General features: G+C 37.5%; 3 protein-coding genes across 3 annotated transcripts; 1 reads left to right on the top strand and 2 right to left on the bottom strand.

Moving 5' to 3' along the window:
- The first annotated feature begins 21,639 nt into the window (after positions 1 to 21,639).
- Positions 21,640 to 23,211, top strand: LOC127121672 (flocculation protein FLO11-like). The gene is made up of 2 exons (XM_051052125.1): positions 21,640 to 22,343; positions 23,151 to 23,211. Exons 1-2 carry the CDS (start codon positions 21,640 to 21,642, stop codon positions 23,209 to 23,211), a joined length of 765 nt encoding a protein of 254 aa, XP_050908082.1.
- A 19,563-nt stretch (positions 23,212 to 42,774) lies between these two features.
- On the bottom strand, positions 42,775 to 60,000 carry LOC127121671 (uncharacterized). Its single transcript, XM_051052124.1, has 4 exons — positions 59,853 to 60,000; positions 43,113 to 43,615; positions 42,916 to 43,058; positions 42,775 to 42,817 (listed from the first exon to the last, which is right to left on the bottom strand). The coding sequence occupies exons 1-4, from the start codon at positions 59,998 to 60,000 to the stop codon at positions 42,775 to 42,777; spliced, it is 837 nt and encodes a 278-aa protein (XP_050908081.1).
- A 13-nt stretch (positions 60,001 to 60,013) lies between these two features.
- On the bottom strand, positions 60,014 to 60,949 carry LOC127121670 (uncharacterized). The gene has a single exon (XM_051052123.1). The coding sequence runs from the start codon at positions 60,947 to 60,949 to the stop codon at positions 60,014 to 60,016; it is 936 nt and encodes a 311-aa protein (XP_050908080.1).
- Between the last annotated feature and the right edge of the window lie 2,691 nt (positions 60,950 to 63,640).

The raw sequence follows: 63,640 nt of genomic DNA, 5'->3' as shown, positions 1-63,640 counted from the left end.
AATCACGGTTGAGCAATCATGGTAACTTAGAGTTTGGTTGTAAGTAGATTATATACAATCACAGTCTATTGACCGTGGTAATAAACTGAAAAGCACGCTACATATAACCACGATTGTAATAAATAACCGTTGTGAAAGGTTAGTTAACATTTTTCATTTTTGCCACATGTTTTGCCTGACTACGTTAATAACTTTCATCATAATATATAATATTAAATATTTTTGACACAATAACAACAAGAACAACAAAAATAATAACAAAAACAACAAAAACAACAAGAACAACAACAACAACAAGAACAACAACAAGAACAAGAACAACAACAAGAACAAGAACAATAACAACAACAATAATAACAACAACAGAAAGAACAAAAACAAAATAAATAAATAGAATCGTTAAACAAGAACATTGCCTGACACAACAACAACAACAACTAACTTTGCTAAGTTGAATCCATATTTTCTATGCCTCATTCGATTTGGAGAAAACATGATGGAGTTCGGAAGAAATGTTTTTGAGTTTCATTTATGGAAGAAATGATATTTTCAAGTTTGTTTTAATGGAATAATAGTGTTTCGTAAATGGAAGAAGTTTGGAGGGAGAAGATGAAGTTTGTCTAAGTACGTATAAGGAAAAAGTGAAAGAACTAAGAGTGTTATATATCTTTAAAAAAAATAACGCGACACTTTTCACCACAGTTGGAATTTTAAACATGGTGAAAAGTGGCTTAAGAATAAGTAAAAATAAAAATGTTGGTGTTAGGATTCAAAGCCATGACCAGACGCGATTTTTCACCACGGTTGGAATTCCAACTGTGGTTATAAGTGGCTTAAAAATAAGTAAAAAATCGAAAGTGCTGGTGCTAGGACTTGAACCCATGACCAGATTCCACTTATCACCATGGTTGGAATTCCAACCGTGGTTAAAATTGACGCCTTCCTACTTTTTACCACAATTGTTTTTAAGGACCATGGTGAAAAGTCTTTTAATAAAACAAAATAAAATGCAGGCATTTAAATATCACTTATTACTTCGGTTGATTGAATAAGTGTGGTAATAAAATGTTACGAAAGATATATTTTATAGCAGCGGCTCCATCGATTATCATAAGGATATACTCTGATGTTGATTTACGAGAATCAACACAACTAGCAAAGTCATAATCTGAAGAGCCGATCACACCTAGATTGTATGTCTGTCTACACATTAGCATGTAATATTTTGTTCCTTGAAGGTACCTTAACACCTTCTTTGCAGCTTTCTAGTGGTTCATACCTGGATTACTCTGATATCTTCCTAAAATTCCAACAGCAAATGCAACGTTTGGTCTTGTGCACACTTGAGTATACACAAGACTTCCAATAATATAAGCATAAGGAATATTCTTCATTTGTTCCCACTCAAAATCATTCTTAGGGCATTGACTCAAATTAAACCTATCACCTTTCACAATGGGAGTCACACTTTGTGAATAATTTTTCATTTGAAATCTCTCTAAAACCTTGTTGATATAGGTTTCTCGTGATAGTTCTAAAACTCTCCATGGTCTATTTTTATGGATCTTAATACCAATGACATAAGATTCCTTGCTCATATCCTTAATATCAAAGTTTTTAGAGAGGAATTATTTCACCTCATGTATAAAACCCTTATTAATGGAAGCTAGTAAAATACCATCCATATACAAAATAAGAAAACAAATTTTACTCCCACTAACCTTCTGGTATATGCATTGATCCATGGGATTTTCAACAAATCCAAATGAGGAAATCGTTCTATAGAATTTAAGATACCATTGACATGAGGCTTGTTTAAAACCATATATGGATTTGTTAAGTTTGAAAACAAAATTTTCATCATCGCTAGAAGAGAAACCTTTAGGTTGTTTCATATAATCCTCCTCCAAATCACCATTAATAAAGGTTATGTTCACATCCATTTGATGCAATTCAAGGTCAAAATGGACAACCAATGCCAAGATGATGCAAAGAGAATCTTTCTTCGATACATGAGAAAAATTATCTATGTAATTGATACCCTCTTTTTGAGTAAATCCCTTATCAACGACCCTAGCTTTGTATCTCTCAATGTTACATAATGGGTCCTTTTTGGTTTTAAATACTCATTTACAACCAATGGCATTCACCCCCATTAGATAACTCTACAAGATGCCAAACAATGTTGTCTTTCATGGAATTCATTTCATCATTCATGGCATCATACCATAAATTTGACTCTTTGCAACTCATGGCTTGTGCAATGGTTTTAGTATCATTTTGAGCTCCAATATTATAGGCACATTCTTGTAGATACACAATATAATCACTAGGAATAACTGGTTTTCTTGTTATAGTAGACCTCCTTAATGTTTAATCAACATTTTCTTGTGGATCATGTTGTTGAAATGATTGTTCATCATTTTGATGATTAATTTGATCTACAAAATTATCAGTAATTTATGGAATCTCAATGATTGGTTGATAAACATCCATTTAAACTTGAGGGGATTTGTGAATAATAACCAATCTATCACTCGAAATGGAAGTTTGGTATTTTATATGATCATGCATATAAGCTAAGTTTTTGATTTTATCACTCCCACTAATCAAGTGATTTTCAAGAAACTTTGCATTTCTTGACTCCACAATCCTAGTTGTGTGAGATGTATAGTAAAATCTATAACATTTGGACCTTTCGGAATATCCAATGAAATACCCTTTAATGGTCATCGGGTCTAATTTATTCTCTTGTGGATTATAAATCCTCCCTTCATACGAACATCCCTAAACGTGCATATGTCTCAAAATCGGTTTCCAGCCTTTAAGTAATTCAAAAGGTGTCTTTAAGACAACCTTGGATGAAACCCGATTGAGAATATATGAAACCATCTTTAGTGCTTCATTCAAAAAGGATTTAGGAAGATTATAATTGCTAAGCATACTCCACACCATATTCAGTAATATTCAGTTTCTTCTTTCTGCAACATAATTTTGGTTTGGAGAACCATGCATGGTATATTGGGAAACAATTCCATATTCTTGAAGAAACTTATCAAATGGATCAGGTGCTTGTCCATTCTTAGTGTGCCTACCATAATATTCACCACCCCAGTCCGATCTCACTGTTTTTATTTGCTTTCTGCATTGATTCTCAACTTTATCCTTAAAGGTTTTGAAGGCATCTAATGCTTCATTTTTATTATAAAGCAAATAAATATTCATATATCGTGAGTAATCATCTATGAAGGTGATAAAATATTTCTGACCATGTGCATCCATATTAGTACAACATATGTCTGTATGAATTATTTATAATATGTTTGAACTCCTATTGGCGCCTTTCTTGGAAACTTTGGTATGCTTTCCCTTAATGCAGTCAACACAAGTTTCAAAATTAGAAAAATCTAGAGTATTAAGTACTATGTCTTTTACTAGAATTTTAATTCTCCATATGGAGGCGTGTCCTAATCTTCGATGCCATAACATAGAAGAATTTTCATTAATATTACATCGTGTAATTCCAATTTGAACATTCATTGAACTATAAGTGGATTCATTTTGTAGATTAATACGATAAAGACCATCAAACGATATACCATTACCAACATATTTTGAATTATAATATAATTCAAATGTCGTTTCTTTAAAATTAAAGGAATATCCAAAAGGTACAAGTCTAGAAATTGAAATTAAGTTTCGTGAGAAACTTGGTACATAAAAGGTCCTTTCTAATTTCAAAGAGGTATTTCGTTATGATTAAGCAGAACCTCGCCCCTACGAGATATATCTGTGAACAGACTCTTTCCACCTTAGGGTTAAAATTTGAAATTGATAGGATGTTTCATAATATTGGACTGTTGGAATTTATGCATAGGGAAACGCTCACTTATGAGCGTATTACCTTCGAGTCTAAATTGAAACTAAGTTTTGTGAGAAACTTGGTACATAAAAGGTCCTTTCTAATTTCAAAGAGGTATTTCGTTATGATTAAGAAGAACCTCTCCCCTACGAGATATATCTGTGAACAAACTCTCTCTACCTTAGGGTTAAAATTTGAAATTGATAGGATGTTTCATAATATTGGACTGTTGGAATTTATGCATAGGGAAACACTCATTTATGAGCGCATTATCCTAAAATTTTTGAGCACTCTGGATTTTAAATTGTTGAAAAAGTGAAAGATGGCACGACGTACTATTATGGTACTCTCAAATTTCATCTATTTAACAAAAACTTTGAGCAGTGTTGAGGATTTGGACAAATTCTCAAATTTCCTATTTATGGGCCCGAAGATGTCCCAAATGATTTTCCTATTAAGAACTTCTGGGTCAAAATCACCAGAGATCACTTTTACACTTCAACAGGGGAAAAAGCCTCCACAATCTAGAACCCTTATTTTCGGTATGCCCAAAAGGGCCTTTCCTATACCTTGTTTGGACGATGGGATAGTACCTGCGTAGCCACCCAAGAATGATATGGTTAATGTTGCCACCTTCGTGGCCAACTATTTGGGAAGAGTAGCTCGTGTAGCCACAAGAGGAATTTTGGTGGGGGTTCGATTACCCAAATCGCCGAGCAACTAAGGCTTGAGTTTAATTTGGCGGAGGATTTCCTTGTAGAGGGAAAATATAAGATTGATATGGATGCCCTTGTACATCAAGTCATGATTTCGATTGATGGGAACACATATACGATGATGATCCACAACAAAACTATTATTAATTTGTTTAACCCTAGGAAAGTAATGGATGATGTTGAAAGTAAATAGCTCTATAAGACGGGTGCAATACTTCGGGTAATTCATCAGAGGAAGAGAGTGACCCTGGTTATTCTAACCATGATGCATGTAATTCTATGGAGGAAGATATTGTCCCACCACTTACTCGTCCTACCCAACATGAAATTGGGACTTCAAATGAAAATCAGAACAAATGGAGTGGGAGAAATATGATATTCATAGCATGAAATAGAAACAAACAAGGCATGGTGTGGTCCTAGATGATGTGCAACTGATGTTGCGCTCCCTGTAACACCCCGATTAAAATAAGAGAATTATTTAATTGAGTTAATATTATTTTATTAATTTAATTAAATAAAGTTGAATTATTGGATTATTATTATTATTATAAGATGTTATTTATTTTAATAATAATTAAATAAATAAAATAAATGGAATATGAAGAGTGGAAGGGTAAAAGTGGAAATTGGATAAAAGAGGCCAAAGTGAGAACTCAGGTTTTTTCACGTATTTTGCCTCAGAGTCAGAGAAAGGGGGAGAAACGCTGAAGAGAAAGAGAAGGAAGAGGAAAAGGCCAAAGATTGCTCAGAGCTTCCTTCAATCCAAAGAGGTAAGGGGTATGAACCTTATTAAACGATAATATGCGAACAATTTCATGATATCTGCTGGATTGTTGATGAATTTTGGGGATTTTAGGGAGATTGGGAAAGTTGGGGTTTTGATGGAAAATTCTCCGATCTGTGAGTTTTGTTGAGTTATATGCACTGTAATCGAAGTATGTTGTGTATATATGACTGTTAAATGTTGATATTGGGTTGTTAGCTGTGGGGTATGAGTTATGGCGAGTAGAGAAGCAAAGCTGCGCTGGTTTCCGTAGCAGAGGGCTTCTGTTCGCGCGCGATTCGCGGCGCGAAGCCCAGTTCGCGGCGCGAACTGGGCAGGATTCAGAGGAGTTCTGTAACGCATCGTTCGCGGCGTGAACCCTGCTTCGCGGCGCGTACTGAAGCGAATTTAATTGTTCGCGACGCGATCCTTCGTTCGCGGCGCGTCCTGGAGAAATGGAGGAGTTCGCGGCGCGTCCCTATGTTGGCGGCGCGAACTGGAGAATGCAGAAGCTAATGTTGGTGAGTTTTTGAGTACGTTGAGTTGCGAGACTCTTAGTAAGTCGCTGTAATTGTATTATAAACAATTAACAGTGATTATATGATTGTGTATGAGGTGTTTATGATGATGAGATGTTTAATTTACGTGTTTAATTATAAATGTGTTATGTAACGATGTGATATCGTTGTAATGTTGTTGTTGTTTTGTTGAGTTGTATGTCATGCTATTAATGATGACGATAACATGACTATATGATGCTGTTGTTGCTATGTTGATTATGATGCATGTTTGGTGTGCATGCATTCATGAAAGGCCGATGCCTAGTGATGAACGGACTGAGTTCCAATGATGTTGTTGACTCCGGGCTTGTTGAGAGGCTTGGTTCCTTGCGGGGAACTCGGATTCTATGGTGATGAATCTGGGAGTGGTGATCCTGTAGTTGGTCACAAAATGGGTATACCGAGTCGTGTTGAGTCATGCATGGGTGTGTGCATTGTATTTGATATGTTGTTTTGTTGATGTTCATGAGTTTGTTGATTATGATGATTATGATGAGCTGTGTTGGCATATGTGAAATATATTTATGTTTATATTTCTGTCGTTATATTATTATTTAATAATGTAATTCTCACCCCTTCTGCATGTGTTTATGTTCATCTATGATGAGCAATGTGCAGATAAAGAGGAGTAGCTATTGTTGAGGTTCGAAGAATAAGTGTAGAGTTATTCTACAGAGTCGAGTCAAATGCTCTGGTCATGTGACACCGGGGATTATGGGATTCGATAGATAAATAATTATTATTTACGTTGTTTATGATGACTAATATGTTGAGATGTTTTGTTGAGATGATGTTGAACATTATTATGAATTGTTATATGATGAATGATAATATTTGCGTTGTTGTCCGCTGCGGAGTTTTAATAAAATAAATAATATGTTTTATATTGTGATGCGAAAAGTGTTATGTTTTAAGAAATGTAAACTCTTCTACATGTTGTACTCTGATAATCTATTTAAATATGTCGTTTGGGGTAGAAGGGTGTTACACTCCCCCCTCCCGAGCGAGGGCCTTTGTGAGTTTTCCCCTTCTTTCTTGCACTAAAACATTGCAGACAATTTTTTGTTCAAGTTTGTGGGGGGGGGGGGGGGGGGGGGGGGGGGGATTTCTTTACTTTTCCTTTTATTTTTCTATTTTTGTGTTTGTTTGCTTTTTGTTCTTTTATTTGCTTCCGTTAATTTTACTTTTAAAAAGACCACTCTTTCATATTTTTTCCTGAATTATGACTGTTAAATAAATTCTTAAAAAATCTCTAATCATGAGGAAACTGGAAAAGTATATAGAGTTAGAGAGATGAGAGGCTAAGTCTAGGGACACCGAGAAAGTTTGACGAAATAGGTATTACTTAAACACCCTAAGCCCCCCAAAGTAAGATACGAGTCTAACGTGTAAATTTATACCATAGTACTCGGATTTTGAGAAGTACTCCCTAATTAGTTTGTCATGATAGTCTAGCATAATTTAAATTCACATGTCACATATGATTGATTGAGAAATAAATAATTTTATTGCCAAAAATGATGAAAAAGGCGATAAAAGGAAATTGCACCTTCTAAGTTGAGTAACCCTCACCCGGTTATTCAACCTAACGATGGTTAAACCCCTAAACATTGTCCCAAGGTGGAGAGTAAACAAACACACAAAAGTGTTTAATTTCATCGATAAAATAAAAGGGCAATTATTTCCTAGCTGGTGTCTAAACAAAAATTCACAACCGGTTTTTGTGCATGTGATGATTATAATAAATCAAAATGCCTTAATTTGATTATCTGAATGAAAAGGCATGGAAAAATCGGAAAATGAGACTTAAGTATAAAGCATAGATGGAGCGGTATCTGAAAGGGAGACTTGGGTCTACAGTCTCATTATGGCTAATGACCTTGTAAATACCTTTGGTGTCAAATGAGTACCGAGATAATTGGATCTTAGCCAGTCTGAACGAAAACTCATGTATGAGTACTGGTAGCTTCATTTTCGTAAGTTTTTCCATGATTAAAACCTTTTAATCCGAAAATTTGCATAAGCAAGCTTTGTTGCTTAAGGACAACCAACTGTCTACGTTTGGGGGAGTTTGATAGGTGGTTTTCGTATCGCTTTTGTTAGTTGTTTTACTTAGCTATTTTACCATTTTTGTTTGATTTACTTTCTTTTTATCATGTTTTATGCTTGCTAGTGTATTTTTGATTTTTTTCAAGCAAGTAAGTATCTCGGACGAAAGAGGAATCAAAATGAGTAAAGCGCGAAAAAAGACAAAAATATGGATTTTCCCATACATTTACCAGGGACCTGTTACGGGCGGCTGTAGCAGGCAAACATGTTTTCCTTGTCTTTTCTTTCCTTTTATGGAGTTATCTACTTCTGTTTTGGGATTTGTGCACTTCCTGATTAATATTTTATTTTAATGGGCATTGATAAGAGATATTTGTTCCACAAATAAGATTTTTCTATAAAAGCTCATAACCTGTAATAGTATGGGGATCTGATATTTTTAGTTTTATCGTATAATTTCTGTTTTCTCTAAGTTTTTATTGTGTACTCAAGTCTCCTTTGGAGCACCTAAATCTTGACCAACATAAGTTATTTTGTTGTTAGTCGGGTTATATTTATCATCATTTATAATTATCAATTTATATTTTTACTATTGATCATGTTTTCGATTGCGATTATTGCTCTATTTCTGTTGTTGCTCACCATGAATGAGTATTCCATTAGGTACTAAGGTTCACAAGACTTATCTCATGACTATCCATATGAATCTTTGCAAATCTATTACGAGAATTTTATTCACGTGTTATTTTAAAATCTGAATTTTTCAATCCAACCCTTATACGAAAGTGTCATACCCCAATTTTGTTCGGACATTTTAAATTCATATGATACATGTCAATTTGTCCAGTTTTACATTTTTAGCCATGTGCATTTTTATCATCAAATAAAGTCACCATAATTATGTATATATATATATATATATATATATATATATATATATATATATATATATATATATATATATATATATATATATATATATATATATATATATATATATATATATAGTAAAAAAGTAAACATAAAGTCAATATTTTACATGTTGAAGAAATTGACTAAAATTACATTTTTTTTCATTATGCATTTTGAAAAATAAATTCATGATCATTTGATTTATCATCAAAATATCCATTTAAATTTTATTAGTCATTTTCATTCATCATAAAAAAAAATCAATTTTTCTAGAAAGCCCAAAATATCTCTCATTTATTACATAATTATTCCATGCATATATTACATCATTATTCACTATTTAATTAAATAAGTTTCTAGAAGACACTCACACTCTTTGCATAATTCATAAACTACTCTTTTTAGAGCCTATAAATAAAAGCACTTTCATTTACAAATTTGACCACAATGTTGGAAATCCCCCAAAACCTATGGGGAATTTCAATCAATCTTGATGAACAAGATTGTTATTACCCATACAATAGCAATGAAAAGAGAATAACAATGGAGAAAGAGAGAGTGTATAGAACGATGAAGGAAAAAAGTAATATAATTTTGCAGAGTTTCTCTCTACCCACAGACCGTGGAAAACTTCTTATTCACTTTGCCACTACAAAATACTGTGAATACAATGTGTTGTGAATACTCTATTCACCTCTATATGAAAATAAGGGTTACTCCATCTATTTATAGATTTAGGTTAACTTGTTTGATCAAAAAACCTAAAACCTCTTCAAAACACCAAATAAATGGCCAAGAGATTTATCATAATTCAAACAAGGCCAAAAGACCTTGGAGAATTTTTTTCATTATTTTTGAAAAGTCAGAAGTATTTTTAAACAATTAAAAATATGCACAAAAACAATTAAATCATGAAAAATATCAATATTGGTCCAAAAAATAACTTTAATTCAGAAAATGAAAGAGAAAAATATTTGATTTTTTTTGGTGAAAGTCCCATATTTTTTGGATCAATAGTGAAATTAATATGAATTAATGAAAAATAAGCAACTAAAATGAAAATTCAGAAATTCAAAAAAATATGGACCATCTGATCTCCCTCATTAATTGAGGTGGCAGATCAGATGGTGATCATCGCGCTTTCCACATGCACTGCAGTCAAATGAGACACACGCCCGGTAATCACAATAAGCGCCCAAGATTAAAACATCTTAAAAGTATCCTATGGTTGAGATACTTCCAACATATCGTCGGAGTCAGAGCTCCGGTCTTCTTCTCCCGTGGACCTCACCGGATTGGTCCACCTTCAACCATCACCAAAATGAAAAAGAAAGACATGGATTTAAAGAAAAAATGCTCAAGAGATCGAATCTGGCCTCAATTGTGTCTAATTCCAAGTATATGAAAAGATACCGGGAATTGAATTTTGAGGATCATGAACTGAGTTGCTTCGATTTGACCTCAAAGCAACTCAATCTTGTTGGCTACATTGGTAGGACTTCAGCAAACCAAAAATCAACAAGAATAGTGGAGAATTGAGAAAGAATCGAAGAGAAGAAGCTTCTGAAAAATCACCTTCGAGTTGATCTAATTCCACTTGATCTTGATCTGGATTTGATTGCTTTCTCCTCCTCTTGCTTGCAGAAACCAAATGAGATGCAAAGGGAAGTGACTTTTTGGAGTTTGAACTTCTAAACAGAAGATAAAGTTCAAGCTCGATTTCCAGAGAAACCTCAGAAAATTCTATGGCAGTGAGGGTTTGAATTGGTCTAGCAAAGTTTGGACAAGGTGTTGATGATGAATCTAAAGCCTTAAGCTTGTTTAAATAGGAAATGCACTTGATATTTGCACCACTTGAAAATTGGACAAATTTGGAAACCTTCTTGCATGGGTGCATGGGCAATGGTTTTGGCCTTGAGAATGATTCAATCCACTTCCCATTCATGTGTAAAGAGTACTGAGCGCATCATGCGTAAGCATGCAGAATAATTTGATCATTTGAAATCCAATCTTGCAAAAACACTTTCCATAATGAAGCCATGTGCAAGTCCATCGATTTTAATCCAAATGAGATGATCTTGGATGTTTTGGAAAGGGGAGATCAAGGGGAACAACTTTCATGTTGAACATGTTTTCATTTGAAGCTTATATCCTGGTGAATTTTGAGGTGGAAGTTTGGGAAATCAAACATATTTGAAAAATTTCTAAGTTCCAAGTCAAATGTTCACTTCTTCCACTTTGAATAAATTTTTCTATGGGCTTCAAATAATAAAAGTTCCTTCATCAAAGTTGAATATCTTTCAAACCTATTCAATTTGGTCACAAATTTGACCTCATCTGGATTTGGCATGAAGGAGTTATGCATTTTAGAAGTTGAGGAAAAACACTTGTTCAATGGTATTGGCCCAAAATGACCTATAATGTTTCCTCTTGGCACATGCATTTTCAAGTTGAATTTGCATTTACTCCAAACAAAAAAGTTGAAGTATACATCTTGAGTTTGATAATGCAATTTTGAATGGCTTTCATCTCATAAAAATTGAGCAAGTTATGGTCTTGGGAAGTTGACCTCCAAACTAGGGTTCAGACAAAATGACCTATAATATTTCACCATAAAAAATGACTTTCCAAGAAAAACTAGATCTTGTATTAAACATGAAAGTTGTTTTTAATGTCATGTTGAGTAACTTTTCTTTTGTAATAATTTTCATATGACACAAATTGTAGGAGATAGGGTCTAGGGAACCCCAGTTTTGACTAGTTGACTTTCTCTGATCAACCACCATGAACCAACTTGATAGCTTGACATTATCTTGGATTTTAGGACTCATGGAGGATCATATATGCATAATATGAGGTAATTTGAAGTATACCTTGAAATATTTGATCAATTGTTGAAGAAACTTGTTGAAGAAGTCACACAAGATACCCAGATGAATTAGGGTTTCCAAGGCAAACCAACTCCAAACTCTTGATGATTTCTTGATCAAAATGACATGTGAAGATAATGGGGATACATATATGACACTTAGAGCCATAGTAAACCAATTCTTGATTGAGATCCTTGCATTAAGGGTCTCAAACCCTAGATATGAGCTTGATAGAGCATAGGTGAGCATACACACTACCTACAAAAGAGTTAAACTATAAAATGACCTATTTTTGGTATTTTGGTTAGTAAATAAATATAAATGGAGTATGATACAATCAAATGTGCTTGGTGGTCCCTCCCAATGCAAACCCAATGAGTGAGGGGTGAGGAGGATGCCAAGTTGTGATCTCAATTCTAATGCATATGATGAGATAACATGAGGGATCTTAGGGTCAAAATCAGGGTCTTACAACTTGACTTTGCTATTGGGGGGGGGTGCAAATAGTAGTCCCTAGCAGAGTCGCCACCTGTCGCAGCGGGATTTTTGAATGCAAGATATTGGATTATCTTGACTCAATTGAATCACTAAAGCATGACTCGCCACCTAACTTTATTGTATAAAAAGAAACATGGAAAGGGAAAATACCGATAAAAGCCTAAGAAAAATATCTAGGTAAGCAAGTCGGTTATGCAAAGGGAAGGTGTTAGGCACCCTTCGCATCCTTGGTAATCCAAGGGAACCATTAATCATATATTGTTTTCCTATTATGGGTATTAAAAGGTGTAGCAGTAACTTCATGGCCATCAAGCTATGGATAAGCTAGACGTCAATAAAATCAGAGTCGCCACCGCGCTTTTATTGTTTCCAAGGGAAAAGGGAAAAGTACGAACAAAACCCAAAAGATAAGAAGTTTTCAAATCAAAACTAATAAAATGCCAGAGATTACAGGTAAGGGGGTTGGTTACACAAAGGGAAGGTGTTAGCACCCAAAGTGTCCTAGGTACTCCTACGAAGCCCTTTCTTGTGTGCATATTTGTTTTTGTATAAAAGATGTTTGCAATAAATTTTGCAGAGGCTCAATGGCTTTCTAAGCTTGGAAATGGCAGTGCATGAGCCTCTATTTATAGAGGGGGAATGTGTTGGTCACTTGCTGAATACCCTCAATTAGGTTATAGGGTAAAATGGAATTTTGCACAATCTTGCAAATCATGTTTTTGTGAGGTGGCCTTTGTACCTTTGCTCATGGCATGTGCAGACATACTACACTCTCCACTCATCTGTTTTGATTCAAGAATCGTGGCAAGCTATCCTTGCCCTTGGTCATTTTGTGAATTGCTTCCAAAAGATGAAAGTTGAAAACATTGATAAATGTGGGACATGGGCATGGTGCAACTCATGGATAAGTGCAAACAACAAGTGCAATTAGGCTTCTCATGATCTGTTTGAGGTCCAATTGCAGCAAGGTTGATTGGTTTGGGAGAAAAGAGTTTTTGGCCAAAATCACATTATGGCTCGGGTTGGGAGAAAAGTCATGGCTTGAACCCTCAATCATTTCACACATTGATGGACACACACCACACAATTGGTATGTAATGGAATGTCACAAAAAAGTTTGAGCTCAAAGATGTGTAATTTGGAAAATGGCTATGTGACATAAATGGATAACTTGAAATGCAAGGTACAAGGTGGTCAATTTGAGTTTTGGCTTGAATAAACCTCAAACAATGATGCACGCAACTCATATTAACCATTTATGAAGTGTTTGAGTTGGAAAAACACTAAAAAAGTCTTTAGATAAAAACCTCAGTTTTTCACTTTTGGACAATTTGGCAACTTTGAGGTTTGCATTACAAGTCCTTGATTTATGCATTTTTGGCCTTTGGATAATGAATTAAAGTTGTAAGTAATGGAAAAGTAAGATAATATAAAAAATAACCACATCATTTGGGTCAAAATTGAGAATGTTATGGGGTAGTGAAGTTGGCAAAATGACCTATAATGTATGGACTTCATCACCCTTTTCTAATCAAAATTGGCCTTTGATGTGTGAAGATCAAATGTTCACAAAGGCTGTAAGATTCATTTTTCAAAAATAACCACCTAATTTGGACAAAAATTGGAGGAGTTATGATGTTTTTAATTTTAGCTCAAAATCACTTGGAACCAAGGATGACCTGTAATGTTTTCCCAAAATAAATGAGTTTGCACTCAAAATTGGACTTTGTGATCAAAAGAAAACTTGTTAGGGGTGTCCTAAAGATTGATATGGTGAAAATAAACACTCCATTTGGTTTAACATTTACCAAGTTATGGTCAATTGAAGTTGGGTAAAAATCAGGGCACTGAGTAGGAAGACCTTCAAAGTCAAATGCTAGACCAAGCAAAATATCTTCTTGCACAATGAATCAAACTTGTAGAGTGCCTCAATTGTATCATATTAGAAAAATAATTGACTCCATATGATATTTATTGCCCAAGTTATGACCTTGGGAAGTTCTGTAAGAACAAAATTAGTTCTACAATAGAATTCCAAGATTTTGATGATAACAAAGGATGAAACCAAAAATGGCACCCTAACGAAAATTCTCTAAGTGTGCAGGACTCTGAACAACAACAAAGGAATCTGATCCTTTCATCAGAAACAAACTGTGATCAGATACAAGGTACTAGAAGATCAGACGCATCTAAGGAAGAAGTGCACTCAAAAGTTCTGAATCTGAGCAAAGCAAGAAGGAAGAACCAGAAGCTCTAAACATCCACAGGTCTTAGTTCTGATGATCTGATAGACCAGTACTCTGAGAAGCTCTGATGTAACCTCAACATTATTTCCTTCTGACGCAGAACTCCGAGATAACAAAGGTTCTGATGAAGATTCTCCTAATCCAGAAAGAGTAACGGAAAGAATTTCTTCAAATGGAAAGGAAGTATTTTTAGAAAGAAATCATTCAGGGAGACAAATTGGTTATGGAAAGAAACACAGAAGTAATGACATTGAATGCTCATCAAAGGCCCATATTCTGTCATCACTCCAACGATCCTTCTTACCACTATATAAAGGACAACCTACTTCATTGAGAGATATACAACAACGCACAGAAAAAATTCTTCACATTCTCTCAGTTTTTCACGAGCTGCTGCTCATACGTGAAAACACTTGTTTAAATATTCTGTTGTAATATTTGCTTACTCTTAGAAGCACTCTCTATTACAAATTTCTTTTACTATATTGCTTTTGTTCCTCAAGTGACTCTGCGCAGTCTGTATACTTGGGAGGACTAAGAGATCATTCTCTTAGACGGTTGGTTGTATTAATATTTCAAGATTAGTGGATTAAGTCCTTTTTGAAGGCGAAATCACCTTGGCCGGGTGGACTGGAGTAGCTTTGTGTTATAAGAGAACCAGTATAAAATTCTGTGTGTTCATACTTTTGAAAAAGCTTTTAATTTCTAAAACAATTCAAACCCCCCTTTCTTGTTTTTCTCACCTTCAGTTGGTATCAGAGCTACGACTCTGTTATTGATCCTCTAATCAAACACTTAACAGTGTAGAGAGATCCATAACGAGAAAAACCATGACCAACACCAATGAAAGAGACAGTTACAATGCTAAGCCTCCAGTCTTTGATGGAGAGAAATTCGATTACTGGAAAAATAGAATTGAAAGTTTCTTTCTGGGCTATGACGCTGATCTCTGGGACATTGTCACAATTGGATACAAACCTCCTGTAACAGATGCTGGAGTTGCCATCCCCAGAAGCAAAATGACAGATGATCAGAAGCGCGAATTCAAGAATCATCACAAAGCCATAACGATACTTCTCAATGCCATATCCTACAATGAGTATGAAAAAATCACCAACAGGGAAACAACTAAAGATATACTCGACTCCCTGAGGATGACTCATGAAGGAAACTCTCAGGTCAAAGAAACAAAGGCTCTGGCTCTAATCCAGAAATATGAAGCCTTCAAAATGGAGGATGATGAAGCTGTTGAGGTAATGTTTTCTAGATTCCAAACTCTAATTGCAGGTCTCAAAGTGCTAGACAAAGGATACACAACTGCGGACCATGTCAAAAAGATAGTCAGAAGCTTGCCAAAGAAGTGGAGACCCATGGTCACAGCCTTAAAGCTATCAAAGGATCTGAACAACATCAGCCTTGAAGAGCTTGTCAGTTCTCTTAGAAGTCATGAGATAGAACTGGAGGAAGATGAGCCTCAGAAGAAGATCAAGTCTGTAGCATTAAAGTCCAGATCTGAAAGGCGCAAGTCTGACAGAAACAAAGCCTTCCAGGCCGAAACAGAAGACGCTGATGACTCTGAGCAGGAAGATCCTGATGATGAGGAAGAACTATCCCTTATGACCAGAAGAGTCAAACAACTCTGGAGAAAGAGGAATAATAACTTCAGAAAACCAAGACCCAGAGGGGACCGATCAGAATCAACCTCAAAAGGTAAATCTAACAAAGATGTTACGTGTTATGAATGTAAAGAAACAGGTCACTACAGAAACGAATGTCCCAAGTTATAGAAACACAGTTCCAGAAAAGAAAACTTCAAGAAAAATTCCCTTAGAACCAAAAAGGGACTCATGGCTACCTGGGACGACAGTGAATCTGACTCATTAGAATCAGACTCTGATGAACAGGCTAATGTGGCACTCATGGCTACCACATCCAAGAATACTTCAGATGAAGAATCTGAATCAGAAGAGGTATTTTCTGAACTTTCTCGATCTGACCTAGAATCATGTTTGTCTGAAACTCTAAGCTCATATCAGAAACTCAAACAAAAATTTAAAGCTATAAAAGGTGTTCTTGAAGAAACATTAGAAGAATGTGGCAAACTTGAGATAACAATTTTAGAACTAAAAGATGAAAACAGATCTTTGACATTACAAAGAGATGCAACAAAGAAAAATTGCTCAAAACTTGAAGAAGCGCTATCTCAAGATCCACAAACTTCAAACACAATAATTTATAAATATGAGAAATCTTTTCAAAAGTTTCTGAAAAATGGGATAGAGAGGAGCAGAATGGCATCCATGATTTATGGGGTCAGTCAGAACAATAAGAGAGGAATTGGGTATGATCCTAGTGAAGATAAAACTTCTACTAATGACCAACCTAAATCTCCATTTTCATATCACTATACACATACACAAGCACAACAATTTAATAATGCTAGAAAACCCAAAGTTTTAAGAAACTCTGGGAAAACTAATCACAAAGGACCCAAAAGACTCTGGGTACCAAAGGATAAGATTGTTTATGTTGCAGATATCTTATGCAGCAGAGTTAAAACACCAGTCATGGTACCTGGAACTTAAAGATGCTGGATTCGTAGGCTTCGGAGGAGATCAGAAAGGAAGGATCAGAGGCTCCGGAACTATTGGTAATGGTACTCTTCCCTCTATATCTGATGTGTTATATGTAGAAGGATTAATGCATAATTTGTTATCAATAAGTCAATTAAGTCATAACGGATATGATGTAATCTTTAATCAAAAAACATGTAAAGCCATAAATCAAAACAATGGTTCTGTTCTATTCACTAGCAAGAGGAAAAAAATATTTATAAAATAAATCTTTCTGATTTAAAAGAACAAAATATGAAATGTCTGATGTCTGTTCACAAAGAGCAATGGGTATGGCATAGACGCTTGGGCCACATTAGCATGAGAAAGTTATCTGAGCTAAATAAACTCGAGTTAGTCAGAGGTCCACCTAAGCTGAAGTTTTCTTCAGATGCTCTATGTGAAGTATGTCAAAAAGGAAAATTTTCAAAATCATCTTTTAAAAAGAAAAATATTGTTTCTACCTCTAAGCCTCTGGAACTTCTTCACATTGATTTATTTGGTCCTGTGAAAACAACATCAGTCAATGGAAAGAAGTATGGACTAGTCATTGTTGATGATTTTAGTCGCTGGACATGGGTAAAATTCTTAAAGCACAAGAGTGAGTCTCACTCTGTATTCACTAGCTTCTGTTCCAAAGTGTAAAACGAATTTGACTCTAAAATCATCAGAGTCAGAAGTGATCGTGGTGGGGAATTTGAAAATAAATTTTTGAGGAATTATTTGACTCTAATGGAATATCCCATGATTTCTCCTGCCCTAGAACTCCACAACAAAATGGAGCTGTAGAGAGGAAGAATAGGACACTCCAAGAGATGGCCAGAACCATGATCAATGAAACAAATGTGGCTAAGCACTTTTGGGCTGAAGTTGTAAATACAACGTGTTACATTCAGAATAGAATCTTCATAAGTCCTATTCTGGAGAAGACTCCCTATGAACTGTGTAAAGGAAGAAAACCAAACATTTCTTATTTTCATCCTTTTGGATGTTCCTGTTTTATTTTAAATACTAAAGAACATCTGAACAAGTTTGATTCCAAAGCACAAAAAGGTATTATGTTAGGATACTCAAAACGCTCTAAAGGCTACAGAGTATACAATACAGAAACCAAAATTGTGGAAGAATCAATTCATGTCAGATTTGATGATAAGCTTGACCCTGAAAAGTCAAAGCTAGTTGAAAAACTTGCAGATCTAGAGATTACTCTTGCAGGTTCCGACGAGAAGATTAAAGCTCCTGAAGCAACTGCCACTCAAACCTCAGAAGGAACTAAATCCCCAGCAATCCCAAAGAAAGCTAAAAGGCGCCTCAACATATCTGAAGAGTTGATTCTGGGAAACAAGGACGAACCTATCCGAACTAGGTCTACCTTTAAAACTCCTGAAGAAACTCCTCTGGGACTAGTATCTCTGATCGAGCCTACTTCCTGTGATGAGGCACTTCAAGATAGCGACTGGGTTCTAGCCATGCAAGAAGAGCTAGATCAATTCACAAAGAACGACGTCTGGGATCTTGTTCCTAAACCAAGAGGCACTCACATTATCGGAACCAGATGGGTGTTCAGAAACAAGCTGGATGAGAAAAGAGAAGTTGTCAGAAACAAAGCTCGACTGGTGGCTCAAGGTTACAGTCAACAAGAAGGCATTGACTACAATGGAACCTTTGCCCCAGTCGCCAGGTTAGAATCTATTCGCTTACTTGTTTCTTTCACTATAAATCACTTTATCAAACTGTATCAAATGGATGTCAAGAGCGCATTCCTTAATGGTTATATATCAGAAGAAGTGTATGTCAACCAACCTCCAGGTTTTGAAAATTCAAATTGTCCAGAACATGTTTTTAAACTTAAGAAATCTCTATATGGATTAAAACAAGCTCCCAGAGCTTGGTATGAAAGATTAAGCAATTTTCTTTTGGAACATGATTTTACCAGAGGGAAAGTTGACTCTACACTCTTCTATAAAAACATTAATAATGATCTCATGATATGTCAGATATACGTTGATGATATCATTTTTGGCTCAGCTAACGCCTCTGTATGTCAAGAATTCTCTGAGTTAATGCAGACAGAATTCGAAATGAGCTTAATGCAAGAACTAAAGTTCTTTCTAGGGATTCAAATCAATCAAACCTCAGAAGTCACTTACATTCATCAAAGTAAATACATAAAAGACATTCTGAAGAAATTTGAAATGGCTGAATGCAAACCTGCAAAGACACCCATGCATCCAACTTGCATTCTTGAAAAAGAAGAAGTCAGTCAAAAGGGTTGTCAGAAGCTCTATCGTGGTATGATAGGCTCCCTTCTCTATCTGACTGCTACTCGTCCTGATATTCTATTTAGTGTTTGTCTTTGTGCTAGATTCCAATCAGATCCTAGAGAATCTCATTTAATAGCAGTTAAGAGAATTCTCAAATATCTGAAAGGAACTCCTAACCTGGGCCTGATGTATGAGAAAACATCAGAGTATAGACTATCTGGTTTTTGTGATGCAGATTACGCAGGAGACAGAATGGAACGAAAAAGTACATCTGGAAATTGTCATCTCTTGGGAAAAAATCTGATATCCTGGGCCAACAAAAGACAATCAACCATAGCCCTGTCTACTGCAGAAGCGAAATACATCTCAGCATCACTATGCACCGCTCAGATGCTCTGGATGAAGAATCAATTAGAGGATCTGCAAATCTTTGAGAGTAACATTCCTATCTTCTGTGATAATACTGCTGCCATTTGTTTAAGCAAGAATCCTATTTTACACTCCAGAGCTAAGCACATAGAAATAAAACATCATTTCATTAGAGACTATGTTCAGAAAGGGGTAGTAATATTGAAATTCGTTGATACAGATCATCAATGGGCTGACATCTTTACTAAACCCTTAGTTGAAGATAGATTCCTCTTTATCTTAAAGAATCTGAACATTCAAAATTGTCCTGAATAAAATGTGCCTCTGAGTTTGTAAAATAAGATTCTGATGTAAACAAGTGGATTCTGCCTCTGGCTCTGATACTCCTACCAAGTTAGAAGTCATCTAAGTTAGAAATCTCCAGGAACCAATCCTTTGGTATTCCTGAAGATCAGATAGAGCAAACACGTGGAGTACCTTGCGTCTGACCTTGGAACTTCTAGACAGCTGTCTAGCAGTAATCAAGGAACAGTCTCTTGAGATCTCCTTGAACAGTGTATTGACTGTTGGGATTAGACATCATTTATGAGCTGTAATCATTTTCCCTCTAAACATGCTAACTTGGTTTTTGTGCTAAACTCTGATTTGTGTGTCGTTTTGCATGCGCCCTAATTTGGGTATTTAAACACCTCTATTCACACATTGCACACTTTTCACTCTCACGCACTCTTAAACCCTCTGCAAGTTCAGCTCTCTCTCAAGGAATTTCTGCTGCATTCTTCAACCTTCAACACAACTCTCAACAACATCCATGGATGCCCAACAACAATCAGTCTACAACTTCTCTCAACAAATGGATGCAAACGAACAAGCTCCAAGTTCAAGCAACCCAAACCCAACGGTTACCGGTGTAGTCTTAACTCCCATCTACAAAGAGCCTCACATTCTTGAATGTGAGCCTCACATCAATCTTGCAACGCCATTTGAGAAACTGGAAGTGTTATGTGAATCCTTGGTGGATTTTGACAACATGCGCAGAAATGACATTGACCTCACTGAAGAACTCAGGAATCAAGGTTGGAAAAATTAATTCAAACGTCTTTATGGGCCAGTTTACACAAATTTAGTGAAGGAATTCTGGAGATTCGCTGATGCTAATGATCACTACATCGTCTCCTATGTTCTGGGAGTCAAAATGGTGATAACTGAGAAGTCCATTGCTGCTCTTCTGGGCATGGAAAAAGATGGAGGCAGAAGGATCTACAACATTAATCCTAGGGCAAAATATATGTCCCATGAGATTAATCCAACCATCTTCAAGCAGAACACTGAAGGCAACCACTCCAAGAACAAAGAGCTACATCAGAACCTCCGGGTCTGCCTGAAGATCATCCTTGGCACCATCCATCATCGCCCAGCTTCAAATTCTTCAGATTACATCAACACAGACCAGAAGTGCATCTTGTACTGCATCCAAAAGGGTCTGAAGCTCTGCCTTCCAACACTCCTCTTCAAGTACCTCAGAGATTCTGTACGAGATACAAGAAACAACATGAAGCCCAGAAACTACATCCCTCTTGGAAGGCTAATCTCTGATGTTCTGATTGTGAGTCGTCTCGTGGACCATCTGATAACATTCAGACTCATGGAAGACGTGATGATCGACATTGGCAGAGCTCTAAACGCCAAAAATATGAAGAGCATGGGGATTCTGGCTCAAGTCAAGTTCAAAGCTACTATGGACACCTCCTGGGAAGCTCTCAAAGATCAGAGGAAGATCCCACACGGACTCTATCTGTTCTCAAAGATCGACCCTCCAAAGGTAATCCTTTACTACTTAGATGATCTGAGGAAAGAAGGAGTAGATATCTCAGACTTCAACATAAGCCAGTTGCCAGATGAGCCTCCAAACTTCATGAAGCGTTCACGAGGACACTCTGAAAAGGCGAAGCAAGCGAAGAAGGCAAGACTAGGAGAATCCTCCGGATCAAGACCTCCAGCACCTCTGCCTGGACCTTCTGGTAAGTCAGTTTCTCTTGCTCCCTTTGTACAAACACATAGCATTGCTTCTTCTATCCCTCAACCCACACCTATCTATACAAACTCAGAAACCCCTCCCTCAACTACCAGAACATCTCATCAACCATCCCAGAAATTTAACCTTGCCACCACAACCTTACCTATTTCTGACGCAGAAATGCTGAACGAAACCACTTCACTATCTTCATCCCCTTCTCTAGAATCACCCCCTTACTACAACATTTCTTCAGACGTAGAACACTCTGACCCTTCATCTCCCACTCTGGCCCAGCTCCAAACTCGTGCTCTGGCCTCACAACAGCCAACACAACCCACATCCGAACTAGAAATCACTTCCTCACCCACAGAACAACCAAACCCAACCACATCTGACCCTCCACCATCTGAAACACCTCATGCCGAAACTCACCCAAACAACTCTGATACACACCCACCTAATACATCCGCTGAACCACAAACTCCCACTCTCAACCTAAGCCCTCCCAATTCTCCACCTCCACCCTCTGAACTAGAAAACACCCTGCCAACCCTAGAGGAAGCAATCACGTTTTTTGCAGAAGCTTCAGTTGACAAGGTCAAGTCTCTGACCATCAACTCTGGCATCAGTGATGATCCTTCAGCTATAAGGACACACTGGAACAAAGTTATTGGTTGGATGACTGTTGAAGCCTTCAAACTGAAGGGCCTCTCTGAGCAAGTCAGAAACGACTTCATCAGAGACGCCAAGCTAAGAATCCAGGAACGTCTAGCCAAAGAAGCTGAGGAGCAAGCCCGCAAGGAAGCAGAAGAGAAAGCCAGGCAAGAAATGCAACAGATTAAGGAAGCTGAAGCCAAAGCTCTAGTTGAGGCTGCTGCTGCTGCTGAAGCTGAAGCAAAAGCTGTTGCTGAAGTTGAAGCCAAAGCTGCTGCTGAAGTTGAAGCTCGTCTTGCTGAAGAATCTGCCAACAGGGTAGAACCGGCTGCTCTGACTCAGGCCTCTAGTTCTTAAAACACTGGAAGATCTTCAGAAAGAGCAAAAAGAAGTCCGAGCCAGATTAGATCAACAGGATTCAGTAAACGCCAACATTCAGAATCTGCTGACCCAGCTGCTCCAGATGATGCCTCCATCTCCCAACCCTTAGGCACCTAGGACTTGTTTTTTTTTTTGTTTTTTTGCTTATTACTCTGATGTTTGTTGCCTTCTGCTCTTACTTGTTGTCTGTGCTTCTAGCATTTCTGATTATATATATACATGCCTTTTTTTTCTCTAATTAATTGCTAAGTCTTTTTGATTCTGACAAAAAGGGGGAGAACTAAAAACAACTCTGATGAAAACATATCTAAATCCTTTTCAGTACTCTGCAAACATTGTTTACAAAATTGGTTCTAATCCTTTTTTTTACTTAGAAAAATTGTAGAAGAGAATCTTGAAACATCATCTCATGGAAGCTCCGGTAAGAACTTCTGAACTCCCAGACCTATCTCAGGGGGAGCTCACTTCTATCTGATCTAAAAACTCTTATCTAAATGTTTCATCTCTAAAAATTAAGATTGTTTTGTCATCATAAAAAAGGGGGAGATTGTAAGAACAAAATTAGTTCTACAATAGAATTCCAGGATTTTGATGATAACAAAGGATGAAACCAAAAATGGCACCCTAATGAAAATTTTCTAAGTGTGCAGGACTCTGAACAACAACAAAGGAATCTGATCCTTTCATCAGAAACAAACTGTGATCAGATACAAGGTACTAGAAGATCAGACGCATCTAAGGAAGAAGCGCGCTCAAAAGTTCTGAATCTGAGCAAAGCAAGAAGGAAGAACCAGAAGCTCTAAACATCCTCGGGTCTTAGTTCTGATGATCTGATAGACCAGTACTCTGAGAAGCTCTGATGTAACCTCAACATTATTTCCTTCTGACGCAGAACTCCGAGATAACAAAGGTTCTGATGAAGATTCTCTTAATCCAGAAAGAGTAACGAAAATAATTTCTTCAAATGGAAAGGAAGTATTTTTAGAAAGAAATCATTCAGGGAGACAAATTGGTTATGGCAAGAAACACAGAAGTAATGACATTGAATGCTCATCAAAGGCCCATATTCTGTCATCACTCCAACGGTCCTTCTTACCACTATATAAAGGACAACCTACTTCATTGAGAGATATGCAACAACGCACATAAAAATTCTTCACATTCTCTCATTTTTTCACGAGCTGCTGCTCATACGTGAAAACACTTGTTTAAATATTCTGTTGTAATATTTGCTTACTCTTAGAAGCACTCTCTATTACAAATTTCTTTTACTATATTGCTTTTGTTCCTCAAGTGACTCTACGCAGTCTGTATACTTGGGAGGACTAAGAGATCATTCTCTTAGACGGTTGGTTGTATTAATCTTTCAAGATTAGTGGATTAAGTCCTTTTTGAAGGCGAAATCACCTTGGCCGGGTGGACTGGAGTAGCTTTGTGTTTTAAGTGAACCAATATAAAATTCTGTGTGTTCATACTTTTGAAGAAGATTTTAATTTCTAAAACAATTCAAACCCCCCTTTCTTGTTTTTCTCACCTTCAAGTTCAACTTGAAAATTAAGTCAAAACTCTAGACAACTCGAGATGTTTTGCCTTCAAAAATGGTTTTCCATCCATAAATAGCTCTTGACATGTGAAAATAAGTTATATATGATTAATATTAAAGTCTAATTCAAAAATAACCACATTCATAGATTTCTTGATGAAAATGTTATCACCTTTGGAAGTCAACTTATCCAGTCTTAGAGCCAATGAAGCAATTCCTTGTGATGGCTTGCACAAATAATGACCAATGATGTTGAGATTCATGCAAATAATTATATTAAATGAAAACTTATAAACCTTGAATGATTAATACCATAATTCCATTTCTTTTGATCTTCAAATTCCTCAAACCTTGCACCATCTAACTACAAAAGATACAAGCACAACACAAGAGCAAAAATCTATCTAAATGCACGAGGTTAATGATGAATGATGCAAATGAAATGTACATACCTTTGAACAAAGTACATAGTTATAAGCGACCAAGCAATTTAAAGATAGCACAAGAAAAGCAATGGGTGATACAATGAGTGAGATACCAAACCCTAGCTTGAGCACACAACCAAGGAGAGGTTATCAAGACCAAAATCACTCAGATCCATGCTTGTGAACACATTAGGGTATTGATGAATTGAAAGTATGAATGCAATGCTTGATTAAGATGCTATGAAGCTTAGGGGTAAAAATTGGGGTATGACAATCACACCTTACTAATATAGAACATGCACCTCGCGTAGGCGAAACCTACATTATTCGATACTAGTCTTGGTGAGTGCTAAAGCTTGGAAAGAACAAACTTAATATTTAATTTGAGGGAATTTGCAATTATTTTGATCTCACCGGATTATTTATCATATAAATCGTCTCTCACATGCATCAACATACATTCACATGCATCAACATACATACCAAAATGAAACAGTTATGACCCCTAACGCAATTGTTCTCCCAAGCCAATGAGAGAACCTAAGCTAACCTAATAACGATCTAATCTTCTCCAAGCAAGATCTTCAAGGTTGTCCTTCTTTAATATTTTAATCTCCTATTTCTTCATAACATTAGATTACATAAAAGAGACTCGTTTTACATACGAGGGAGTGATATGAGAAAAGAAGTTACATTAAGAGATTAAAAGAGAGGCACGACACGCATGCCATATTTTAAAATCCCAAAAACAAAATAAAGGAAAAATAAGGCCATAACCGATCACCGCAAGACAATAATAATAAAAACATTATTATTATTATTATTATTATTATTATTATTATTATTATTATTATTATTATTATTATTATTATTATTATTATTTAAAGCACAACTCTTATGCAGTCACAACCCTAATCGCATAACTCTTTGATAGCACAACCCTTGTACCGTCATGAACCGTAATGCAAAAATTTCATACCGTACTACACACCTCGATTAATAATTCAATATGATTGATCAACATGTCATTGCTTCACCATATCAATGTTGGATTCCGAAGCAAATGACCATTGGTCGCTCAAAGGAATATCAATCATTAAGTGTTTGAATGAACGAAATAGAAACAATATATCATATATACCGTTTTTTGCATCAGAATTACTTACATCATATATATAACTTGATCGATCTCAATTGTGTAACCTATGGAAGATCGATGTATCACTGCTTCACCTTACTAACGTCAGATTCTGAAGCATAGTCAACATCAATCATCCAAATCGTACATACATGATGCCAAATTTAATTACTCGTTTATCATTTAATTCATTATGTCTTTTAATCGTATTAATACAGAAAATACAGAAAATAAACAGCTATCAGATGCATGGTTTCGTAAGTGGCTCTGATACCACTGAAGGAGAATGGCGATCCAAAACGCAGCGAAAATTAAAATTTTCTCCTTTAGTGATCCTTAAGAATGGACATGATCAGTGATAGAAATCACTACCTTTTGAGGCGATTGAAACCTTTGATGTAGATCTAAGGAGTGATCACGAACGTTGAATGGTGACAACGCCTCTACTCAATCCACACGAACGGATTCCTTCAATTTCAGTGTTAGCTGCTACAAATGAAGGCTTTGAGTGAGTGAGTGTGTGTGTGTGTGTGTGTGAGAGAGAGAGAGAGAGAGAGAGAGAGAGAGAGAGAGAGAGAGAGAAATGAAATTTCATCTAATGAAATGCTTTTGCACAGGGGTTCTATTTATAGAACCACTTGTGTGGGCTGCAAGCTAAAAAGCCCATTTAAGTGTATGTGACCCATATCTTATGATATACCAAAAAATCACTTAAGTGTATGGTACCTTACCATATTTCTTATTCTACTTAAGTGCACTGTACCTTATGATATTCCACACTTCACTTAAGAGAGAGAGAGAGAGAGAGAGAGAGAGAGAGAGAGAGAGAGAGAGAGAGAGAGAGAGAGAGAGAGAGAGAGAGAGAGAGAGAGAGAGAGAGAGAGAGAGAGAGAGAGTGAGAGTGAGTGAGAGAGTGAGAGTGAGTGAGAGAGAGAGAGTGAGTGAGAGAGAGAGAGAGAGACGAAATTTCATCTAATGAAATGCTTTTGCACAGGGGTTCTATTTATAAAACCACTTGTGTAGACTGCAAGCTAAAAGGCCCACTTAAATATATGTGGCCCATATCTTATGGTATACCAAAAAATCACTTAAGCGTGTGGTACCTTACCATATTTCGTATTCTACTTAAGTGCACAATACCTTATGATGTTCCACAATTTACTTAAGTGTACCGTACCTTATGGTGTTCCTTATTTACTCTATCTCTCATCAATATGTCCTTTTGTGTGTGACCCTGTAGGTTTTCGCGACATTGACAATTATATTAAATCATGTATTTAACATAATAAATAGTGAGTGGTATCTAGCAACATATCACTGCGAACCAAGGCACGAAAATGTCATGTGATCTGACAAATACGTTTTTGTGATAATGCTTGTGTAAAATTACCCTTTTGCCCTTATGTCTATATTGAACACAAGGCATAGACCATGTCATCCTTGTCTAGTTCAATATTGGCCCCTTAGACATTTATCCTATTACGCAAGATGGGAAAATTCCATCTAGGTCACTCATGTCCCTCAACATGATTCATGGAGTACCCATCAACTATATTTATGGTCATCCAGTTATGGATAATTTTTGATCACCAATAAAGCACTCGACTCTACATCTAGGGTCCATAGAAGTTTTAGGTCAAAGGGTGGTATACACCACTATCACCATGAGAATAACTTATGACACTTTGCATACCATTCTATATAGTAATCTCATAGCGGGTCAATCCAGTATAAATATTACTCATAATATTCATACCTATGTTTAAGACCTGATAACTCCTTATCCATGATTCATGAGATGTGATCATCTGTCTATATACATAATAGTCTTAATGCTTTAAGAATAGTGTCCTTATGTTTAATGGGATCTCATGATTAAGTCACACTTGATACATTAGACGGACTATCTATTCTAGGGACTTTATTAAACAAACATAATAAAGAAAAAAAATCCTTTTTATTATTAATAAATAATTCGATACAAGTACCAAAAGTATTGGCCTCTAGGGCTTACACCAACAAAACTCCCCACTCATAACCAATCAATGGCTAATGAGTGGGGAGAACGTTTTGTTTTTGACCATACAACAAACCGTGATGCTTAAAACTGTTTGAAAATTTGTGTTTTGGAGTTTGGATTTTGGATGATTCGAGGTTGAAGATGACCTGGTAGTCGTTCTCTTGCGCGCTATTTTGAATTCAAAACATTTCCGTGTCTCGTTCTAATTGGTTGGTTGGCGCGTTCTCTTCATTTATTTATTATCCTTATTATTTATTTATTTTTGGTTTGGTTAATATCACAACCGGGCCTTTGGCCTAGTGAGTGAGGGGGTTAATCCCCCTAAGACCCCAAGGTCAGGGGTTCGACCCCTAACATGTGCACCCTGGCCATTTATTTTTCATACTTGTTTCATTTTATTTATTTGTTTTTCCATTTTATTATCCTTTTGATTTTATTTTTTTAACCCTTCCATTTTTATTATTTTGAATATATGTTGAACACAACCCCCCCCCCCCCCCCCCCCCCCCCCCCCCCCCCCCCTTTATTTTCGCCTCTCAAATTTAACGGTGACTTGTTTTATTTCATTTGGATTATTTTTTATGGACTTTTAAAGTCTTGAAGTTAAGGACTAATGAAATCTACTTAAGTCATGATATGTTTGAATTAGGGTTGATTAAAACCTTCCATACTTCAAACCTACCATTGGATGATCATGTGTTCATTTATGGTACTTTGAAGTATGGATAGGTTTCCCCTACTTCAAATAACTTGGTTATTTGACTTGTGGATGAAGTTTTATCTTGCTAACTTGGTTTCATCTGATACATTGTTGCTTCATTTTGTTTATACTAACCCACTAACACTTTATACCTTTTGTTTATACACTAACCCCTTACTAACTTGTTAAATGTTGTCCCTTGTTCATATAACTTGTTAATACCTTACATTGTTCAATATAACTTGCTAACTTAAACAACTTAATCAATCTTTCAACTTTGGGTTGTATAGTTTTCTTTTTGTCAATATATTGATAGATGGACTTGAGGTTGAACAACTTTTATTGTTACAAATATATGGCAAGTTGATCCATTGATCATCTTCCATACTTTGCATCAGTTATAAGTTATCCTTTGATGCACCATATTTTGGATCTATTGACCTAAAGATAGATAATCCTCAAAAGTTGTCCATTTGTTCATAACCATAACATTAACTTTGTTAACTTTGATTACCACTAACCTTTTGGTTTTGTTATTATTCATTGTCATTTACTTTTATGTCACTTAAATTTAAGTACTCATCATCATCATTACCATTGTATAAACTTCATCATACACACTTTACTATTGTCTTTAAATTATTTTCATCATACAACAACAACAAAAACATGATAAAATTATAAGACGAAAAACAAGCCATGACACTTAATCAACTTGGACTTAGAGGGTTCCATTTAGGACCTTTTCTTGGAGCCTTTTCCGTTACTCTTTGGTGACACTTCATTTCAAACACTTGGGTTTCATTTGTACTTACATACCTATTATAAGAATGGCATCATGACACCACCTTAGGGGGACATGTTTGTAAGACCATTATCCTTTGTTTAGAATAGGTCACTTTTGTACACACAATGCTTTCTCTTTGGCTACCTTACAATTAGACCTTTATTTTCTTGTTGGTTATCTTGCATTCATGTTGCATAAGCCAAATTTCATAATCAAATAAACAAACCCTTGATTCAACGTCAATCGGTTTTTTCTTAATCAAATTCAAAACACTTAAAGCCTTAAGTGGTAGATAATGAGTGAGAATAGATCATCCCTACCCTCACTCTGATTATTTTGGACGCAAGATGCTTGGATTATTGTCTAGAATATTCACCTCTGCCCCTAGACTTTAGTGCAATCTAATCACAAACTCTTTTCATAAACCCTTGTTTAAAATAAAATCAACACAACCCATCAAACCTAATTTTTGTGCCTTAGGGCACCCGCTCTGAAAACCCTTTTCTCAAAGGTAAAATCAATAAAAAATACAAATATTTTCTACTCCAAACTACGAAGCTCTGATTCCTCATCCCCTAATGAGTGATACATAGGCACAAGGGCCACAATCCTTGGCGAGCGTTATAATAGAAAACCAAAACTCCTCTCTTTTACACACCTTCTTTTGAAAATAAAAAAATAATAGATAAATCCCCATGTACGTAAACCACCTAAATGGTTCCCATGGAATACCATAAACGTGAGGGGTGCTAATACCTTTCCCTTGTGTAACCGACTCCCAAACCCTAATCTCGGTTGTGAGATTGATTCTTTATCTTTTTCCTAGCGCTTCCTATAGGCGTCTCTTTTTTCGAGGGTGTTATCGACTATTTCTCCTCGTCTCCCCGATGGAGGCACATGAAATGAAATTCGGTGGTGACTCTTCTGATTTTTGCCTTTTTCTCCTTGAGGAGGCAGTTTTTTGACAGTCCCGGTTTCATCATCCGACTTTTAAAAAAAAGTCTAGCGGCGATAGCAGCATAAGTTTATACTTATTCAAGTATTTTCCATTTACTCTTAAAATTTGATAATCATGACCTAATTCCTCAATTTCATAAGCGTTATTTGCAAACACTTGGTTAATTTGAAACGACCCTTCCCAGTTTGGGGACAATTTTCCTAAGGCTCATTCCATTCGATCCATAGGAAGAATAACCTTTCAAACGTAATATCCAACTGCAAAAACCCTCGACTTAATGGCCATGACTTAATGATTGAGTGTAACTCACTAGTAGGAACATGTTGGATCCCTGCATGCTTTTAGCATTCTTGACACCCTTTGACAAACTTTATACAATCTTTCAGCATAGTTGGCCAATATACATCATTTCAAAACAAAAGCCACTTCATTTTACGACCTTCTTGATGGGTACCATAAGATCCACTATGGATGTTAAAGATTTCCAAGTAAGCTTCAATTTCATTAATGCATTTGAGCAAGACTACTTCTGGGATCTTCTTAAACAACTCATTGTCGATGATCACATAACTCAATGCCTTATATTTGATATTTCGATCTGTCATCACTATTGGGTTTTCCAAAAAACTTATTATTGCTTTTCGCCAATCATTGTTCGACAAATTGTCAATGGCAAAAAAATTTGGATTTTTATTTTGCAAGTCTTCCAACCTTATCCCCACCAGTTTTGACGTAGACAATTGCGAGGGAAGAATGCTGGGTGAAATCAACTTTTCTTTGATTTCAATTATTTCTTATAATTTCTCTTTGGAGACTTTATATCTTGAAGAAATTTGAGCTAATTCATTAGCTTCTTGATTTTCCAATCGAGGCATATGTTGTATGTCGATTGAATCAAGTCTCCTTAAGAATGAGTTGGATGTGACGAAGTACACAAACAATTTCTCTTTAATGCACTTATATTCTTCCGTCAACTATTTCAAAACCAATTTTGAATCACCTTTAATTTTGACTTTTGTTTCCCCCAAGTACAATAATATCTTAAAGCCTGATATCAAGGCTTGATATTCAGCCTTGTTATTCGAGCAACATCCTTGAATCTTAAATTTAGTCTTATTTGGGATTCCTTTGGGGGAAACAATCATGATTCCAACGCCAATCCCAATTTTATGTCTAGAACCATCGAAGTATAACCTCTAAGGTTTAAATTTCCACATAATCTTGTGGTGCTTCGACTATTGCATGATCTATAATAAAATTAGCAACAATTTGACCTTTCATGTCCTTTAAAGGCGCATATATTAAAGAATACTAAGTCAAAGCTAAAGACCATTTCCTATTCTATTATGTAAAATAGGCTTCGACAATATATATTTAATAATATCAAAGTGGGAATAGACAAACATATCTGTCGGTTTTATATAATATTTTAACTTTGTAAAAGAGAAATACAAACAAAGGCATAATTCCTCTTTTGAGCTATACCTATTTTTTATGTCATTTAATACTCGACTAAGGTAATAAATGGCTCTCTCGATGCCATAATTGTCCTCATGGGCTAAAATATCGCCTATTGTCGAATTAGACAGATAAATGTATAACTTCATTACTTTATATCTCTTGGAATTAGTAAAATAAGAGGTTTCGATAGGTACATCTTAATCTCATCAAAATCCTTTTGATGCTATGGTTCCAACATAAATCATTCCTCTTTCTTCAATCATAACAAGGGCAAAAAAACTTTTGTCTTGCCACTTAAGTTTGAAATGAACCTCCTTAAGAAATTTATCTTCCCAAGTAAGGACTGGAGTTGTTTCTTATTTGACAGGGACTCTATATTGAATATAGCCTTCGTCTTACTCTGTATTGAATACAACCTCTATGGCCAATTTTAGTATATTATCATCCACATAGGCTGAAATTCGAGCCAGTGTGCTCGACTCAGACATTATTGTCTTCTGAATCAGACCATCTATTATGCCCATCGATGGTCTCTTATTCCCACATGAATTTGTGATTGGGGTTAAACTTAATTGAGTAGTATACATCTCCATAGAAAGAAAATCCAATTCCAACTGGTGTATATGGCAGAATGTTTGCCAATCTTTTGTCATGTTGATATGATTCACATCTGCAAGAAAGTAAATTTGATCAACCTCTATATTCTGGATAATGCCACCAGGTTTTCCAGATGGTGATTCCCTGATGCATAGCCGAAGGGTCTGCCTTAATCCCATGAATCCACTCCCTTCCAAGGAGTAAGTTGTAATTGGCCTTGGTGGGGATAACCATGAATAAAGTAGGTCTGAAGGTTATCTCTGCGACTACTTCTACTTGAATAACCCCCTAGGGGTTTGTTGGTCTTCCCTTCATAATTCAACAGGACCATGTTATGAGTCTTCAAGTCTATATCGCACTTTCCAATCTTTGTCAACAAGGAGTGTGGCATTATATTGATACATGTTCCACCATCAACTAGAACCTTGTATATGCCAATGTTCTCGACTTTAGCCCTTATAAACAAGGGCTTTAGTTGCTACTATATTGACATATCAGGTTGTTCAAATACATCCTTGTCTTCTTCGACGGAGTCATCCTTCATTAGATAATATCATAAGGGTTTGTGCTTCGATGGCTCTTCCACCAACAGGCTATCTTTTTCACCATTCATCTTAGTCACTGTATCATGCACAATTGGTAATGTTGACATCATATTACATATTATATCTAGATAAGGTTCTGATCCAGATTCCAAATCATCAGTGGTCATATCCTAATTCTGGTCATGTATGGCCTATTTTCCCTATGTTTCGACTCAGGTTGCAAAGGGGGGAACCATATTTGTTTCACAAGCATTTTGTTGGACTAGCCTTCATTGGTGGTTTGAACACTAGCACTTATGGTTCAACCTTCTGTCTCCAAGACAACTTTGTTTTTACATTGGTGTCTCAGCCATTATGTCTTGGTTATTGGATTCTTGCAAAGGTAATTCTTATAAGTATAAGAATACTTCTTAGAGACTTGTGAATTATATTGATACAATAAACACACACAAACTACGACTGATCGCCCTTTGCGTTGATCATTATCAGTTTTCTTTGCATACCTGACCCACTCACCTAAGGGAACATTGGCTGGTGGGACGTAGGTCATACTTTATTATACTCCGTGAGGGATTCCCCTCTTGACAAAGACAAACCTTCCTTGCTTGTCTTGCTTACCAGCCCTTCTTGGTTGGTAAGTCTGAGGTATGATTTTTTCTACCTCTTTTCCAGCTTGCTTGTCGAAGACTGAGCTGCAACATAGGTAGAGCATAACCTCAGAATATTTTACCTTACACCTGTTCAAGAAATCTATCATCTCATTTTCAACCATTGGATATACCACTTTTACTTGCTTTTTGTAGTCGAGCATGTTTACCTCATCAACTTTGGTGTTTAGGTCATCAGTGACATCGACCATTAATATCTCCACGAGCTCTACAAAGAGGTATTCTTCTAATTTGGGATCAGAGTCAACTTCATTATGGGACTTCTTCTTTTCAGCAAACTTGAGTCTCCCTTGCTTCAGCGTATTCTGAACCAAATCCCTGAAAAGGACACATTGAGAAGTTTTATGACGAAGAAAATTATGGAATTTATAAAATCATTTTTTCTTTCTTTGTTCCGGTTAGGTTGTTTGTATTCATATTGACAACATTTTGTTAAAAAAAGTGAAATAGGAAGATGTTGGACAAGATCTCTTGACATGCTTGTACGACATCGTGGTGTGCTGTGGTTTTGCATTATTTGAAGATTTGTTTTTTAGCATGAGATTAGTGTAGATTCTTTGAAGGTTTGATTCACGTATTTTTTGGTCTAAGAAGAGTTTGTTTTAGAAGTAAAGATCGATTTAAGATTTTCCTTGTTTCCTAAGAAAGGATGTCAAAAAATTTAAGGAGACATCATACTTGATTTGATTTGATTATGCAGAAGATTGTGTATCAATCTGATTTGGATCTACTGATTACTTAGCCTGAAGCCCATGCTACTCTGGGGCTATTTAAAGAATGATTCTAAACCTAAGAAAACAACTAAGTTGTGTATGTGATAGTATCTATTAGGGTTTAGTTTGTTTATTGTTAATTGTGAGCCATTCTCATATCACTTAGATGCTTGAATTGGACTGAGTTTCTGAGTTGTAATTGTGAATCACTCATTAGCTTTTAAGCAAGAGTGGATTTTGTTTCATTGGAAGTGTGTCTTATGTTTATTGTTGGAAGTTGTTATCATTGTTGTGTGATTGAAGGTAAGTGAGAAGAGTCTCATATCTAGGAGAGTCTTTGATAGAAATTCTAAGGGTAATTATTATGTGAGAAGTTTGCAAATCAGAGGTTGTTTAGAACTTCAAACTAATACTTTTATAGTATATTTCCTTCCTAGCTTGGATGCCCTAAGATGTAGGTGGCATTGCACTGGACTGGGTTAACAATTGACCTGCATTATTTACTTCCTTCTATTTACTTTAACATTGTAATTGTTTGTGCTGTGACAATGTCTTGATGCTGGTGTCATGACATCGTATATGACATATGTTATCTGCGTACCAGAATTTCAATTGGCACAAGAGAAGGCACCCTATTATGTTTTGGGTGATCTCTAGGGTGATATTTTCTTGTACTATGGACAAGGAAGGAGGATTTGACAATAGACCACCTATTCTGGATGGCACCAACTATGATTACTGGAAGGCGCGTATGGTGGATTTTCTAAAATCTATGGATAAAAAAACTTGGAAAGTAGTTACCAAAGGTTGGGAACATCCTATGGTGCAAGACAAAGATGGGAAGGACACAACTAATTTGAAACCTAAAGAGGATTGGTCTAAGGAAGAAGATGAGCTTGCTCTTGGAAACTCCAAAGCCTTGAATGCCTTGTTCAATGGAGTTGACAAAAATATACTCAAGTTAATAAATACTTGTACTATGGCCAAAGATGCATGGGAAATCCTCAAAACCACTCATGAAGGCACATCAAAAGTAAAAATTTCAAGACTTCAACTTCTCACTACCAAATTTGATAATCTCAGGATAAAAGATGATAAGTGTATTCATGATTTTAACATGAATATTATTGATATTTACAAATCATCTAGTGCCTTGGGAGAGAAGATGTCAGAGGAGAATATTGTTAGAAAAATCCTCAGGTCTTTACCTAAGAAGTTTTACATGAAGTTCACAACTATTGAAGAAGCGGAAGACATCTGCAACATCAAAGTGGAGGAGCTTATTCGGTCACTTCAAACTTTTGAATTGGTTATCAGTGGTAGATATGAAAAGAAGAACAAAAGTATAACTTTTATCTCCAACACTGATGATGAAGAAGCTTAATGTGACATGGAGATCGATGAAGGGACTTATAATGTTATTGTGCTTCTTGGGAGGCAATTTAATAAGGTGCTGAAAAAAATGGATAGGAAGCCAAGACCGAATGTCAAGAACATGTCATACAACATCGGTAAGAACAGTGGCTTTCAGAGAAAAGCAAGAAAATAAGAGAAGACAAATCAAGGAAAAGGTATTTGGTGTCATGGATGTGAGGGTTTTGGTCACATTAGATCAGAATGTCCTACATACCTCAAGAAACAAAAGAAGGGTTTGTCTGTTTCTTAGTTTGATGATGATGATTCTGAAGGTGAACCTGATGATGAAACTGCTAAGCATGTTACAACTTTCATTGGTAGATATGAATCTGATGAAGATTCCTGTGATGAGGATGTATCTTATGAAGAATTGCATGTCTTCTACAAAGAACTGTGTGCTAGAAGTGAAGAGGTTTGCAAGATAGGAGAAATTCAAAAGAGAATCATAGGTCAACTGTAGGCTGAAAAAGAGAAACTTTTATCTACTATGTCTGACCTTCAAAATGAAGTAACCCTATTGACTTCTAAAATTGAAAACATTAATAAATCCATAAGAATGTTGAACAATGGGTCTGATATGTTAGACGAAATTCTTCAAATTGGGAAAGGGGATGGAAACTTTACAAGTATATGTTTTAATTACCAATCTCTAAATGAACAAGGAAAAACCCTCGTGACAAAATTTATTTCTTCTGAAATAAAGTATGATCCCGCGATGTCTAACCAAGTGTTAAAACATCCTGCCAGACACCGGGAAACTCAAACTAAAGTCAATTTTTACCTTGAAAATGTCATTATTGTGGTAAATATGGACATATAAAGCCTTTATGTTACGGATTTTATGGTTATCCAAAACATTCAACATATCCTAGGGCTAATCATGTGATGATCAAGACTAGAAAGGGCTGATGATACTTGTCTTATAGCCCATACTTCGTTTAGAGCTTAATCTAGAGAAGACTGGTACTTTGACAGTGGATGTTGTAGACATATGAGATATTTAGTGGACATTAAGTCTTATTCCACCAGTTTTGTTACTTTTTGTGATGGAGGTAAAGGTGAAATTAAAGGGATAGGAAATTTAGTGTGTACCAGACTTCCTAGACATGATGTTCTTCTTCTTGTAAAAGGATTGACTGCTAATCTGATCAACATTAGTCAGTTATGTGATCAAGGTCTAAAAGTCAATTTTACCAAGTCAGAATGCTTGGTTACCAACGAGAAGAATGAATTTCTAATGAAGGGAGTTAGGTCTAAATACAATTACTATTTATGGGCACCACAAGAAACTACTTATTCTTCCATTGTTTAATATCTAGGGAAGATGAAGTCAAGTTGTGGCACCAGAAGCTTGGACATATGAATCTCAAAGGTATGAAGAATATTATGTCTAACGAAGCTATTAGAGGTCTACCAAAAATTAAAATTGAGGAGGGTAAATTCTATGGTGAGAGTCAAATTGGGAAGCAAACCAAGATGTCACACCCGAAGTTGCAACAGCAGACCACGTCCAAAGTTTTAGAACTTCTTCATATGGACTTAATGGGGCCTATGCAAGTTGAAAGTCTTGGTGGAAAGAGGTATGGTGGTTGTTGATGATATTTCAAGGTTTACTTGGGTGGATTTTATCAAAGAAAAATCAGACACTTTTGAGGTATTCAAAGACCTTTGTCAACACCTTCAAAGAGAGAAGGAAAATGTGATTGTCAGAATCAGAAGTGACCATGCCAAGGAGTTTGAAAATGAATTTTTTTCTGAATTTTGTTCTTCTGAAAGTATTGGTTATAAGTTCTCATCTCCCATCACTCCTCAGCAAAATGGAGTTGTAGAATGCAAGAACAGAACATCACAAGAATCAGCTAGAGTCATGCTTCAGGCAAAAATTCTTCCTTATCATTTTTGGGCTGAAGCAATGAACACTGCTTGTTATATCCACAATCGTGTTACTTTGAGAGTTGGTACATCACCTACTCTCTATGGATTATGGAAAGGGATATTTTTCATGTGTTTGGGAGTAAATTCTACATTCTGGATGATTGTGAATAGAAGAGAAAGATGGATCCCAAAAGTGATGAAGGGATATTTCTTGGTTACTCTACAAACAACAGAACTTATAGGGTATTTAACTCCAAAGCCAAGGTCAGGATGGAATCTATTAATGTTGTGGTTGATTATTCAATTATTGTGAAAGAGACTGATGTCGATGAAGATGTTGGAACATCATCTCAACAGACTGATGCTTCAGAAAATATGGAAGACATTGAGTCAAACATTGAGCCAGCAAGGACTAAATTAGATAACCCTCAAGCCAATAAAGGTCCCTCTATCAGAATTCAGAAAGATCATCCAAAGGAACTTATTATTGGAAATCTTAATGAAGGGATCACCACTAGATCCAGAGATGTGATATACAATGCTTGCTTTGTCTCAAAGTTTGAACCTAATTGTGTGAAGGAGGCCTTGACTGATGAATTATGGATCAATGATATGTAAGAAGAACTAGGGCAGTTCAAAAGGAATGAAGTGTGGGACCTAGTTCCTAGGCCTGAAGGGATGAATGTTGTTGGCACAAAATGAATTTACAAGAACAAATCTGATGAAAATGGAACTGTGATCAGAAACAAGGACATGCTTGTTTCTCAAGGATACACTCAAATTGAAGGGGTTGATTTTGATGAGACTTTTGCACCTGTTACTCGTCTTAAATCCATAAGATTGCTCTTAGAAGTGGCATGTATGCTAAAATTCAATATATTTTAGATGGATATGAAAAGTGCCTTCTTGAATGTGTACTTGAATGAAGAAGTGTATGTTGAACAACCCAAGGGGTTCATAGACCCCAATTTTCCCAATAATGTTTACAAACTAAGGAAAGTTATATATGGATTAAAGCAAGCACCTAGAGCTTGGCATGAAAGGTTAACTGAGTTTCTTATCAATAATGGCTACATGAAAGGGGGAACATACAATACCTTGTTTGTTAAAAAAGAGCATGGTAAACTCATGATAGCCCAAATATATGTTGATAGAATTGTGTGAAATTCTGGTATCAGATATAAGATGTCGAAGGTAATGTCATGACACTAATATCTGTTAACACAAACAGGATAAAGATACAGAATGGTAAAGCAAATGACACAAGCAATTGTTAACCCAGTTCGGTGCAACTCACCTACGTCTGGGGGCTACCAAGCCAGGAAGGAAATTCACTAAAATAGAATCAGTTCAAAGACTCTCCGTACACTTCAACAAGTTACAGTCTTTCTCACCTAATCTCTACCCGTGCAATTTCTACCTAAGCACTCTTAGATATGAGAACCCACTCACTTCCCTACAATCACACCTGTGATCTTAAACAAAAATCCCTTGAGAAAAGAAAACACTTTTCAATGACACACTCTTGATTTTACTTCACAGTTTCAATCAAGAAGACACACACTTGATCTTGCTTCACAACTTTGATCAAGTAGACACACACTTGATCTTGCTTCACAACTTTGATCAAGTAGACACACACTCTTGCTTAACAGCTTTAGAGCGACAAATTACAACCACAAATCAGTCCAATTCAATCATCAACAGATGACTTGAATGGCTTACAAGTCTCACGACTAAATAGACACAAACCCTAGCTCTCTCTCTATATTTCGCTCAGTATTGGTTGTGTTGTAAAACAGGTTTTCTAAGTCCCTTTTTATAGAAGCTTTCAGCTGGGCTTGGACATCTTGAAAACCCTAAATCTATTTTCCAATTAAATCTTTTCATAACAGCTGGTTAGATCTCCTTGGAAAATAAGTAAATCAGGTTGTAATCCATGATTGAATGCCCCTGCAAATCAGATCTTCAATCATACATAGATTGCCATTAATTGTGCAATCACAAAACACCAGACATTCATACTGAATGTTCTGTGTACAGGATGTCATGACATCGGGTCTGACATCCTGGAAAAATCCTGCATAATTCCATAATTCCTTTTATAACTTCCAGCAGGTACACAAACATCAGATGTCATGACATCGTGTATGACATCCTGATACAATCCTGCATAATTATGTTTTTCCATTTCAACTCCAGCAGGAACACATTATCAGAAGCCATGACATTGTGTATGACATTCTGAAACAATCCTGCATGATCATGTTCTTGAACTCCAACAGGTACATAGGATATCTTATGTTAAAACATCATACATAACATCTTGTGAACACTCTTTGTTTTACCAAAATTGCTGCCAACACTTAGAACCAACATTGTGTTTGGAGGGATGTCGAACCAGATGGTTCAACATTTTGTCAATAAAATGCAATCTAAATTTGAGATGAGTCTTGCTGGTGAATTAACCTATTTTATTGGTCTTCAAGTTAAACAAATGGATGATACTATCTTCACTTCTTAAAGAAAGTATGCTAAGAATATAGTGAAGAAGTTTGGCCTAGAAAGTGCTAGTCACAAAAGGACACCTGCAACAACTCACTTGAAATTAACTAAGGTTGAAAAAGGTGTTGATGTGAATCAAAGTTTGTACAAGAGTATGATTGGTAGTCTTTTGTATCTTACAGCTAGCAGACTTGACATCACTTTTGTTGTAGGAGTATGTGCTAGATATCCGGTTGAGCCTAAAATCAGTCATATTACTCAAGTGAAGAGGATCTTGAAATACATCAATGGTACTAGTGAGTAAGGCATGTCGTATTCTCATAGTTCTAATTCCATGTTTGTATGGTACTGTGATGCAAACTGGGCAGGTAATGTTGATGATATAAAAATCACTTCTAGAGGATGCTTCTTCTTGGGAAATACTCTAATATCTTGGTTCAGTAAGAAGCAGAATCATGTGTCAGTGTCTACTGTTGAGGTTGAGTATATTGCAGCAGGAATCAGTTGCTCTCAATTGATTTGGATGAAACAAATACTAAAGGAATATAATGTCAAGCAGGATGTCATGACATTATATTGTGACAATATGAATGTAATCAATATATCCAAGAATCCCATTCAACATAAAAGGACAAAGCATATTGTTACTCTTGAGCATGTGGCCACTAAGAAGCAACTGACAGATATATTTACTAAAGCTTTGGATGCATATCAGCTTGAGAAGTTAATGTGCAAATTGGGAATTTGCATGTTTGAAGAGTTATAACAATTACTGATGTGGAGGCGTGCAAACAATATTTTATCTTCTCTTCATTTAGTGGTGCACGAAAATCCAGGGAAATTATTACAAACTTTCCTTATTTTTCTTCTAACATGCCATTATCTCTCTCTTACTTACTCCACCGATTCCAGTCTCTCTACCTTCAGTAAATTATTCATCATTGTTCTCGTTTACTTTCATCTATCTACAATCAATCTCAACTCAAAATCCATCATTAAGATGTCTAAACCTTTTGGATCAACACCAAGCTAAAGCACCAAAGATCAATCGGCCCCTAGGATTGCTTGTGCTAATATGGATTATTCAGATGTTGTAAGTGATGTCATTCCTCTCTCTATTGTTCTAGGACATGTTCCTACAAAAATAATGGCTAGAACACCTACTGTGAAAAAGGATAAGTCTTCAACAGTAAGTGAAATTCTGGTATCAAATATGAGATGTCGAAGGTAATGTCACGGCACTAATATCTGAACAACAAGTGAAATATGAACAGAATAAAAACAGGAAACAATTGAAAAACGACACAAGCAATTGTTAACCCAGTTCGGTGGGAACACACATACATCTAGGGGCTACCAAGCCAGGAAGGAAATCCACTAAACAAAATTAGTTCAAAGACTCTCAGCAAACAACTTCAAGTTACGGTCTTTTCACCTAATCTATACCCGTGTGATTTCTATCTAAGAACTCTTAGACATGAGACCCTACCCACCCCCCCTCAATCACAGCAGTGATACTAGAACAAATACCAAAAAGAAAGAAAACACACTTCAAGGACACACACTTGATCTTGCTTAAAAGCTTCAATCAAGTAAACAAATACACTCGTACTTCAAAGCTTAGAGTGGACAAATTACAACTCAAAAACTCAGTCCAATTCACACATCAACAAGATGGATGAATGGCTCACAATTCACAAACGCGCACAAGACTAAAACCCTAATACTCACTCACTTCACCGTTCATGTTTTTAATATATAAAATAGGGTTTACACAGTCTTTAAATATAAGCTTTCTAAATGGGCCTGGGCAACATGAAACCCTAATTCTATTTATTGTGTATTCCCTAAGAAATAGCAGCGAATCATTCCTTTTCGGGAAACAGAATATTCTGGATTTAAATAGAATTACTCCTTGAATAATGCATGCAATCTTCACATAAGCACACAAAGACTTGCATGAAAAGTGCAACAACAAAATACATAACATTCAGACTGAATGTTCTGTATGCACATGTCGTAACATCGAGTCTGACATCTTGAATAAATCCTGCACAACCATATCAAACAACCTGCAAAAAGCTGATATCACATGTCAAGACTATAAGCGTGACATCTTGTGATAACACTAAGTTTTACCAAAATTGATGCCAATTCATAGAACCAACAAACTCCCCCTTTGGCAAATTTTGGCTAAAACAAATAACAGATCACACGTTCACAAGAAATCAATCAGAGCATCAGTTCAGCAGCAGAAAAAAACATACACACGTCACTAGAAAAATAATAACTAGTAAACATCAGGACACACAAGTGCTTGTACTCTCCCTCAAGTCCATGCAAGTTCCCAGAACACAACAACTCCCTCTTAAGCCAGTCCACAACAAGCAATAACCATACTGCTTCCCACAAACAGAACACAGAGAATTATCCCCCTGTACCAAACAAATAAACACCAGAATTCTCCCCCTGTATCAGACAAGCAGAGCAAAAACAATACTACAGAGCTAAGCTAAGATACTCAGCTACTACAGAGCTAAGCTAAGATACTCAGCTATATCTACAACTACTTCTCCCCCTTTTTAGCCAAAAGAGACCAAAGCGACAAAATAAATGTCTATCTAGTCATTAACAAAAATATCAGAAGTTAAAGAGTTATATCACCAAGTACACACACAACTGTAAGAATTCTGAGAAACAAACAAAAAAACAACAAAGAAATCCACCAAAAAACCAAGAAAACCATCAAAGCAAGAGGGACCAAAGCCAACAGAGCTACTCAGTAGACCTTGAGTTTGTAGCCTCTTCAGTAGCACCAGAAGCAGAATTGCCACTCGCGTTATCATTGTTAGCAGACCTCTCACTAGAGGTGTGGGCTTCAGCTTCTTCTTCATGGCTGACATTAGCATGTTCAACATTTTCACCCTCAACCTTCTCCAAGCTTTCAATCAAGGCTTCCAAAGATTATTTTCTAGCTGTGGCTACCCTAATCCCTTCACCTAGCTCTTTGCATGTCTCCTTAAGCTCAGCAATTGCTCCAACTTTTGAGATTGACCTCCTCATGGCAGATGTCATGACAATATCCTCGACATGACTGCCTTCAAAGAGTTTGTAGTGCACAGACAAAGCTGGTTTTCTCCTACTAGGTAAATCATTTAAGCATAGAATACCAGGATGTTGATTCAAGATAATTCCACAGATCATAGAGGGAAAAGCAACTGGCAGGTTAACTGCATTAGTAGTTGCATGCTTGATGATTTGATCAAACATATATATACCATAGTCAAATTTCACTTTTGTCCCAACAGCAAAAATAAAACTCCCAAGAGTATTAGCAATGGTGGAGATATGGTTGGTAGGGACCCAGTTAGCAGCTCCTATTTTATGCAGGATAACATACTTGATAGTTAACTTCCCAACAGGCAGATGCTTTTTAAAAGGCCAAACTTTCACCTGCTTAGCAATAATCTCCCTACAGACCTGATTGTCTGTGTCATACCCCAAAATTTTCCCGTTAATATTACAAGGCATTTTTAAGGCACTCCAACTTATTTTTCAAGGCATTGATCTTAAAAGAACAAAGACCCAGCACACAGATGGCCAAATCCAGAAAATGGCCTAAACTGGCTTGCTCGCTATGCGAGCAGAATCCTTCGCCTAGCGAACCCTTCGCTACACCACTCGCCTTGCGAACATCAGAAATTTTGGGCTTTATTCTGAGCCCATTAGGTGTCGCATCCGCGAAAAACAACCGGCGGGCTAAAACAAAAACAAACAGAGCCGCCACTACGCGTTATTTATCCCAAAATAGGGAAAGGAAACGCTCAGAGAAAACCTGGAAAAAGCATGGTCTCGCGACCAAAGAGAAAGGGTAAGGGAGTCGGTTACGCAAGGGGAAGGTATTAGCACCCCTCACGTCCGTCGTACTCGATGGGATCCACGCTCTAAAAGAAAGAATAGGTTGCTAAAAACATCACACACACACACAAGGAACACAGGTGGGGTTAAGAGGAAGGGGGCTCGCTAGGACATCGCATCCTATGCCTACGTATCTCGTCTGGAACGAGAATCAGAGCTGCCGTAGTTCGGCTTACGCACGCCAAACAAGACACACACAAACTCAGGCAAACTTGGAACCCGAATGCCACTCGATGGACTTACATCGGCTTCCGAACCAAACAAACACAATCAGGATACGGACAGCCAATCGCTGGGCTTACATCCATATCCTGACACACAAGAACAAACAGACAATGAGTTACTAAGGAGTCGGGAACTCGAGCCTAGCAACTGTCAAACAAACACACACAAAAAGAAAAAAAGTGCCCGGAGAGACCTCGCACGGTCTCCTGCCTACGTACCTCATCTGGTATGAGGATCAGGGCGACGTAGTTCCCCTTAACAGGGGAGAAAGACTATCTCCTAACCAGAAACAAAGGGAGGACACACTACCAGGGAGCTGTACTCGAGCCTAGTGTTATCATGCATCATTGCCCTATGTTATGGTTTCTACCTACTTGCACAACAGCAAGCTAGTCCTATCCAGGAAGAAAGCAAGCATGCAAGCATTAACAAAACAAAGCAAACATTTCAAGCAAACATTCACATAGCACACACTATATCCAGTCAAGTGAGCTCAAACAATGGGTTCGACTGCCAAGGCAAGTCATCTGTACAAGGGTAGAGTTAGCTCTTAACCTTGCCATTGAGGGGCTAAGGTGAAGCCAGATGAAAGGTGAGTGAAGATTAGACTCCACAGCTCTTATCCCTGCCCAGGGAGAGCTTCAGACAAAGGAGTGTGGGTTCAGAAAGATGGAACCCTTCTACACTCAAAGACTCTGACACAACTGTACAAAGTACAAGATCTTGGGTTTGTGTCCCAATGCATCAACACAGTGGTGTGAGCAGAGGGACGACTCAACAGAATAGTGAGAGATAGATTGCATATCTCTATGATCCACCAATTGCCTTAATCAAGGTCTTTACCTGCTTGGCACAAATGTAAACAAGCACAAACATCGCCTCTTAAGGAGGACTTCAGACAGTTGCCTGGCCAAGTAACAGGCCAGGTCTTCCAGACTACATGGAGAATAAGAGATTCTACCTCAACTGGTTTAAAAACCAAGCAACAGCAAGCAAGTTCTCAAGGAACTGTAAGCAACTAAATGTACCTGAAATCAATCAAGTATCATCAGTACTCAGACAAATCAACAGTAAACAGCAAATGGTTAATCAGTTAATCTGTACAAGCAACACAAGTTAATTGCACATAAGTGCAAGCCATGAGCTCAAACTCAAGCTTCTAACCCTACAAAACAAAATCATGTTAGTGGACAACATCAAACAAATTCAATTTGCAACTTGCATTTATCTCCTTAAGCTTTTTGCCTTTCAACCTGAAAATCCACACCAAATGTGAGAAACAAGACCACTAGGCCAAGCCTAGGGTCCAAAGGGGATAAAAAATTCTAAACAGCAAGTGCAATTCAACCAAAATCACATTCAAACAAATTAAAAGCAAATGCCATTGGTCCCATGCTCATATCATTCACCATTATCATTTCATGCACAATTTAACATCAATCATGCAATTTGCAACACCAAAAGACCAAACAGAACTATCTCAATCAAAAGCATACCAAAACATTTCAATTAATTCCACAAAAATTCACACCTAAACAGGACACATTCAATGTATAGCATGTCAATTTTCAGCTCAATTAGACAAGAGAAAATAGGTCAATGAAAATCAAGAAGTCTAGACAAAATTATACAAGCCAATTCAAGGCATCAACACAAGCATTCACTTCAATAAATCATAAAACAGTGACAACATTTAAGAAATGAATGGGATCAAAACCATGATGTCCTACAATGTGTCTAGAATGCTCATGTCAAATTTCATCTTCATCCAATACAATATGAGAATTTCACAAGCAAAATGCCAACATGTGTCACACAAGGTTACCAAATGAGCACACAGGGAAGAAAATTATCAATCAATTAGAAAAACTCCATCAAAAATTCCAGCAAAAATCACATGTTATCTTGACATAACAATGATCATTCATGCAAAATTTCAGCTCAATCAAACATTCCTAAGCCAGGCAAATAAAATCAGAAAGTTGACCTAGCTTGGTGTGACACAAATTGTCACACCTCTAATCAAAAAATCATAACTCATCAACCATGTATCCAAAAATCACAAACTCTACATGAAAATCACCATCAACATGTCCAGAACAAGCACAAAATTTTTCATCCATTTCTTTGCAAGCATCACTATTTCATGAAGGTTTTGGCAAAACATACATAAATGTGACATATTCCACAAACCCTAGGCTAATTATTTTTCTACACATGCAAAAAATCCACAAAACTAATCATTAAATTCTACACATCATCATGAGAACAATGCAAAAAATTTCACAAAATTTGGATGCAAAATGAGTGAGATATGAATTTTCTAAGTTCATGTAACAAAATTGAAAAAACAAATGAAGAAATAATGTAAATTAAAGGCAGAAATGGCATTTTGGTAATATTTAAACGCCTAGCCAAAACGACGCCGCTTCAATTAGAAGCGTTGGCGCGTTTTGATTGGCTCAGAGGCGCGCCAAACATCATTTGAAATCAGGCCAGGCAATTGTTGGATCAAACACGCTACTGTTCATCGTTCCTCAACCAGAAAGTCCAGAAAATTTCCAGAAATCATGAACAACTAATCTTCACCAAAATCAACAAATTTATAACCATTGGAACCGTATGAACACGTACATGACGAATACCTAATTGGCTTAGCCTAATTCCTAACATACAAACGGGATCGAGCAAAAAACGAAATGAACACAAAACTTCAAACTCAGATTATGCATTCAATACTCAATCAATCCAAAAACTAATCATATCATGTTGATCTACAATGAAAGATCTACAAAAGGCACCTAATAATTTAAGCAATTAAGGAAGTCGAATCTTGCACCTTATGATGAAGCAGTGATGCATCTTGAGGTTTCAACGTGTACTTTGCCAAAACAGATGAAGATGAAGGTTGAGGAAGTTGATTAGAACTCGTGCCTTGGCTCAAGGATGCTTAAATTGGAAGAACTAGCAAAACTCCATTGATGAGCATGTGTATGACAGTCACGATTCTTGATGTTTATGGCAATGGCTTGGCAAAACAGATCTTCACCATCACATGTAGAGCACGAATCAAAAAGAATTATGCAATTTGGTGAAGAATTCGTGAAGTTTGGATCCAAAATTGCTTGATGAAATTCTTGAGAAATTGAGAGAAAATGGAGGGAAAGTTGGTTAGGATTCTTGAGAATTGTGATTATGATTAACATTCTGTTATGATTAATCATTTATACCATCCCTTAATCGAATGTATTAATCCCAATTAGCAAAAATTTGTTTAATTAGTGTAATGTGAAACTTAAGTGCAAGTCCAAAAATGCCCTTGCCAAATATTACACCATGACAGCTCATGACAGCTCAAACAACTTTCAATTTGCATTTGGAGAGTGTTGCAAAAATCCTCACTTCAAAATTCCATGTATTTCTCAAATTGGACCATTTTGCCCTTGGATTTTAATTGTTGCACTTGAAAATTGACCTTTTGCATTGACCATTTTTGATGAATTTTGATTATGCACCATGAAAGTACATGTGAAATGGAGTTTGCTCATAAAAAGATCACTCATTTTGGACATTCCATGTGAAAGTTATGCCACTTTGATTATAGGCATTTTTGGAAAATGAATGGACCATAACTTGTCAACCATACATGGGAATTTCAAGTTCTTGGACTTTTTGGAAAGGTGAGAGCAAGATCTACAACTTTCACGTTGGACAAATTTTCATTTGAAGCTTTCTTGGACACGTAATTTTGTGGTGAAAAACTTTCCATTTTTGGAAACTTCCATTACAAGTCACTTTCTATTTTTGGCAATTTTTTGTCTGACTTTATTTTCTTCATTCTTGAGCTTTGACATGTCAAATGAAACTTGTTTCAACATGAATGAAGTGTATCCAACTCTCTCCCACCTCCAAATCCATAAAATCAAGCACAGTTGACCACAGTTGACTTTTTCAACTGATAGATGAATTTGGCAATGCACTGATCAATCTGAGCCCCAATCTTCTGATGAAATGGCTCAATGGTGAAACCCTAGCCTCAATAAACTCCATACAATCATGAAATGATCCTCCTATCCATTATAGACCTCATCTCCTTCACAAGCCCTGATTGGCCCAATGCAGATGATTAGGGTTGACCAGTGGTCAAAACCCTAATCACAAGGAATATAATCAATCACTTGAACTTCTTGGATGATCTCAAAATCATGATGATGATGATGTATCACTACAACCAAGACCAAGCTCCATCTCCTTGAGAACCCAAAACCCTAATTCATAGCCCAATCCTCAGATGGCTAATGATCAGTCAATAAAACCCTAGCTTGCATAATAACCTCTTCATCTTCTGATCAAGACTTGTGAGGATGATTTGCACAATGTAACCACATGATATGCAATATGCAATGCCTAATGACCTAAAAATGACATGCAATATGTTATGCTAGTCCCAAGAGAGGAGGGCAAATTTTGAGGTGTTACATTAGGTTACAAAAGAGCATTATAAATAGCAGAACTTCAGTCAGAAAAAGGGAGAACGGGAGGAGAACGAAAACGGAGGAACTAAGGAGAACACCCACAGGCAGCAAACCCTGGAGGCTAACCCAGAGAATTCAGAGCAACCCTAAAGGAAACCCTGAAGGAAACTCATCTGCACCAAGATTATCTCCGCCCAACTCAATCCGGCGCCAACCTTAAGAGTGACTTGCCAATTCAAGGTTGCAATTCAATTGCAAACAGGTTTGCATTACTATTACCGCTTTATGTTCTTAATTTGCATGTGGCATTATGATTGAATTTATAAAAATATCTTAAGTTTTGCATGTGAATTTAAGTATGTATGAATATCTTGAACGTTTAACCATGTAATTTCTGTGATGGATGCCATAGGGTGTGAAGCTTGCTGGAATCGTATTGTTCTAAAATTCAAAACCCGCAGCCGTTCGTTAGCACATCGCTAATCGAACATGTAGCGAGTGTTCGCCAAGCCCTCGCTAGGCGAGGCAGCGGCGAACATGACAGTCGCTGATTTCTTCGTTCTGATTTTTGCTTAGCTGACATGTTTTATTGTAATCATGCATTATTTACCTGACACTATTTCTGTCGTGATGCCTTTTATTTGGTGCAACTCTTGATTGCACCCTGATTTGGTATTCTGACCTGTTTGCTGAATTTTGTAAGGGTTCACATACTCCCAGAGAAGGTAGCTTGCTAGGTATTCCACTTTATTTGTGGGATACCCTTGGGGTGATTCACCCTAATTACCTAATTGATTATAATGTGGACCTAATTACCTATTTGATTACAACTACCTAATTGATTGTAAAATATTGCCTTTGAATATGTGATCTTGGACCTCTCTTTGTTGCCTTACGGTATTACGGTATTATGGTCATGTCCCGCGAATGTGGGGATACACTTAGCAAAGACCCTTCGATTAAATCATCATGTCCCTATAAAATAAATCATCGTCCCTCGGATGTTGCCTGCGAATATATGATTTTGTCCCTCGATGACCCGTCGTTGTAGCCTACGGTTAAATGATGATCGTCCCTTCGAATGCTAAGGTATCCTTACAAATGTTGCCTTCAATGACCAATCGATGACCCTACGATGACCCTTTTACATCCAAAGGATAAAACTACTTACTTCTCAATAGTAAGGACAGTTTTATCCTCATAAGGATAGGAAATGCCCATAAAGGCCTTGGGTAGGTATAACTCTTAATTGCTGACTCACAATCTAAAACACTTTTCATACATCACGCTTTGCAAAACATCTACTAGAAAATCACCACTTGGTATACATTCGTACTAGAATCATTGCCAAGTTATATTTTTCTAAACCGCCTTCAAAATTAAACGAGATAAATACTTTGTATACATTCGTACAAGAATCATTACAAAGTTAAACTCTCTTTTCAAAACATTTTTTAAGCAATTCACAAACACTTTTCAGACAAACATAAGTGATCCAGCAATTAAGAGCCCATGGATAACCATGGATACAAAGGGTGCTAACACCTTCCCTTTGTATAATGTACCTCCCGAACCCAAAATCTAACTAAGGTCTTTCCTGTTCTTTTCCACCTTTCCTTATGGGATAAAAGAAAAGTCGGTGGCGACTCTTGCTATCCGCGACATTTGCTTTCCAAAGCAAAAACACACGAAGTCAGTTCACCGTATGACAGAACTGGCGACTCTGCTGGGGACATTAAAAAGAGAGGTTACCTTAAAAAACAAGATCACTTATGTATTCGAATTGTCTGATTTACTTTTAAGGGATTGCTTGGGTATTTTATGCTTGAGTGAAAGATCCTACACCCGGATCTAGTGTACCTTAGGTAAGTAGCAAGAGATCATCGTGACTATCCGGCGTATACTGGAATGGTTAAAATGATGGCTACGGTTAACGTGACACTTTGGATGTCCTGATGTTCCTCATGTTTACTTGAGGAAAAATTTGGCGTCCGCGTGGTGTCATCAAAGCGTTAACCAGACCTTTAGAACCCTAATTGACTCATCTTGGCCATTAGAAAGTAGTGAGATAACTGACTTCGGTTCCGACTGGGGTTGGTTGAGACTCGATACTACACTCTTTGAGATTGGACTTTAGGGAAGCTTTGGTCAACCACTTGGTGTTGCACTGAAGTGGACTTAAGGAAAGGTCAATGATTTGAGATCCTTCTAGAACCCGGTTACTATTCTAGGACAGGTTGAACCAACCAAACTTCAGTGGGGAGGGTACTTACCTATGGAACTCATGCAGGCCTTAAAACCTAGGAATGATTGTTGTGTGACTTGTTTGTGCTTGTTACTTATTTAACATCATAACATCATAACATCATAACATCATGGCATTTTACTAACCATTTCAAGGACTTAGGGATTTAATGTTGCTCTGTTTTGTAAGGCTATGGCTCCCAGGAAGACCGTCCGGATCAATTTTGTAGCCATCTCTCCTCAACTCAAGGATTTAGTGTCAGAACTTCCCGATCAGGCTCAGTTCATCAAGAGACATGGTTCTCTCCTTAATTTGGTTACCACTGGTTTCAAAGAAGATATGATGAGAGTCCTATTCCAGTTCTTCGATCCTAAACATCATTGCTTCACTTTCCCAGATTATCAGTTGGTACCCACACTAGAAGAATTTTCCAGGCTGCTTGGGATACCTATCCTTGATCAAATACCTTTCAGTGGTTTAGAAAAGAGTCCGAAGTCCGAAAAAGTTGCCGCAGCTTTACACATGACAAAGTCCGACATTGAAACTAATTGGGTAACAAGAAGTGGAGTTAAGGGTTTACTTGCCAAGTTTCTGATAAATAAGGCCCGAGAATTCTTAAAAGATATGAATGTCCATGCTTTCGAAGATGTCCTAGCATTACTAATCTATGCTTTGGTGCTATTTCCTAACCCGGATCAATTCATAGACATGAATGCTATTAAGATATTTCTCACTCATAACCCTGTGCCTACTTTGCTTGGAGACATTTTGCATTCCCTTCACACTCGTACTATGAAAAGGCAAGGGACTCTCATGTGCTGCGTACCTTTGTTATCTAGGTGGTTTATTTCGCACCTTCCTCAATCAGTCTTGAAGAATGAGCAGAATTTGAAATGGTCTCAAAGGATAATGTCGCTCTCCCATTCAGACATCCGTTGGTGTCCTCATCCCAAAGAAAACATTATCATCATCGACCGTTGTGGAGAATTCTCCAATGTACCACTCATGGGGATAAGAGGAGGTATTACTTATAATCCTGCTTTAGCCCTACGCCAGTTTGGTTGTGCTCGAAGAGATGGTCCACATGAAATAATTGTCCAAGGCGCTGTGTTTGACTATGACAACGACTCTCAAGGTCTCCGTCAAAGGTTTGTACGAGCTTGGGGCATGGTGAAAAGAAGCACTTTAGGACAGAAAAACTCTATTCCTATGGAACCTTACCTCAGATGGGTACGCGCCAGAGCTCGTGAACTTGTCATGCCATATCTTGCAGTCGGACCGCTGATTGTTGAACCAGAAGTTGAAGGAGATACTCCTTAGATCATTCCTTATCCAGATATGCCTACCAATGTTGAAGAATTAAAGAAATCCTGGATCCAGTTGAGAGAGGAAATGGATACTTTTGAAGCCCAGTTCTGTGCCGATGAAGGAAGATTGTCATCCTGTTAAGCAAAAGGTTCGTCGCATGCGTCCTGAAATGTCCGAGAAAATCAAAGCCGAAGTTATGAAACAATTTAATGCCGGTTTTCTAGCCGTTACTTCTTATCCTCAATGGGTTGCTAATGTGGTACCAGTGCCGAAGAAGGATGGTAAGGTGCGAATGTGCGTAGATTACAGAGATTTGAATAAAGCGAGTCCCAAAGATGACTTTCCACTTCCGCACATTGATGTTCTGGTAGATAACACCGCTCAACACAAGGTATTCTCCTTCATGGATGGATTCTCGGGTTATAACCAGATTAAGATGGCACCTGAAGACATGGAAAAAACTACGTTTGTGACGCAATGGGGCACTTTTTGTTACAAAGTAATGCCGTTCGGGTTGAAGAACGTCGGGGCAACGTACCAGCGTGCTATGGTGGTTTTGTTCCATGACATGATCCATCATGAAATAGAAGTATATGTGGATGACATGATAGCCAGATCTCATACTGAAGAAGAACATCTCGATCATTTATACAAACTGTTTGAGAGGTTGAAGAAATACAAGTTGAGATTGAACCCGAACAAATGCACCTTTGGAGTAAGATCCGGTAAACTCTTGGGCTTTATTGTCAGTGGTAAAGGAATTGAGGTTGACCCGGCCAAGGTGAGAGCTATTCGAGAAATGCCAGTTCCCCGTACAAATAAAGAAGTCAGAGGTTTCTTGGGACGTTTGAATTACATTGCCCGATTTATTTCCCATTTGACCGCTACTTGCAAACCCATCTTCAAATTACTGAGGAAAAATCAAGAGATGATATGGAATGATGAATGTCAAGAAGCTTTCGACAAAATCAAGAAGTATCTCCAAGAACCTCCGATTTTAATGCCCCCAGTTGAAGGAAGACCTCTAATCATGTATTTGACCGTGTTAGAAAATTCGATGGGGTGTGTGTTGGGGCAACATGACGAGTCTGGTCGAAAAGAGCATGCCATATACTACCTTAGCAAAACGTTTACCGACTGTGAAACAAGATACTCATTGCTCGAGAAAACTTGCTGTGCTTTGGCTTGGGCTGCTCGCCGACTAAGACAGTATATGTTGAATCATACCACTTTATTGATTTCTAAGATGGATCCTATCAAATATATATTTGAGAAACCCGCCCTCTCTGGAAGAATAGCAAGGTGGCAGATGATTTTAACAGAGTATGATATCCAATACACTACTCAGAAAGCAATCAAAGGAAGCGTGTTAGCTGATCATTTGGCTCATCAAGCAGTTGATGATTACCAATCTATGAATTTTGAGTTCCCAGATGAGGATGTCATGCTTGTTACTGATTATGAAGAACCTGGACCAGATGAAGGACCCGAACTGGGATCCCGATGGACTATGGTTTTTGACGGATCTTCTAATGCATTGGGCAATGGTGTTGGTGTTGTAATTATTTCTCCTAGGGGTTGCCATACGCCTTTCACTGCTAGACTATGCTTTGACTGTACCAACAATATGGCTGAGTATGAGGCATGTATTTTGGGACTCAAAGCTGCTATAGGCCCGAGAATCAAGTTTTTGAGTGTGTATGGAGACTCAGCCTTGGTAATCAGTCAGATCAAAGGAGAATGGGATACTAAACATCCGAATCTCATCCCTTATCGAGAGCGGGTGTTGACATTAATCCCATACTTTGAAAAGATTACATTCGAACATATTCCACGAGAAGAGAATCAGTTGGCAGACGCATTGGCTACCATGTCATCTATGTTCAGAGTCAGATGGGACAATGAAGCTCCCATGATCACCATTGAACGATTAGATGAACCGGCATACTGTTATGAACTTAACGCTGATGAGGTAGAAGAGAAACCTTGGTTCCGTGAAGTGAAAAGATATTTAGAAACTCAGGAATACCCTGAAGGAGCATCCATCAATGACAGAAAATTCCTGAGGAAGTTCTCCGCTAAATTCTTTTTGAGTAACGGGGTATTATACAAACGTAATCATGATTCGACTTTGCTTCGCTGTGTGGACAAAAAAGAAGCAGAAAAGATCATGGAAGACATGCACGACGGTATCTTTGGGACTCACTCTAGTGGACATACGATGGCCAAGAAGATTCTGAGATCAGGGTATTATTGGTCCACCATGGAAGCTGATTGCCACCATCACTCCAGAACTTGTCACAAGTGCCAGATCTATGCGGATAAAGTACATGTGCCTCCTGCTCCATTGAGCGTGCTGACAGCACCTTGGCCCTTTGCATTGTGGGGCATTGATATGATTGGAGAAATTAAACCTACTGCTTCTAATGGACATCGTTTCATTCTGGTTGCTATTGATTATTTTACAAAGTGGGTAGAGGCGGCCTCATTTGCTTTTGTCACCAAGAATGTGGTGGCACGATTCATCAAGAATAATCTCATTTGTCGATACGACATCCCTGAAAGAGTTATCACTGACAATGGCACTAATTTGAACAACAAGATGATTACTGAATTCTGCACGCAGTTCAAGATAAAACACCATAACTCTTCTCCGTACCGGCCAAAGATGAATGGCGCCGTAGAAGCTGCTAATAAGAATATTAAGAAGATTATACAAAAGATGACAGTAACATACAAAGACTGGCATGAGATGTTACCATTTGCTCTTCATGGTTATCACACTTCAGTACGCACTTCGACAGGGGCAACTCCTTTCTCTTTAGTCTATGGAATGGAAGCCGTTTTACCAGTGGAAGTTCAGATTCCCTCTCTAAGAATCATGAAAGAGGCAGACTTAGATGAGGATGAATGGATTCAGACTCGACTCGATCAGATAAATTTGATTGATGAAAAAAGACTCGCGGCTGTCTGTCATGGACAGATATATCAGAAACGCATGACCCAGGCATTTAACAAAAAGGTCAAGAGACAGGTGTATCAAATTGGCGACTTGGTGATGAAGCGTATCATTCTACCACAAGGTGATCCCAGAGGAAAATGGACTCCCAGATACGAAGGGCCATTTGTAGTTAAGAAGGCATTCTCTGGTGGAGCCATGATGCTTACTACAATGGATGGCGAAGACTTCCCGCATCCCGTGAACGCAGACATAGTCAAAAAATACTACGCATAAAAGAGACCCGTTAGGTCGACGTATCTAGGCAAAAGTAAGGGCATCCCGGCGAACCAAAAGGGTTCGGGCAAAAATTAGGGATAAACATATAAAAATGTACACCCGGCAAGTCGAAAACCTGAAAAGGCGGCTTGGGCAAAAAAGGGTATCCTGGTGGACTGAAAATCTGAAAAGGCGGTCCAGGCAAAAATTAGGGATTAAAAGCATATGACTATGTCCCGTTCTCAGACAACTTCATCCAAGTCAAAGGGACTGAACAAGCCAATCACTTCTAATCCGACAGTAGGAGATGAGATGCTTGAAGACATAATGACAGTGGCAGAATTAAAACCAATAGGACTTTTTCTTCATAGCTTTTCTTTGTTGTCTCGATGATTTCCTCTTACTAGGATTTCTGTCTCCTTGTGCTCAAATTGCCTGTTTATAGGCCCTCTTTCAAAATCAATACCATTTTATTTCCAAAAAGATGCTTTTGTTTTACTTTTTCTGTTTTGTTTGCGTAAACGTCCATTGATTTAATTTGAATTAATATATGCATTTGAATATGATCGATGTTTACCAAAAATGCATGCATAAAATAGAAATAGCGATTACTACAAGACTTCAGGATCGAGGAGAAGGTCTAACCATGCTTTCCAATGAATCCGTTGCTAATTCTATTCCCCAGCAAAGCCAGTTATTCCCCAGAAGAGATTGGCATTACTAGACAAATTGGTCATCTCTTCCACCCCCAGCCAGGCTTCTGTTGAACATTTCTACCATCAGACAGAAATCAAATACCCCCAGCTGAGAAAGGGTCATCAATACAAATATCTCCAACCAGGATATGGGGATTTATTTTCCCCTGGCAAAATTCTCAGACGCATAATTCATTCCATGCATCATTTCACATCACATACATGCGTACAATGTTCGCATTTATTTTCAAAAGCATAAAACATCTCATGCATCATGACATGGCATGAAGCTAACCTTTCTTTTCAGGTTAATTATCCTCCTGATATAGTCAAAATAAAAGGTTCATTCAGACGGACATCCTTATCAATTACATTCAAGATTCAAATACAGCTCTCAGATATAATCCATATGAACATCCATTCTGACAAACACTCTGATATCCTCCCAATGGTGGCATCTTTAAGCCCACCCCAGATATTCATTGCAAATACAACATATACAAATACTATCAGATATAGCCTAACGTACGGCTCATTCTGCAACTCCAATACGGTCTAACGTACGACCCATTTGGATCTTCAAATCCTCAGATACTGCCTAGCGTACGGTACATTCCGGGGTGTAGTCTAGCGTACAACTACTTTCTTTTCAGATACAGCCTAACGTACGGCTCATTCTGCAACTCCAATACGGTCTAACGTACGACCCATTTGGATCTTCAAATCCTCAGATACTGCCTAGCGTACGTTACATTCCGGGGTGTAGTCTAGCGTACGACTACTTTCTTCTTCAGATACAGCCTAACGTACGGCTCATTCTGCAACTCCAATACGGTCTAACGTACGACCCATTTGGATCTTCAAATCCTCAGATACTGCCTAGCGTACGGTACATTCCGGGGTGTAGTCTAGCGTACGACTACTTTCTTCTTCAGATACAGCCTAACGTACGGCTCATTCTGCAACTCCAATACGGTCTAACGTACGACCCATTTGGATCTTCAACTCAGATACGATCTAACGTACGATCCATTATGACCCCTTTTTCAGATACAGCCTAACGTACGACTCATTCTGCAACTCCAATACGGTCTAACGTACGACCCATTTGGATCTTCAACTCAGATACGATCTAGCGTACGATCCATTCTGATTCTACCTTCGTAAGATACAGCCTAACGTACGGCTCATTCTGCAACTCAGATACGATCTAGCGTACGATCCATTCTGATCTTTCATCCCCAGCGAAGTCACCCGCCTGATGGATAACTCATTCTGCTACTCAGATAGGATCTAGCGTACAATCCATTCTGATCTTTACCTCTCCAGAGGCAGCCTAATAGATGGGTCATTCTGCGATTCAGATACGATCTAGTGTATGATCCATTCTGATCCTTTATCCCCAGCAGTGTATGATCCATTCTGATCTCTCATCATCAAACTTCCTGGATGGCATCTTTAAGCCCATCTCCATCAAGACTAACCTTTGATTAACAAGTGCAAATTTTTGGGGCATTCTAGTGTTCAATAATCTTCCACCTCCAGACCACGAATGGCGTACATACCATTCTAACTCTCTCGGTTCAAGAATATTGAATAGGGGCAGCTGTCATACCCCAAAATTTGCCCGTTAATATTACAAGGCATTTTTAAGGCACTCCAACTTATTTTTCAAGGCATTGATCTTAAAAGAACAAAGACCCAACACACAGATGGCCAAATCCAGAAAATGGCCTAAACTGGCTTGCTCGCTAGGCGAGCAGAATCCTTCGCCTAGCGAACCCTTCGCTACACCACTCGCCTAGCGAAGCTTGCGAACATCAGAAATTTTGGGCTTCATTCTGAGCCCATTAGGTTACAAAAGAGCATTATAAATAGCAGAACTTCAGTCAGAAAAAGGGAGAACGGGAGGAGAACGAAAACGGGGGAACTAAGGAGAACACCCACAGACAGCAAACCCTGGAGGCTAACCCAGAGAATTCAGAGCAACCCTAAAGGAAACCCTGAAGGAAACTCATCTGCACCAAGGTTATCTCCGCCCAACTCAATCCGGCACCAACCTTAAGAGTGATTTGCCAATTCAAGGTTGCAATTCAATTGCAAACAGGTTTGCATTACTATTACCGCTTTATGTTCTTAATTTGCATGTGGCATTATGATTGAATTTATAAAAATATCTTAAGTTTTGCATGTGAATTTAAGTATGTATGAATATCTTGAACGTTTAACCATGTAATTTCTGTGATGGATGCCATAGGGTGTGAAGCTTGCTGGAATCGTACTGTTCTAAAATTCAAAACCCGCAGCCGTTCGCTAGCACATCGCTAAGCGAACATGTAGCGAGTGTTCGCCAAGCCCTCGCTAGGCGAGGCAGCGGCGAACATGACAGTCGCTGATTTCTTCGTTCTGATTTTTGCTTAGCTGACATGTTTTATTGTAATCATGCATTATTTACCTGACACTATTTCGGTCGTGATTCCTTTTATTTGGTGCAACTCTTGATTGCACCCTGATTTGGTATTCTGACCTGTTTGCTGAATTTTGTAAGGGTTCACATACTCCCGGAGAAGGTAGCTTGCTAGGTATTCCACTTTATTTGTGGGATACCCTTGGGGAGATTCACCCTAATTACCTAATTGATTATAATGTGGACCTAATTACCTATTTGATTACAACTACCTAATTGATTGTAAAATATTGCCTTTGAATATGTGATCTTGGACCTCTCTTTGTTGCCTTACGGTATTACGGTATTATGGTCATGTCCCGCGAATGTGGGGATACACTTAGCAAAGACCCTTCGATTAAATCATCATGTCCCTATAAAATAAATCATCGTCCCTCGGATGTTGCCTGCGAATATATGATTTTGTCCCTCGATGACCCGTCGTTGTAGCCTACGGTTAAATGATGATCGTCCCTTCGAATGCTAAGGTATCCTTACAAATGTTGCCTTCAATGACCAATCGATGACCCTACGATGACCCTTTTACATCCAAAGGATAAAACTACTTACTTCTCAATAGTAAGGACAGTTTTATCCTCATAAGGATAGGAAATGCCCATAAAGGCCTTGGGTAGGTATAACTCTTAATTGCTGACTCACAATCTAAAACACTTTTCATACATCACGCTTTGCAAAACATCTACTAGAAAATCACCACTTGGTATACATTCGTACTAGAATCATTGCCAAGTTATATTTTTCTAAACCGCCTTCAAAATTAAACGAGATAAATACTTTGTATACATTCGTACAAGAATCATTACAAAGTTAAACTCTCTTTTCAAAACATTTTTTAAGCAATTCACAAACACTTTTCAGACAAACATAAGTGATCCAGCAATTAAGAGCCCATGGATAACCATGGATACAAAGGGTGCTAACACCTTCCCTTTGTATAATGTACCTCCCGAACCCAAAATCTAACTAAGGTCTTTCCTGTTCTTTTCCACCTTTCCTTATGGGATAAAAGAAAAGTCGGTGGCGACTCTTGCTATCCGCGACATTTGCTTTCCAAAGCAAAAACACACGAAGTCAGTTCACCGTATGACAGTCTGTAACCTTTAATTCTCCTGGACCCTCATTATTTCTGCCTAGAAAATTATTAATAACAGTAGGAGAGAAAGTTATACACTTACCCCTCACATACACCTTACATAACTCCTTGTTGTTCTTATCAGAAATATCCTCAGGAATATTAACAATAAATTCCTTGACTAAACCTTCGTAGCATTGAGAGAACCCAACAATAGTCTTCAAAAGCCCAACAACTTGTATTAGGTCCATGACCTCCTTGACATCAGCAACATCTTTTCCCAATTCCCTTTCCAAAATCTACCCTTCTCTGAATAAAAAATTTCCACTTTGTAGCTCCATCCTCAAGATGGAAGGAGATGTTATCCAAATGAACAGAAGGTACTTTAACAGGAGACTTCATAACAGCAGTTTTCTTCGCAGGCGAGATGTCAGGGACATCTTCCTCAACATCCTTTTCAGGCTCAGAATCATCTCTGACCTTCCTCTTCTTTATTTCAACCTTGCTCCATCGTTTGGAGGGACCAATGACAACAGTCTTCTTAGCTTGTCTAGCTGACACAAGTTCAGCCACAGGTTTTCCTTTACGAGTCTTCATGCATTTAGCCACACTTGGCTTTATGTGATGAATCAAGCTTTCCTCTTGATCATCAGAGCTACCATCCTCTAGATCAATCACAACATTTACATCATCATGCTTCTCAGAGTGGGAAGCATTAGCCGTGTTAGAGGCCACATATTTCCCTTTGTCAGACACGGTTTGCCCTAGAGAGCGCAACCCTTCAGCAGCCAAGGCCTTTTTAGAACTAGAGGAATCATCACCCTTACCACTAGGTTGTTCAACCTCAGGATGGGGATACATTTGAGCAAGGGGAGAAAAAACCCCCTTCACAGAGTGGCCTTCATTAAGAATTCTAGTAACTATGTCTCTTATAACACGATCAATATAGTGTGTTCCTTCCTTATTCTTAGTGACAGGAGTTAAACTAGACGGAATACTAAAGGGATTACCTTGATTGGAACATGCAGAAGCGGAGGCATCAATGGAGATGAGTTGGTTCAAATCAATGTCCACGACATGAATAACAGAGATAGGAGCAACATCCAGAATCTCATCATCAGGGACGCCCATGGGAGGAACACTAAATTTTGGAGTAGACTTAGTATTTTTAGAAGCAGGTGTATCTTGATGTTGTGACATTTTGGAGTTTTTCTGGAAAAAGTAAGGTTGCCCTAGCAGAGGTTTGTGGAGAAGGAAAAGGAAGATGGAATAGTTGGAGTAGGTAATGGGGTTATGGGGGTAGCGTGTGAAGATGGAATAGATGGTATTTCCAATACAAGGTAATGATTTACCATAATGGGGGCACTTTATTTTAGGAAAATAGACTATAATTTGAGTACTTTTTCCACTCCATATTAATTGCTATAAATTTTCATAAATGCAAATCCCTAATCTCCCTCTCAGGAATTCAAATTGATTTGCATCCAAGGCCTTTGTAAAAATATCAGCTAATTGCATCTCAGTAGCAACATGCTCTAAGGCTACAATCTTATCCTCCACAAGTTCTCTAATAAGATGGTGACGAATATCAATATGTTTGGTCCTGTTGTGCTGAATAGGGTTCTTTGAGATGTTTATAGCACTCAGTTTGTCACAGTACAATGTCATGACATCTTGTATGACATTATATTCAGTCAGCATTTGTTTCATCCACACCAGTTGAGAATAACTACTTCCAGCTACTATGTATTCAGCTTCAGCAGTAGACAGAGAAACACAATTTTTCTTCTTACTAAACCATGATATTAGATTGTTCCCTAAGAAGAAACATCCTCCTGATGTGCTTTTCCTATCATCAACACTTCCAACCCAAATAGCATCACAATAGCTAGACATCATAGAATCAGATCCATGAGTGTATAGCATCTCATAGTCACAAGTGCCATTGACATATTTCAGGATCCTTTTCACTTGGTTTATATGGCTCACCTTTGGTTCATCTTGATATCTAGCACAAACACCTACAGCAAAAGCAATGTCAGGTCTGCTTGCTGGAAGATATAGCAGACTCCCTATCATGCTTCTGTAGAGACTTTGATCCATACTGACACCATTTTCATCTTTAGACAACTTCGGATGAGTAGGAGCAGATGTCCTCTTATGGCTTGCATTTTCCATGCCAACCTTCTTAACTATATTTTATGGCATATTTACTTTGAGATAGAAAGATAGAATCTTCCATCTGCTTGACTTGCAGGCCAAGAAAATAAGTTAGTTCTCCAACAAGACTCATCTCAAATTCAGACTGCATTTGTTCAACAAAATGTTGAACCATCTTACTTGACATCCCACCAAACACAATATCATCCACATAGATCTGAGCAATCATGATCTTTCCTCCTTCATCTTTGACAAATAAAGTATTATCAATGCCTCCCTTTCTGTATCCATTGTCAATGAGAAACACTGTGAGTCTCTCATACCAAGCTATAGGAGCTTGTTTCAACCCATAAAGAGCTTTCCTCAACTTATACACATGCTTTGGAAGATTTGGATCTATGAATCCCTTTGTTTGTTCAACATATACTTCCTCATTTAAGTAGCTATTTAAGAAGGCACTTTTCACATCCATTTGGAACAGTTTAAACTTCAGAATACATGCCACTCCTAGCAATAATCTAATGGACTCCAAGCGAGCTACAGGTGCAAATGTTTCATCAAAGTCAACTCCTTCAACTTGAGTGTATCCTTGAGCTACTAACCTTGATTTATTCCTAGTAACCACACCTTTTTCATCAGATTTATTCTTGTATACCCATTTTGTTCCAATAACATTTATTCCTTCAGGTCTTGGAACCAAATCCCATACTTCATTTCTCTTGAATTGGCCTAACTCTTCCTGCATGGCATTGATTTAGAATTCATCAGTTAAAGCTTCTTTAACATTCTTAGGCTCAATCTTTGACACAAAACAGGCATGTGAGATCACTTCCCTTGATCTAGTGGTGACTCCTTTATTTAGATCTCCTATAATGAGATCTTTAGGATGATCCTTCTGAATTCTGATAGAGGGTCCCTTGTTTACTTGATCAGCTTCAGGTTCAGCCTGGGTGGACTCACTTTCACTACTTTTATCAGAAGGTTCAGCTGGGGCATCATTCAGAAATGTTTCAACATCGTCTGTGACATGAGTCTCTTGATCATCAAGAACAACATTGATAGATTCCATCATAACTTTAGTTCTGGAATTAAAGACTCTAAAGGCTCTGTTGTTTGGTGAGTAGCCCAAAAATATTCCTTCATCACTCTTGGGGTCCATTTTCCTTCTTTGTTCACGATCAGCCAAGATATAGAATTTACTACCAAACACATGGAAGTATTTGACAGTAGGTCTTCTTTCCTTCCAGACTTCATATAAAGTGGTTGAGGTCCCTTTTCTCAAGGTTACTCTGTTGTGAACATAACAAGCAGTGTTCATAGCTTTATCCCAAAAGTGGTAAGGCAACTTCTTAGCATGAATCATAGCTCTAGTAGATTCTTGGAGAGTTCTATTTTTCCTTTCCACCACACCATTTTGTTGAGGGGTAATGGGAGAAGAGAACTCATGTCCAATCCTTTTAGATAAACAGAAATCAGCAAATTTACTATTTTCAAATTCTTTCCCATGATCACTTCGGATTCTGATAACATGACTCTCTCTTTCTCTTTGAAGTATTTTGCAAAGGTCTTTGAACACATCAAACACATCAGATTTTCCCTTATAAAATTCACCCAGGTATATCTGGAGAAATCATCCATCACAACATAATCATACCTTTTTTCACCAAGACTTTCCACCTGCATAGGCCCCATCAAGTCCATGTGGAGAAGTTCCAGCACTTTAGATGTGGT

This window comes from Lathyrus oleraceus, chromosome 2 (genome assembly GCF_024323335.1).
Source record: "Lathyrus oleraceus cultivar Zhongwan6 chromosome 2, CAAS_Psat_ZW6_1.0, whole genome shotgun sequence".
NCBI lineage: Eukaryota > Viridiplantae > Streptophyta > Magnoliopsida > Fabales > Fabaceae > Lathyrus > Lathyrus oleraceus.
This window is presented reverse-complemented; position numbering and strand designations above follow the sequence as displayed.

Coding starts and splice junctions, on each gene's coding strand:
- LOC127121670 (XM_051052123.1), bottom strand. CDS start 60,949: ATGTCACAACATCAAGATACACCTGCTTCTAAAAATACTAAGTCTACT.
- LOC127121671 (XM_051052124.1), bottom strand. CDS start 60,000: ATGGACCTAATACAAGTTGTTGGGCTTTTGAAGACTATTGTTGGGTTC. Junction 43,059..43,112: donor AGCTAGGTGAAGGGATTAGG/GTAGCCACAGCT, acceptor AGCTTGGAGAAG/GTTGAGGGTGAAAATGTTGA. Junction 42,818..42,915: donor GAAGAGGCTACAAACTCAAG/GTCTACTGAGTA, acceptor TTTGTTTCTCAG/AATTCTTACAGTTGTGTGTG.
- LOC127121672 (XM_051052125.1), top strand. CDS start 21,640: ATGAAGCGTTCACGAGGACACTCTGAAAAGGCGAAGCAAGCGAAGAAG. Junction 22,344..23,150: donor GCTTCAGTTGACAAGGTCAA/GTCTCTGACCAT, acceptor TTTTTTACTTAG/AAAAATTGTAGAAGAGAATC.